Source organism: Ursus arctos, unplaced genomic scaffold (genome assembly GCF_023065955.2).
Source record: "Ursus arctos isolate Adak ecotype North America unplaced genomic scaffold, UrsArc2.0 scaffold_3, whole genome shotgun sequence".
Classification (NCBI taxonomy): Eukaryota; Metazoa; Chordata; class Mammalia; order Carnivora; family Ursidae; genus Ursus; species Ursus arctos.
Window position 1 is genome coordinate 1,635,662 of NW_026622985.1, and position 72,089 is coordinate 1,707,750.

Here is a 72,089-nt window from a genome sequence, read left to right on the forward strand (position 1 = left end):
TGTTACTTGAGCTTGTCCCTCTTTGAGATTCCACTCCAACGGCCTATCAAAGTATTTCTTCCAACTATGTAAGAATTACTCTAAAAGGCTTCTGATAATCACACTAAACAAGCATTTTGCCAGCTTTCCAATGAGTATTATTTCTCACTAATGGTTTAGTGACCCAAAGGGATGGCACCGAAAACTAGTTAATCCAGTACTGATACAAAAAGTAACTTTCCGTTTGGAGACAGGGCTGAAAACAGACCCTCTGCTTTCTCAGTGCCTCGGTGAGCTTTAGGTTACGCTAGTAGATAACTTCCTGTCTCTAGCAAAGAGCCACAGAAGTAGCCCTGGGCATTATTCTCTAACTGCGTCACACCCAGATTATGTAAGCATTGACCCAAACAGTGAATTTTCCTGTTGCATTTAACAGTTCTCAATATTTTGTTATTTCAAAAATGGAAGCCTTGTGTATAGCAGAATCTCTAAAAACATTTGCAGGTTGATTAACAAAACTGACTTATCTTTTAAAAAGAAACTTCCAAAAATTAGGTTTGCTACAGCTTTAAGAACATAAATCAGTGTTTCCGTGACTGTGGAAAATTATAATAAAAGTATTAGAAAATACACTATAACATTGTAAAGGGCAAGGAAATACATTTTACAATAAAAATCTCAGACCTATCAATACAAGGTAAAGTTGGCTTGGTTAAGCAGATCTAAAGAAGAAAAGGTACGCAGGCCAGAGTCAGTCACACCCTGACTTGTGTGCACTGCTGTTGGGGAACATGATCTGCCCACATGACGGGGTGTTGACAAAATTATTATTGTGGTTACTCTAGTCTTTACCCACAAAACACACATGAAAGTCCACAGACAAATGGACAAATACATTTCTCAGAGAAGTCCTAGTCAGTATTCCTCAGTGTTTAGAGAGAACTGAGGAAGAACGGGTGGCTTCAAATGCAACAGAAAACGTTTCATTTAAGAAAAATATGAGTATGGCTCCTGGTTTACAAAATCTGTAAGAAGAAAATGCACATCCGTCTGTCATGATTTGGAGAGAAGGGAAGTTGGCCTGAGGAGGAAAAGAGGCCAAAGGAGTGACTCTCTTCAGGTTCCTTTGGTATTATATGCTCTTAAGCGTATTTTAATTGGATTTTCATTAATGTAGCTGTCAGTGGTAACAAACACCTTCCCAAGCTGCAAACACGCACTTACATAGTAGGTATCGTAATCTGCAAAGCACCAGCTCTGGTTCCTGGAAAGCAGGGGCATTGTACCAACAGGTGCCCAACAGGTGGCCCATAAACACAAAGTTCATTGCTTAACACAGGGTCTTTTCAAAGATCTTGAAATCCGGAAACATTCACAAAATGTAGCGGCTTTGTATGTGCACACTTTCAGGGGAGAAGATCAGTCTCCAGGATGACTCTAAAGCCACTGGCTCAAGGAATATTGTCACAGTGCTCTACGTGTTTGATGCCCCCCCGAACACCACAGTCTCTTTAATCCAGGTCTTTGCTGAGGTTGGAAGGATCTCCTAGAACCCGCCAGTGTGACTTCTCCCAGGAAATGTACCCCAGCACCACCAGACAAACGAGGAGCTCCCTCTCCTCCGCTCCCAGAGCACTTCTTTGCCCTGCGGTGTCATGGCATTTACACATGTTGTGCTGGGATCCCTGTGTGCTGGGATCCAGGATGAGTTCTCAAGCTCCCCGGAAGGCCCAGTCTCCTGCTCCTCACTGTGTCCTGGCACTCGGCACCATTTCTGGAACTGTGGCCAAATGATACTTATAAAACTGAATTGACCCAACACCTCTCCTCTTCCGTCACTTCTTCCATACACAAAGCGCCTCGATGTCTGATTTGACTTGTCACATTTAGCACAAACTCTAGAATTCCCTGTCTCTTCCAGTTCCTTACACAGGAACTTCTCAGCCTCCCTAATCTACTACTTAGAGTAATTTCAAGAAAATACAGGAATGGTGCTGGATTAAAAGGGCCAATAATCCCGTTTTAACACAAAGGCCAGCGCTGTCTTTACAGTCTGCTCCTCTCTCTTGATTATTTTGGCGGCAAACTGAACAAATAAAGGATTTTGGAATATGGAATGATGCAATAATGTTTTAACATAAAGCCAGAGAGTAACACTGCAATGCATTCATGTTAACGGGATGTAAGTCAGAAGATGGTGGCTGCCAATGTTCGATATTTTATTAGTATGTGGAATCTAATTAAACCGATTGCATTATAAGTATGGCTTCTTACTTCTATGTACTTTACTCTGCCAGAGGGTGTCAAGTGTGCAGTCTGATCTAAAATGGGGGCTTGCAATGACATTTACTTTCCTGACCTGCACAGCCAAATTAAAGTTTATATAGTTCTCCCTTGAAGCCAAAAGAAATATAAATTTGACTCAAAATTGCCTTTATGACTCTCATATGAGGAGCCCAGGCAGAGTTCATAAAGTTGAGGCGTGTCCCAGGGGCACTGCTCTTAAATATGGAAAACACTTTTCTTATCCAGAGCCCAGCATCGTTCACAATGAGATTATACTGGGCATTAGAAAATGAAGAATGCGCACTGGCATCTTCAAATTAGACCGTTCATCCACAGGACTATAGGGTCTTGTGTGTGTGTGTGTGTGTATGTCTGTTTCTATAAACATAGCAGAGAAACAGAGAGAGGGCAATACACTAACATGAGTTTAAGAACATCATTTAAGGGGGCGCCTGGGTAGCACAGCTGTTAAGCGTCTGCCTTCGGCTCAGGGCGTGATCCCGGCATTCCGGGATCCAGCCCCACATCGGGCTCCTCTGCTATGAGCCTGCTTCTTCCTCTCCCACTCCCCCTGCTTGTGTTCCCTCTCTTGCTGGCTGTCTCTCTGTCACATAAATAAATAAAATCTTTAAAAAAAAAAAAAAGAACATCATTTAAGAATAACTTGGGTCTCCAAAAATGAAGAATTATTCATAAAATTGGCATAAAATTAAGGCCCTGAGCAACTTAGTCTCAAAAAAGAACCGACGATCTTTGTCAGGAGTTCTAACCACTGGGCCCTGGGCCAAGAGTCAACTTGGCACCAAAGTCAACTGAAGAAGTGACTCACTTGGCCGTGAGAGCGCTGCTGTGTGAGACAGACTGTGCACGATGGGCACCTCTGGCCTCCAAAGGAAAAGTGCCTGGGTTCTCTTATCACTTAGGAACAAGCACTGGGGGCCACCCAAGGATGGTGCTTCAGATGAAAGTTTGAACTGAGTGCACAGACAATGCATCAAATACCAAAACACATAAGCACCAGAGAGAAGCAATGTCTGCCTTTTCACAGGTAAGATCGCAACCACGTGATAGCGGGTGTTCTTGTTTAAGGGTTTTAAAATATCAACTTAAAAAAAATCAACCTCAATCACTTTCAAGGGTATCTTGTAACATTTGGGATATAGAATATACAGGTTATCGGACTCGATTTTAAGATGGTTTCAGAAAGTTTCTACTCAGATTTCTTGACTGACTAGTTTTGGAATAAAGTTCATTTGGGCTATATTTAAGGATTTATCAGGGAAGGGATATTTTGAGACTAGATTGTCAGATAGCCACTCTCCTGATCCTTGATGCGAAGAGTTAGGGAAATGTCTACAGTAAAATGGGTGGGAATACTCACCATCCTCTCAAACCTGGAACCCAATGCTACTTTTACCCATTGCTCCTATGTCTATTTCTCTTGGACCTACAGAACAGGATTACCCCCTCTTTCCCATGACTGCCTATGGCATTATTGGAGATGCTTGTCAGAGTATCTGAGTTCTCTCTTCTTCAGTCAAAACATCCTTAGTACCTTCAGTATTTCCTCAAAGGATTTTGAATCCCTCAATTGTCTTCACTGCTTTTTCCCTGAACCACCTTAGTTTATCAAGAAGTATGGGCTGCCAATCTGAAAAGACCATACTATACGATTCCAACTACACAACGTTGTAGAAAAGACGTTCCAGAGAAACAGTAAAAAGATCAGTGGTTGCAGCAGTTGGGAGCTGTGGAGAGAGGGTGGAATCGGCGAAGCACAGGGAGTTTTTAGGGCAGTGAAACTATTCTGTATGATACTATGATGGTGGATACATGACAGTATGTGTTGTCAAAACCCATAGAACTGTACAGCACAGAGAGTGAGCCCTGATGTAAACTATGGGGGTCAGATAATAATAACATATCAACACTGATTCATCGATTCTAACAAATGTACCACACCAATGCTAGATGTTAACAAAAACAAAATAGGAAAAACAACAGGAACCATCAAACAAAACCTGACGTACTTTTCATAATCCCCTCTATCATGTCATTTCATACCACAGTACTGGTTTTCTATTACCTTTTGGTCCCCAAAGCAGGCTTTTTATTTAGTCCCTATCAAGCTGCACTGCTTATGAGTCTGACAGCTGCTGACCTCAGTTCTATCACCCAGCATATGCCCTATTCTCTTGTAAGTACATGAATACATACCATCCAGAAATCGGGTGCCCAGGTTCTTTATCACCTAAATGGCATAAATAAAGCGAATAAAACAATTTATTCAATGGCTGTTTGTTGAGCGGTATGACACAGGCATTGCTCTGGGTTCCAGTGAATGAAATGGATGGTAGCCTCTGTCTCAGGGGAACTTATATTCCAGTGCAGGGAGATAGACAATAAGCAATGATATCATAAATGAGTTATAAAATAGGTTGGAACACAGCAAGCACTATGGGGAAAAACAAAATCGGGTGGGGAATCAATTATTCAAATGCCCTGAACCGAAGCCTGGAAGGAATATGGTGGATTTGAGGCAGTGTAGAAAGGCTGTCTGTGATGGCCCTGCACAGAGACAGGAGTGTGAGAGATGGGGCTGCTGGGACAGTGAGGGGCCAGGTCGTGCTGGGCTGAGTAGACTGAGGAAGGATTTTGAATTATATGCCATCCTTTCCTGGGCCAAGTAGAAAGCCATTCCACTGTTTTAAACAACAGATAAAATGAGCCTTTTGAAGAGAACTGACAGGAGGAAGATAAGAGGCGACCTGCTGAGTGCAGAGGACCATGACGGTGGCAGCGGGGCACTGGGAGGAAGAACCCACTTCCTGCCTTCTGAGTCCTAATGATTAGGTTGGTCGTGGAGATCGCAGGAGGAGCAGTCTGGGGCAAGCTTATTGAGTTTGAGAGGCCTGTATGACGTTCACAGTCTGGTAGGTGGTAGGTAGGTAGGTGGTTTCATGGATTTGGAGATCAGACATGAGGAAGGGCAGCAGCACACATTCATTCCACAAGATGTGAATTTCCACAGCTAGAGCAATATTTTAGTGGGTTTTTCCTACACGCTTGCAAAAATATCAGAAAAGCGTGTGAGAACAGTTAAAGAACAGGCTTCCATGACACGCAGATCTGAGTTGGGATCCTGCTTCCGCCACTAGTAAAAAGGATTTCCTGGCGTTTACTCAACTTCTCTGAACTTTAGCTCCCTCTTCTGCAAGTTGGCGTCATTACTCCTGGGAAGGAGTTTTGTCAAGCTTGAAAAAGAAACTAAAAACTCTAGCCGACTTGTTGTTTTGGAGATAAGAATCCTCCAGTCTCTGTGTCTTTGTCCCATTCTTTCTCCCTCCCACTCTCTATTTTTCCTTCTTTAGTTTCCTATGTTAACTAATACCACTTTCAGAAAGGAAATTTGTTCCTCCGTGCCTCGTTCCCAGTGTACCCTTGCAGTCTCCTAGTCGATGACTGACATGCCTTTAATAATTGGATCTAGAATTTTTAACATTGACTAAAAGAAAGTTGTAGATTTAAGAATGCATCATATTTTCTTTTGTCAAAGCTTCACCTATATCTGCCAACTCCAATCTTCTGTCACGTACACAAATCCTAAATACTCAATAACAGCAATTTGTCTTAATGTCCATCAGCAATCACTTGATTTCAACCTAGGCAGCTGAGGAGGAGAAGCTGAGGACAGATGCGCTCCTTTAGATTTGGGGATTGGCAACACAGCTTTGGTGCAAAGACAAGAAAGTGAGAAAAGTGAAATGTTGATGGTACTATTACAATGATCATTTTGCACAGCCAAGCTGATTGAGAAACTAGGATAATACTCCCAATGATACAAAGACCAGTGTTACTTGGAATAAAATAGAGGGTAAAGAGAAAGAATGCCAGGCTCAATGGGATTTGCGTTTAGAGGTGGGATAATCACAGTGCTGGCTTGGCTCAGGGAGTGAAGACATTGCTGGACAATGAGTGGGAAACAACAAAAACTTAATAATATTGGGCTAAAATTAGACAGTGTTTGAGCAATATATATATAGCCATGTTCAAATAATCTCCAAATACATTGAAGAACTAAATATTAGGGAAAACATAGATGAGTTAGTAGGAAGGCCAAATTTATTAGAACTTGAAATGATAATAACATTCTAAGAATTGAAGCAATAGAAGATAGAAAAAAACATTCTCATACGCAACTAATGAATCATTGAACATGATATCAAAAACTAATGATGTATTGTATGTTGGCTAATTGAATTTAAATAAAAAAACAGATTCAATTAAATAAAAATGTAAAATCTTTGTAAGCAAAAGTAAGGTTAAAATAAAAATGCAAAAGAAGATTTGGTAACATAGACAAGTAGAATGCATATATAAAGCAAGTAGTATAAGTTGGTACTTAATGGAAAGTTAAGTGGCTATGAAAATATTTGTATAATTTGGACCAGTATTCTAGTGTCTAGAAATTTATCCTTAGGAAATAGTAGAAAGGGGGAAAAAGCTAGGTCCATGTAAGTACTAATTGCAAGACTATAAATATAAAGTAATAAAAACAAACCAAATACCTAGCAATAAGGAAATGGTGAAGGAAATTAAGAGACAGTAGCTTAATGACATATTTAACTATTAAATGGTAATTTGAAATACAATGTAATACCGTGAAAAGTATTTGAGATAATTTTTGAAGGCTCTGGTTACATTCTGGGCAAACACCAAAGGAGTATGCTGAAAAGTTAGTACATTTTTTTTAGCGAGCTAAGATTATGGGTGATTTTCCTTTTGAAGTTTGTTTAAGAGTTTGAACTACTGTATGGTAATTCAAACAGAAGACACATACAAGAAAGGGAGTGTGAGGAAGGATCCAGGTGTTGCTGAAACCAGAATGGTAAGTCGCCCAAGCTACAGGCACAGACTGCAAAAGTTCTAGGTTGGTCTGAGGCCCCAAGACCATTTCCTTATCACCTTAATTCCCCAACCATCACTAGAGTTAATTCGTCTTACTCACAGGAAGTCGATTTGCTTAGATGACTGACTTAATTACACCAGATGTGCCTCCTCCCTTATGCATTGCCCCTCCTAGTAACTACACGCCACCAACATTTCCGAGGCAATAATGATTTAGGACAGTCAACTCAAAGCTTCTTAAATGCATAAAAACTGACACTTTTAGAGTTTTGGCTTTTTAAAAGCTTCCTGAATCTTCTCAAAGCAAGATGGACCCATAAAGACCAACACTATCTGTGTGTCCCTTTCCGTGAGACCAGACAGAGCAAGATTTCTGTGCACATGTGTGTTCTTCACTTTAATATAGTTCCTCCACCACACAATTTGTGTCTCTTTTTTAATGACAAATCACCAAAAACAGGAGAAATGAGGAGAAAGTAGACCTGAGAGGAAGGAGGAACTACGAGAGGCTATTGTTCTATAAAATAACGCACTGGAATGAGAAGAGGAAGTGGGGGGATTGAGGCGGCTTCAGGGGCTGATGGAGTTTGTCACAGGAGAGCAGCTCTAGGGCACAAAGAAATTGGGGATTGGAAGAAGGGACTTTAGAGAAGTATTGGTCTGAGTTTAAACCTATCATTTAATGTCCTTTGCAAGATGCATGACTGGAATGCCTTTCTAATTAGTTTGGGGGTGAACTGTGTTTTGTGTGCAAACTGTTAAGATCAGAAAAGGAGCCACACAGGGCCTAAGAATTTATAAGCCTCTCCCTCCTCTGCCAGTGGAAATACCAGGACATTCTGATGCCCTCCAGAGAAGGAGGCCTGGGGCTGTTGAGTGCTTTTCATCTGAGAGGATGAAGTTCCTGAAGCTCCTAAAGAGAAGTCCCTGTTGAATGGCTAAGGGAATTTGATTTGAAAGTTCTCTCTGTTGGGTGTTCGTGCCTACGAAGGAAAGTGAAAGCAGAATCATCACTATCAGAGCTAAATGATAAAAGAGGCAAATCAGAACAGTATTTCCATATAAAGACAGCACCACGTAGAAATTCCTCTCTGGAGTAAAACAGTGAAAGGTAGGTCTGTACCTGTGCCACATTTTCACTATTAGTTCTCTTAAAGGCTAATGTGTAAAATACTGATCAACTGCCTGGGGTATAGATATCAATCAATAAAACTAAACAGACGTTACTTTCTTTTGCTGGAAGGAAGAAAAAAGTGGCTGGATTGACGGCATTTTGAAGAGGGTGGGCTTGGAGCAGTGACCATTCATCAACCAGTTGGAAGAATTTCAATATTTTAAACAAAAAGTATGGCCATATTGGTACTTACTAATTATCGGCCTTGGTCCTTCCTCTTCTCTCTTCCCCTTGGTAGCTTCTGCCTTTTTTGGTTCTTCCTTTTGCCCTCTCTCGCTGGGTGTGATTCCCTCTCACTCTGTTCATAAGTTACTCCACTTGCTTCATACCCTGAGTGAAAGTATGTGTGTGACCGGGATCCTACAGGTAATAACAGATCCTCTTATGAGATGAGAATGAGGCCAAGTGGCATCCTTGTAATAGCGCATTGTCATGGAAGCCTAGGTGGGTCAGGGGTAGGACGCAGAGCGTACCCATGGTGACAGAGTAGTGTTAACGTGCAGAAGCGTTTCTGCCGCAGGTGAACGAGTGCTGGTCATCTGTCTGAACACCCTCATAACCACTGCCTGCCCGGGTTGCCAACAGTGGGTCTTCAATCCCAGCCCACCAGTACTGACAAAGGAAGCCCATCACTCACATTTCTCAGCATGGCATATGCTCGGCAGGCAGCGAGGTGTCAAGGAAAACCTCTCTGATTTCACACCTGGCGTGGAGTGGTTGGTAATGATCCAGGTGTGGGCTCTGAGCAGAAGGTCTGGGGTGGTGTATTTGCTCTCCCACTTACTGCCTGAGCGCCTCTTGGTGACTTCATCACTTTAAATCAACAATCTAAAAATGACGACATAAATTGCTGTTAATTTACAGGCCTGTTGTGGAAAATAAAGGAGTATTTGCTAAGAACTCAGCATGGTGCCTGGAGCATAGTAAGGACTCAATTTTTAAAAGTATTGTTATTGTCAGTTTCCTTCTTTTCCTCTACGCAGTTGAGACAAGCTTGACTCCCTAACTCCAGTCCTGTTACTTATTTTTACTCATGTCTAAATTATGAAAATAGCTTAGTTTGTGCTAAGACACTATGTCTCAGCTTTTTTTTTTGATTCATGCACTCTTTCAATAAACATAAAAAAAATATTTTGCCCAGCTCTCCAAGGAGATTTTGATACACTCCTTAATAGGACTTGCCTCTATTACCCTTTTCCCTAATTCCCTATTGCTTCTCTTGATGATAATCAATGAACTATAGCATAGTTTTTTAATTACAAGATTATTACTTATCCAATTTGACCACGTCCACAAAATTCCCAACTAGTTAAATAATCTGTTCAATGTTGGCTCTTACTCCTCCGGAGGGAAAGCATTAGGGAACGCCTCAGCAAATATGTGGGGATTTGCAGAGCTGGACCTAGAAGAGGGAATACATGCTGGAGGCTGTGATGGACTCCAAATGCAGAGGACAGAATAGTTAAAAGTCAAGAAGGAGGTCAAGTTTAATAAACCGAAGAGAGACAATGGAGTACTGAGGTGGAAAGAAGCAAAGCCTGGAACTTCAGATGCAGATTTACTCCAGAAATAAAGACAAGAACCTAGATTCAAAAGAGAAAGAGGAGAAAAAACAGAAGATCAGGTAGTATTCCCAGTGACTTGCTCTCATGCGACAGCCAGGGAATGCTCTGTAGTGGATAAAGCATCAGGGACCACCTACTGATTTAATGGTTTGAGAAGAGTTAAGTCCCAGATATGCTCAAGTCCCACTGTAGACTGTATAGCCATATGGCTCTTGGAAAGTTAAAAACAAACATCACCATTTGACAAGTACACAGTGTAATTGTTTTAGGCAAAAGTCATCAATAAGGGCTAAAGCCAGTGGGGGAGGTGAGTATGATGAGAAACAAGATATTTGCATAGTTCAGTTTATCTCCCCAGAAGATACTTAATAGTTGTAGAGGGAAAATCATGACTTCACAGTGGAGAAACCTGGCAGACACTACCCAACCAAAAGACCAAAGTTAAAATCACTCCCCACTGGTATGGGGGGTATAGATTACCATATGTCTTCTGATGCAATGTAGTTAGAAAGCACAAAAGTGACGTTGGAGACTGAGGGAGCATGACAACTAAATGCAACTTGCAGTCTGGGCTGGATCTTGAACCAGAACATTAGTCAGTGGGGGGGGGGGGGGGCTGGGTGCTCAGTCAGTTGGGCATCTGCCTTTTCTGCTCAGGTCATGATCCCAGCTGGGGTCCTGGGATTGAGCCCCACATCAGGCTCCCTGCTCAGTGGGGGGCCTACTTTTCCCTCTGCTTGTCTCTCTACTTTTGCTTTCTCTCTTTCAAATAAGTAAAAATCTTCAAAAAAATAAAAAAAGAGAACATTAGTGGGACTCAGAAATTTGAATATGGTGTACAGAAGTGTTAATAGTATCCTGCCTATTTAAATTCTTGATTTTGATCATTATACTAGTTCTGCGTGACACTGACATTTTGGGAAGCTGGGAGAAGAGTATATGGGAACTCTTCGTAGTATTTTTACAACTTTCTTGAAGTTTAGAATTATTTAGAAATAAAAAGTTAAAAAATAATTTCTTAAAAGACCCAAATTTATAGTAGCACTGGAAGTAATAGTAAGCAACTGCTAAGCACACCATGATTAGTTAATGAAGGTGGTGGTAGAAACTTCCATCAAACACAGGGACAGGGAACAAGGCTGAGAAATCCAGTAAGAAGCACACAGACGCTTTGTGCTCCAAAATCACAGGGCTTGACTGACCTGGGGAGAAACAGGAAACAGCATTAACCCTGATGGAAAGGGCTGCTAGCTCTCAGCTCAACGTCACACAGCAGACGTGACAGCTCTAGCTTCAGGAGCCTCAGCATGGAGACCACACAGAGAGCGACGCTTCAGAAACAGAGGAGGTGGGATGCAGACGACTCGGCAGAGCTGCCACGCCAGCCCTAGGCTACTTTCACACGAAAGGAAAACTCACGTCTACTGTGCTTCACCTATTGCTACTTCGAATCTGTTTCTATCAGCTGAAGCTAGTCCCACCTCTGTTACCAGCTTGTTCTAGCTCCAAGATACGGGGTAGGACCCAAACAGCAAGCTATGCTCCCCCGCTCAACAGCTTCCTTCTGAGTGGCCATGTACATACCCATCCTCTGGCCTCGGCTGCACTATTCTTTTTCTATGGGTTCCATAGCACAAACCCCCAGAGATTGGGCCAGGCTTATGCGGGTAAGTGGTGGAACCCTGCTTTCCCAGAGACGCAATTATCACATTCAAAGAGCCAGTGCATGTCTTCAAGGTCCTTCAAACTACTACTCTATCTTCTCAGGCCTTCTCTGTCACTGCACCTACCCTCGCTCATTTGTGTTCCAGACTTATGCTTCGCCTGTACTTCTCTGTGTTCCGCAGATTCTGTGATGCCTCAGAGCCTTGTACACAACAATTCCCTCTTCCAAGAACATCTTCTGTTCTACTTCTTCACCTATATGACCTCTTTTATTTTTTAGGCCCGTGCTTAAATATCGTATCTTCCAAAGACCCTTCACTGACCTTGGAAGACGGGGTTAGAAGCCGTTCTGGTGTGCTAACATCTGAACTTCATCTTATCGCTCCCATGGCACCCATCGCATTGCATTACGGTTACTTGTTACCTCGTCTGTACATAACGGTACTTACTGATCGTCAGGCTGTGTCCGTCTTCCTCTCTTTTCTCTTGCCCTTGGTACAGGCAGCCTTTTGTATTCTTTCTTTGTCCTCTGTAGCAAGGTGTGATTCCCTCAACGGTAAGGACAGTATATCCCCAGAACCTAACAGAATATCTGGAATATAGTATGTTTCAATAAATAATGGATGACTGAATGACTTTTTTTTGAAGTATATGTCGGTCATGACTTAGGCCAGTGGTGTAACATAGGATGGCACATAACATCTCTAACCTCAAAGTGCAAATATGGCTAGCTTTTATGAGACCACCGAGACCCCCCACGGAGCCCAGCTGCAGCACTGTTTCATAGCAACGCATTCCCTCGGCAAGTGCCCTGGAAGAATTCCCACAGGAGGGGCTGGAGTGTGGACGGGCAGAACTTTCCCGTGGGCCACACTGATTTCATTAATCTCATCCTCACTACTTGGATCATCCGGTAGAACAAGTCAGTCAAGTTATTTGTACTGCTGCCTCCAATTCAGGCTGTAGGAGAAAAAGAAGCAAGTGTTCCACGTGGTAAAGAGGCACAAAGGAAAAATAATAAGGCTTTGGAAGGGGTTGATGATTTTAACACCTCCGTATCTACACTCATTTGCTCACTACAGCAAACCCTAGTTAGTAAAGTAAGACACACAAAAAAAAGTCCTATTAAAGAAGCACACAAAACATTTGCATTTGAATGAGTAAAATTCCAAAACCTCAATACTGTAACGCAGCAGCTGTGGGGCTGCAGAAAAAGAGTTTTGGACTCGGATCTGGGCTCCAGGCCTGGCTCTGCCACTCGGTAGCTGTGTGACTGTCCAACTCAGCCGTTCTCAGCTTGGGTTTCTTCTTCAGCAAGCGGAACCCCGCACTAAATGATCTCGACGGCCCCAAACCAAGTTAAAGTCTTTCTTGCTGTGCAGCAGACACAAACGGCAGTTTCCAATCATCTTCACGCCCATCACCTCGCCCACATCTAGGTAAGTCTCTTGGTCCAGGAATGGGACCTGGAGAGAAGGTTTATTCATCTGTATTTTCTCCAGTGCTCCTCCTAAATAATCGATAGTGGCTGGAAAATGTTTTCAAATCTGGAAGTCGCTAGGCAGAAATGAAAAGTGAGTTTAGCTTGATTTCATTTAAAGACCATAAAAATCTACAAACCACCTTCCCTTGCTTCCTGCAGAAACTCCTGTTTCAGGAGTTGAGGAGTCAAACAACATCTTGTATCTGATCCTGCTTTGTCTAAAGGTTACCTGCCTATAATCTCTCTCCATGCTAGATATCCTGGGGCCTTCCAGAATGCCTGCCAGACTCTTCTCTGGCAGATAGTGTGTATTTCTATATGATATTTCTATTATTATTCCCTTAACCTGTTATTTAAAGGATTTAAGCCATACACTCCTGAGTATTAAAGATACTTAATTCGATTTGATGAGAATGTACCATGTGCAAATTTCCAAGCAGAAACTTTATATACAACATGATTTCACTGTCAAAATGCCCCTTTGAGAGATAAATGAGATATTATATCCACTTTACAGATAAGGAAACTGAAGCTAAAATCATGTAAGTAGCTTGCCCACAGTCAAACCAAGGGTGGAACTGAAACCTGAACCCAGGGCACTCCAACCTTGCTTTTCTACCTGTCCTTCTGAAGGTCAGGTTCCTACCTTTCATATCTGTGGTTTTTTTTTTTTAAAGATTTTATTTATTCATTTGAGAGAGAGAGAAGACAGCCAGCAAGAGAGGGAACACAAGCAGGGGGAGTGGGAGAGGAAGAAGCAGGCTCCCAGCGGAGGAGCCCGATGTGGGGCTCGATCCCAGAATGCCGGGATCACGCCCTGAGCCGAATGACTGAGCCACCCAGGCGCCCCACATTTCTGTGGTTTTTATTCCCAAATTCTCACACATTCTTTATTTATAAGAAATATTTATTAGCATCATTTGAATTCTTCCTAATATACTCCCTATAATTTCAGTATAATGAACTTAGAGCCTTATTAATAGTGAAGAGGTCACATTTCATCCAAGAGGCCCAGAGCGGCCTTGAGGTAAATCCTAGAGACCTGATGGTTCAGGATTGCAGCTTCCCAGCTGCCGTGAATGTGGGGTGACTGATGAGCTTTAGAGAGTTCACACGGGGGTTATAGTTATTCTGGGCAGAGTGAAGATGCAGAGGAACGAGAAGATAGGGAAGACTTCAAGGAAAGATGTAACACCAGGCTCCATGACTGGAAATGGAAAGTGGTGGTAAACGAAGACTCCTCTGTTTATAGACCGGAAGGTGGACGATGTGCATCATACCCTGAAATCAAGAAAACAAAGGGCTTGGTGGTGGGGAGAGAACAGAGTGTGAGGCATTTGTAGGACCGTGAAATGGACATGTCCAGTTCTACATGTGGCAATAACGAAGGTTATCCCAAGTCTGGCTCGAAGTCTACGGTTAAGTGAAAGCTGGAGCTATGTGATTAGACAAGGCTGGAACAGAGCGTAAAGCATGCGAGGGTTGGCAATGCAGCTTCACTAATGGTTAAGAGGAGATCAAGGGAGGAAGAAAGTGTAGCCCAAGAAGAAAGAGGAAGAAAGTAGAATAAAAGTGGGGAAAATGTTGAAGAATATATTTAGGAAAAAGTAGCCAAAATTTCAGAGTTTAAGATTGTCTTAAACTAATCATTAAGGAAAATTGCCTTAGAATTATTGCAACAGATTACTTGACTTGTAGAACTACAGAGTGAACTAATTTGTGTAATTTCTCCATTATGTGTCATTCTTCAATCCCTAAGAGCCTTGAAAAACAGATCCTGCGTTGGTAGAGAAAAATGATTCCAAGTACGGGTCATTGTAGAGCCTGCTAAAAACTTTGTTTTGCCTACTTCATAGTTCTTATTGACGTTACAAAAATAAATCTTATTAATTTTACAATCAATGATATTTATCCCAACAATTTATATTTATGAAATAAAACGAGAATGCTGACTTAAACCCAAGGGAAGTTTCTTATGATGAGAAATCCTCAAGACACTAATTTGATTGAGTGCTTGGTGAGTATTTTATATTGTAGTATTAGTCATACTTCTCAGGATTTAGTTCATCATATACTTTTCCTTTATTAATTTTTTTCTTATTTTGGTAACTTAAAAACATTCCAAAAATCGATTAGAATGCAGTAAGCATTACTAACATTGACCCTATAATAGTGGAAATGACCTCATTGTCACTCTCGTTGCCAAACACAATCCAGAACAGATTGTGATCTTGGTTTGAGATGAACAAAACAATATGAGAATGAAAAAAAAAGACAGTTGGAACAAGTCTCCCAGATACTCTGCAGATACTCTGATACTCTTTAGAAAAATCATGAAATTTTGGGGGCACCTGGGTGGCACAGCGGTTAAGCGTCTGCCTTCGGCTCAGGGCGTGATCCCAGCGTTATGGGATCGAGCCCCACATCAGGTTCCTATGCTATGGGCCTGCTTCTTCCTCTCCCACCCTCCCTGCTTGTGTTCCCTCTCTCGCTGGCTGTCTCTATCTCTGTTAAATAAATAAATAAATAAATAATCTTAAAAAAAAAAAAAAAAAGAAAAGAAAAATCATGAAATTTTGGTTCCAAAGCCAAAGAGTGTACCACTGGTATAAGAGACAGCACATGTCAGCTCCATAGCACTCTATAAATAAAGTCGTCACGGGCAGACATTTAAAAGCAATGGAAAAACCCCTAACTCCTAACAGCTGGAGTCATTTCACCTGTAGCTTCTGTGCCTTATGCTGCAATAAATTTAGACACCCACCTACCGAGCAGTACCCTGTCTGCCACCAAGACACAATTTCAAGTATGGCCTTTCCTTCTATATATCAGTTTCTCTTAGTCATTTACTTCATTGTTACTCATGCTATTTTTCTTTCATTTGTTCAGCAAATATCCTGATTACCTTTCTGTGTGCCTGGTACTATTTTAGTGGCAAACAAGACAGACAACTTCCTCTACGATGGTTATATTTCAGTGAGGAGACAAAACTGATGGCCCTGGACACTTATGTCCTCTCAATTTTGGGCCGCATAGCAGAGAGCTTGGAAAGAAGATCTGAGTTAGTTTAACAGGCTAGTTACTAGTTTACCAGGCTAATTACAAGTTGCCATGTTCTAGAGTATCCTCCTTTCTAAGGTTACTTCCCCAACCAGGAAACTGGTGTAGTCTCATGGATGTTTTTTGACCCTCCCCCTCCTCCCCAAATGCACACCATAAATATACAGAAGATCCTGGGGGCTGTCCTTCTTGATTGGAACCTTGGCCGTGGGACATGCGGACCACCGACACCACAAGCAGCAAGCATTAGAGAGAGTGTATGTGCTCTGCTACTTCTCTGCTTTTCTCCAGTAAACTCTACATCTGAACTGAATGGCATTGCAACAAATAAAGATCGCTTTTTTTTGAAGACCATTTCTGATGGTTATAAGTGCCATGAAGGAAACAAAGCAGTGCAATGGGACGGGGGGGGGGGGTGTCCAAGTCTGAATGATGGCTACTTTAGTTAGGACAGCCAGGAAGGGCCTTTTTGAGGAGATAGTAATAGAATCAAAGCAGGAGTAATAAAAGGCAGGCAGACAAGCAAAGAAAGAACATTCAAGCACAGGAAATGATAAGCATAACAGATTGGATGAAGGATAAGCTCAAAATGTTTGCAGGACAGAAAGAAAGCCAGGACCACAATGACTAAAGCAATGAGTATTAGAAGTGACATCAGACAAGTTATCAGAGGGCCTGTAAGCAGATCAGATGTTTTTCTAACTACGATAAGAAGCTATAGGAGAAAGTAAAATGAAAGACTATAATATAAACTGACAAACATATTTAAAAGTTTAAGTCTTGGGTTTGGAGGAGAACGCCCTACAAGGCACATGAATGGAAACAAGGAAACCGGGTAGAAGACTAGCATGACCCAGGTGAGGGGTGAGGGCACATGAGCACGGACTGGCTAGGCCACAGGACTTGCAGGTGAGCACTGACGGCATGGCAGAGTTAGGGAAGAATCGTAGACGACTCCATGGCAGGGACTGTGGGCCTTTTCATATCTGGTGCACAGGGTCCCTCAAAATCACGTAAATGTAACCGCGGAGAAGAAAACAGGAGGCAATGGGAAGTGAGCTTTAATGAAGACGAGACGGCCAATGTTGGAGACCGGCAAGTGGTTCTGGAATGTTCCTGGGAAGCTGGTAATTCAGTTTGTTAGGGGCTGTACCTGGGGCTTCTTCCAGGGAGCCCAGCAAGCCAGTGCTCACTGTAAAAATGTGACATGTTATTCTTCAAACCTGGACGTACAAAGGGGACAGATAAAAGCTTGTGAGAAGTGGGCTCACAGCCTTCCCTAAGTGTTCAGGACCAGAGTCTCAAGCTGACTTGGAGGTTTGCCACTAGAATTTACCTCAGAGACTGAGAATTAGTCACAAGACTCTATGTAAACCACAGAGAGAATTGGGAAGCAAACTCACCACTTACTCAACTCCTACGAACCAGGCACTTTACACGAATTATCTGTGCAAATCCTTAAAAATAACCCCGTGGGAAGGCAGTTTCCTTTATTATCCGGAAGAACTAAAGCTCAGAGAGGTTCGTAAACAAGCTGAAGGCATTACAGACAGTGGTCAGCTCGAGCATCAGGCTGCCCCAGCGCCCCAGTCCCTGCGGCACCAAGAGGCACCGACAAGTGGGGGGAACATGGGCACGCGCCACGGTCAGCCTCGGGGCCTGAGTCGCCTTGGGTGAGCTCGGCGGAGGGTAGACTTTCTCTGGCTGCCTCCGCACATTCCAGTTACCCGGGTCCCTCTGTGCTCTGCTCTTCCAGCCAGTGAAATGGGATTGACCATGACCTGAGCTGCTGCCCCACGTGCGTGCACGGGGTCTGCACTCAGCGCGCAAGTCCAAAAACGGGGAACCCAGCAGGTGCCTTCTCGTCTCCCGAGTATCCCCTCTCCCCCAGAATCTATCCGCCCGTTTTCTTTTTCCCTCCTGTGTCTTCACACAGTTGCTTTATAAATGGAGTCCAGAGATTACAGTCATCCTCAGGAGGGGTCATTGATAGGAAGTACTTTATTACTGAGAAATAATGTTTTGAACAAAACATTCTGAATCAAGTAGAAGGCTTCCAGACACGTGTTCATTTTCTTTACGCCCTTTACTTTGGATAAAGTGACTGTCTATGGGTGCTCACTAATTATTCGGTTGTCATCTCCTTGTGTAGAAGATCCAGTTGGTCGCTGCGCTAAGAACGGTTCTCCCAGACCAACCTGCAAAGAATTCCCTGGCTTTTCCCACACCGCGTTCACGAAGGGTCATAACCACGCCTCGGCACTTCCCTCTAGTGGCTGAATCTCTGAACTACAAGTCAGAGGTACCGTCAGGACGTGTGGAGACCGCTTTCCAGAGGTCAGGCCAATTTCTCAAAAGGTTCACGCCGAGAGTAACAAATTGTAGTGGACATGTGTCTCCCCGATTACAGAATATTTTACCGTGAACTACTGACCACTTCGACTATTATTAACAACAGTAGAAAAACAAAATAAAGCTCTTAAAAAGCTCTTCAGGCAGTTACTGAATGTAGACAATAATCAAGTAGATAATTCATTAATACTAAGTATATTAGATAAGCCCCTGGAAGCAAAGTACCGAGGACTGGAACTTCTGCAGGACTGAACGCCGGTCAGGTGAGCGCTAGCCTGCAGATACACTTTCCTGGAGTAACATCGCCACCTCGTGTCTTCCTGAGGTACTGCTGATAAAAACACGCAAACCTTTGTTTAAAAAATGTTCTCTAATAAAATAAATTTGAAAAGCTGCTTCAAGGGGCGCCTGGGTGGCACAGCGGTTGAGCGTCTGCCTTCGGCTCAGGGCGTGATCCCGGCGATCTAGGATCGAGCCCCACATCAGGCTCCTCTGCTGTGAGCCTGCTTCTTCCTCTCCCACTCCCCCTGCTTGTGTTCCCTCTCTCGCTGGCTGTCTCTATGTCTGTCGAATAAATAAATTAAATCTTTAAAAAAAAAAAAAAAAAGAAAGAAAAGTTGTTTCAAGGTTCAAACAGGAGAACAGGAATTTGTTTTAATTTTATTTTAATTCCAGTGTGGTTAATATGTAGTGTGATGTTAGTTTCAGCTGCACAATGCAGAGACTCAATATTTGTCAGTGCTCAATCCCCCTCACTTATTTCACCCTCACCCCACCACCCTCCCTTCCGGTCACCACTTGCTCTCTATACTTAAGAGTCTGTTTTTTCTCTCTCTCTCTTTCCCTTTGTTCAACTATTTTGTTTCTTAAATTATCACATGAGTGAAATCATACGGGATTTGTCTTTCTCTGACTGGCTCATCTGCTTAGAATTATACCCTCTAGATCCACCCATGTTGCTGCAAATGGCAAGAATTCATTGTTTTTTTGGCTGAATAATATTCCAGTGTGTGTGTGTGTGTGTGTGTGTGTGTGTGTGTGTGTGTATTCCCAGAGCAATCAATGAGAGTTCCAGCTCAGTCATATCTTTGTTAATATTTGATGCTGTCACTTTTTTAAAAATCTACTTTTATTTACACTATTCCAGGAGGTGTGTAGTAGTTCATCATAATTTTAATTATTAATAATGGTGAGTATCTTTTCATGTGCTTATTGGTCATTCATATATATTATTTTGTTAAATGTTTAATTACTTTGTTTCCCTCCCTATATAAAATTGGGTTATCTTCTAATTATTGAGTTTTAAGTTTCTTTATATATGCTCTATATGTCTTTTGACAGATACATGTATTGTTAGTGTATTTCCCTAATCTGTGGCTTGCCTTTTTATATTCTGAATTGTTCTTTGAAGACCGAACATTTTTAATTTTGACAAAACCTTATTCATGAATATTTTATAGTTATACCTGTCTAAAATTTTTGCCTATACTGAGATCACATTTGGTTTTTTAGAAATTTTATAGTTTTGATTTTTATTGATTTTGATTTTATTGAGATTTATTTTTTCCCCCATATATTTAGTTGTACCAGCACCATTCGTTAAAAGCCTATACTTTCCCCCATCGAGTTACTTTGGCTTTTTTTTTTTTTTAAATCAACTGGCCATATTTGTGTGGGCCTATTTCTGGAGTCCCTATTTTGTTCCATTTATTTATCAAAGCTGATAACAATACTACATTTTCTTGCTTGTTGTTGCTTTGTATTAAGACTTGAAGTCCTTGAAATTTGTCCTTGTTTTAAATTATTTTGGCTACTCTAGGCCTTCTCATTTCCTTAAAAACCTTAAGATCAGCTTGTCAAATTCTACAAAACAGCTAGCTGGGATTTTGATTGGGACTGACACTGCATCTACTAATTTGGGGAGAATTAGCATCTAAACAATATTGAGTTTCCCAATCCACAAACATATTTGTCTTTATGTTATATTTTGTTTTTGTAGTTCTCAGTGTATAGGTTCTGCATACATTTTGTTAAATTTATCTTAAATATTTCATGATTTGGATGGTAACATATAAATACGCTATTTTAAATTTTTCATTTTCTAATTTTTCATTGCTAATATATAGAAATACAAGTGATTTTGTATATTAATTTTGCATCCTGTGGCCTTTTAAATTTAGTCACTAATTCCAACATATTTTTTGGAGATTCCTTAGGGATTTCTATAAACATAGTAATGCCATCCACAAATAAAGTAAATTGACATTTTTGTTCCCAACACAAAAGGTGCCTTTCACTTCTGTCTTGCTTTTTTCTACTGGCCAGAATGGCAAGGACTTTCTGTTCAATGCTGAGTAAAGGTGATGGGAATGGAGCCTTGTTCCTGACCTTAGGGAAAATGAATTCCATCTTTTGCCATAAAGTATGATTATTAGTTCTACATTTTAAAATATGTCCTTTAACAGTTCCCCTTTACTCCTGTTACAACGAAAGTTTTTTGTAATAAACGTAAACTAAATTTTGTCAAATGCATCTTTTCTTCTTCTCCTGAAGGAGAAAAACATGTTTTCTTCCTCCTCTATTCTGCTAACATTGAATTGCATTGATTTTTTTCAATTATTAAGCCAAACTGGCCCTCCCAAGAAAAACTCTGGTCATAATATATTATGCTTATTATACAGAGCTAGATTCAATTTTTTAATAGTTTGTTAATAAATTTGGCATCCATGCCATGAAACATTGGTATGCAGTTTTCTTTTGAATATTTGTCTGGCTTTAGTTATCAGTGATATTAGCTTCAAAAATTGACCTGGTAAGGGTTCTCTCTGAGTTTGTGCTTATTATTATTATTGTTGTTATTGTGGTTGTTTAAAATGTTTGGTAAAATTCATTACTGAGGACATTTGGGCCAGGAGTTTTCCTTGTAGGAAGGTTTTAAATTATGCACTCAATTTCTTTAATATATATATATATATTATATATATCTTTTCAGATTTTCCATCAATAACTTTGTCTTGCAGAGAATTTGTCCATTGCTTCTAAGTTATCAAACTTAATGCCATCCTTTGACTGTCACAGGATTGACAGTGAGCTTGTACATGTTCCAGATCTCGTGTCCGCCAGGAATTAGTCATCTCATGCTCCGGATCACTGTTGGCCCAGCCTGGTGGCCTCTGGCTACATTAGCACAGCTTAGTTTTCATCAACAGACTCCCAGGGAACTCTGCACATTTCTAGTCTCCATGGATTTCTTTCTCCACGTAGCCCCCCTCCCCCGCCATGATAATCTGCCCGAAGAATTCCAGCCATCTTGGATTCCTAATCTCTAATAATCACCTCGTGAACCCAAGACCACCACTCTCTGCGTGGGGTCCTTCTGTCTTGTGGCTTGGCTTTGCAAAGTGCCCTTTAGGCAGAATGCTGTGGTGACTTTAAGACTCACTTTCTTTTACACTCCCCTTATGATCAGCTTTGTACTTCCTGTTTTCCAGTCTCTGAAAACAGGTTTTTCATGTATTTTGTGCAGTTTTGTCATTTTCTTACTTTGGGAGGTCAGTCTTTTCCATCATGGCAGGAAAATGAAGTCCTTAAACACTCTTGGCCAAACCACTGATCTTCCTTCATCTAGGATATTCCAACCTCTTTGACAAGAGCACTTTCCAGCACTATTTGTCTTAAGTGGGATGCATTATGAACAATAGGAAGGGAGAAGATATTAAAATCCACTGAATCAACTCTAGCTATGACTGAGAGGACTGGATATTGCAGATAGATGGTCCTCTTGCATAGTGAATACATTATATCCTTCCTTGGTACTTAATTCTTAGACTAGAATGAACTAAACTGAAGTCTAGGTATTAAATTTCCCATTTATTAAATAGCTGGAAAGTAGCCATTTGGTGAGTCACTTTGGGATGGTAGAGAAACAAAGAGATAAAATGGAAAAGTAATTCTAATCTGAGAGTTGGGAAGCTTGGTTCAAATGCCAGGACTTTATACTTATTTTCATCCCTCGCTTCCATTTCTGTCTGTAAAAACAGGCAACGAAACTTGGTGCTCTGTAACAATAATTCTGGTTTGGCCATTTGTACTACTGTTCTGTTTTCTATTATTCTTGGCATTATCCCATGTTAACTGGTATAATATCGTACGCTAAAACAATTATCTTCTTAAGGGTTAAATTACTCCTATGGCATCAATTAGCAGAGGGTAGGTGCTAAGAGCAGTTCAAAGAAAGTGAGTAGAAGATAAAAACAGGACATATCAAAGAGCTTTTTGTAACAGTGTAGAGATCTCGCAATTTCCAATTAAAGAGTTCTGGGTTAAAAGGATCACCAGATAGCAGGGCCTATTTTAATCTCCCATCTTCTTATTAAAACAGCTCTGTCAAGTAAAACAGGAGCCCAGACTTCATCTCCTCCAGCATCTAATGTAATGAACAGTAATTACTAGTGGCAGCAAAAATGTCAAGAACAGGAACAAATAAGAAAAAGCACACAAATTCATGCCATAACTTCAATGAGTAGTGGAAAAAGAAAAACAAAAACAAAAAACAAAAAAACCAAGACATTTTGCTGTGGCTTGGCACACTTCCCTAACCTTTACCCTAAGCTCCAGAAAAAAGAGTGAATGAAATACTGAGAATTTCCTTAAATATTTCTTACTTTGGAAAAAAGTCTTCTGAGGGGTTTAATAGGAAAGTCAGGCAAAATTCAAAAAGATATCTTTAAGAGTAAAAGCCTCTAAAGTGAGACAATGAGCAGAGACAGGACACCAGACCTGTGTGGAATTAAAGCAGTCTCAGACCATGGGTTTTCCCCACAATAATGGGGTGCACTCTGAACCAAGTGAATATTAGAATAGCATATTGGGTCATCTTTCAGAGGAGAAAACCCACATTCTTAAACAAAGGAAACACAGATGGAACTAGACCTATGCCATTTTCCTACGTCCTCAGGCTCCAGAGGAGGGAAGAGAAGCAAAACACAGCATCTAACCTTTAATTCTACAGAGATAAACAGGACTCTGCAAAGTATGAGGGACACTGCAGGACAGAAAACAAATGAAAGTTAAGCAGAGTAGCCCAAGTTCTGCCTAGAAATGAGAATTATCCTATTCCTATGTTTGTGTTTTTTTAAATTTCCATAAAAATATTTTTAAAAAGGATTAAGTTTAAATTATACAGACATACTACTAAAAAAATAAAATCATAGAGAGGTGACAACAGCATAGAGAAGTCAGATGAGGAACCTATGAGTAGACATCTAAAAGAAACAGAAGGAAACTCACCACAACTACTTTCTGTGACAAAACAAACAGACAGACAGACAGATAATAACTTAATAAGGACATGAATTGCAGAAAATGATTTCTCATCAGTGAAATAATTTTAAAAATAGAATGAAATAAAAAAAGAAAACTGTACTGCTAAAAAAAAATCAAGAACCAATAATATCAGAGAATGAATTAGAAACAGCAAGAAACAGAAGAGAGTTAAAAATTGAATTAATAAAGTATAAAAAGGTTTGAGCCAATCACGTTGAATAGAGAAATAAGCAAGGTAAAATAATTAAGAAAATATATAAAGAACAAAGGAAAAGTAACAAAAGTGCAGTGTCCGTAAACAGATATACCAGCAGATTGAACAGAAAACGTTTTTTACAAGATGTAAGAATACAAAATTTCCCTGAAGAATTAGTCTATGTAAAAAACTATACAAAATATCAGTTTTTATTGAGGCAGCTCTTGTTCTGACTGATTTCAGGAATACAGAAAGAATTCTTTAGTCACACAGAGGAGACAAAATAAGAAGGACAAATTTCAAGTCAGTGTAAATTTCTCTTTACTAACACTTAGTACTAGGATACAATGGAATAATTAACTTCAGTCAAATTTTCAAGAAAAGTTAGGTGGCACCCAATTTTATACCCACTCAAGCCACTGAAATGTAAAGACAGGTTATTTAAACATCACGAACACAGGAAATACAGTGTTCATAAGAACCTTCAAAAAAAGCTACTTGACAATGGAATGAACTGATTAAGAAATAATTTTTAAAACACAGTTTAAAAACTGTGATCCTCTTAACTTATCATGGTAAGCATTTTATAATGTGTAACTGTCAAATCACTATATGTACACCTGGAATTAATATATTTTATGTCAACTATATTTCAATTTAAAAAAGACAATCTGATTCTTTTCTCTGGTATACATTTTCACAAAGCTCTATGCGTCTTCACTGCAACAAAGGAAAACAACATTTCATAATTTTTATATTCCTATGAGATTACTGTGTATCCAAAAATTTGCTCACTTGAACTTGTATTTCTTTTAGGAAACAGGAAGAGAAAAAAAGGCAATAAAAACTTGCCCTCTGTATTAGTTTGCTAGGGCTGCCATAACCAAGTGTCACGAACTGGATGACTTAAACAGAGATTAATTTTCTCACAATTCTGGAGGCTAGAGGTCAGAGACCAAGACGTCAGCAAGGTTGGTTTCTTTTGACCACCCTCCCTAACTTGTAGATGTCAGTCTTTTTTCTTGACATCATCTTACTTCTGCACTTGTCTGTGTCCAAATTTCCTTTTCTTATAAGAACACCAGTCATTTTGGAATAGGGCCCACCCTAATGACCTCCTTTTAATGTAATTAATTCTTTAAAGACCTTATCTCCAAATACAATCACATTCTGAGGTATTGGGGGTTAGAACTTCAATAGGTGAATTTGGTGGGGACACAGTCCAGCCCATAACATTCCCATGCCTCAATGTAAAGAAAGTGTGGTTAGACGCCATTCTGTTCCATTATTATGTTCCATTATTTAATACGGGGTCAGAACTCCTTGCCTTCTTTAAAAAAGTAAGCTGGGGAGATTGGAAGGAAGTTGGTGCAGGAGTAGGGGATGCTAGTTTTATCTGGTCCCTTCAATTCAGCTGGGTAGCTATCAAATTATTCTGAACACCTGTGAACTCAACCTGAGATAATAGAAAAGAATTGCTGCAATTCTACAAATAGAAAAGCAACCACTTTTTGCAAGGCAGGAGGTGCAGAGAAGTGAATCTACTGGAAGATAAGCCATAGGGGGAGGAAGCCTCCATTAGCTGGCTACTGGAAAGTGATATAGCACTGGAACACAAAAGTGGAACTTTTAGAAGTCTCCTCCAGTGAGGGAATTCCTTGCCTGAAACGTGCTCAGGTTGTGAGGTGGGGCAGAATCCTAGGTGGGATACTGTGGTCTCAGGATGCCCAGAAAGAGTGGGGGTACCTAAGTGCAGCAGAGTTCCCAAGCAGTGGTGCAGGGAAGCCAGCTGCAATCAGTGAGCCCAGAAGTGGGCTTTCAGCTCTGTTGCCACAAACAGAAAACCACAGCATGATACAGTGACTGCTCTCCGAGCAGGGGCCCAGCAAGGCACAGCACTGCAGTGAGACCCTCCTCCTTCCCAGGAAGGATCAGTGTGGATGTGGATGTGAGCCCCAGGAATGTGCAGGGTTTGGAGACTCAAGCTGCAGGGTGCACACTGTGGGAGTCTGCAAAGTTTAGAGACTTGAAATGGGGTCATGTGCCTGAGATAAAAACACATGGTCACAGGCTGGGTGAACACAGAGTGCAGACAGAAACCAGGGAGAAAAAAGTGATTGCTTTTCCCTGAGGGTGCACTGAAGAGTGGGGGCTGAGATCAGTCAACTCTGGGGCTGGAGATGTGCACCGCCATTTTTATTTTCATCCTCTAAAGCAGTGTGGAAAGTCTTCAGGGAACAAAAGCCACATAGAGCAATCCAGAGTCATTCACACTGAGCCTGGCCCCCTGGCAAGGACAGTGCAACTCTGCTCAGCCAAAGACAGGCCCCTCCCCCAGAAGACCGGCAGGAACATCCAGCAAGTACCAAGTTCACTGATCACACAGAACTGAAAAACTCCAGCACTAGGGGAAAATAGTATGTAGAATTCAAAGTTTTTTCTCATGATTCCTTCACCTTCAGTTTTAAATTTCCCTTTCCTTTTTTCCTTTTCAACTAGTTTCTTATTTTATTAACAATTTTTAAGTCTATTTTTAATTTTCATCTTTACATTTATATTTTACATATATATGTATATGGTCTTCATTTTTGGCTTCCTTTCACTATAATCGATCTTATTTTTGTATATAAATAAGCTTTTCTTCACAATTTTGGGATCTAGTGTCTTCTAACAAACAGACCAAAAATACACCTAGGACCTAGTGTAGCACCCTGTTCTGTGCACCTGTTTGATTATAGTCTCTCTCTCTCTCTTTTATTTTCTTTTTTGGTTTCTGATCTCTTCTGGTTTGTCTACTGCATATTACACGGGGTTCTGGTTGACATTTTTGCATTTTGTTCTCTCATTCATCTATTCTTCTCTGGACAAAATGACAAGACAGAAAAAATCATCCCAGAAAAAAGAACAAGAAGCAGTACTAACTGTACGAGACTTACTAAATATAGGTATTAGTAAAATGTTGGAGCTAAAATTCAGAATAATGATGATAAAGATACTAGCTGGGCTTGGAAAAAGGACAGAAGACACTAGAGAATCACTTTCTGGAGTAAAATCTAATCAGGCTGAAATCAAAAAGTGTATTGCTGTGACACGAACAACAGGAGAGGTGGTAACTGTGAGGACACGTTATACAGAAGAGAATCAGTGACACAGAAGACAAAATGATGGAGAATAAAGAAACTGAGAAAAAGAGAGATAAACAATTTCTGGGTCATGAGCAGAGGATTTGAGAGATCAAGGATACCATAAAGCAAAACAATATTAGAATAATTGGGATCCCAGAGAAAGAGGAAAAAAGAGAGAGAGAGAGGCAGAAGGTATATTGGAGCAAATTATAGTGGAGAACTTCCCCAGTCTGGGGAAAGAAACAGGCATTTTTGTCTAGCAGAGAACTCCCCCTCAAAATCAATAAAAACAGGTCAACACCTTGACATACAATAGTGAAACCTGCAAATTTCAGAGACAAAGAGAAAAATCATGAGAGCAGCTTGAGCCAAGAGGTCCTTAACCTACAAGGGTAGAAACATAAGGTTGGCAGCAGACCTATCCACAGCAACCTCGCAGACCAGGAAGGACTAACACGATATATTCAGGGTAATTATTGAGAAAAATATGCAGCCAAGAATACTTTATCCAGCAAGGCTGTCATTCAGAATAGAAGGAGACATAAAGAGCTTCCAGGACAAACAGGAAATGAAAAGAATTTGTGACCACTAAACCAGCCCTGCAAGAAATATTAAAGGGGATCCTTTAAGTGAAGAGAGAGCCAAAAAGTAACATAGACCAGAAAGGAACAGAGACAATATACAGAAACAGTAACTTTACAGGTAATAAAATGGCACTAAATTCATATCTTTCAAGTGACTCTGAATGCAAATGGGCTAAATGCTCCAATTAAAAGACCTGGGTATCAGATTGGATAAAAAAGCAAGATCCATCCATATGCTATCTACAAAAGACTCATTTTAGACCCAAAGACACCTCCAGATTGAAAGTAAGGGGGTGGAGAACGATTTATCATGCTAATGGATCTCAAAAGAAAGCTGGGGTATGAATCCTCATATCAGGCAAACTAGATTTTAAACCAAAGATTGAAATAAGAGATGAAAAGGGACTCTATATCATAATTAAAGTGTCTATCCAACAAGAAGATCTAACAATTGTAAATATTTATGCTCCTAACTTGTAAGCAGCCAATTACATAAACTAATTAATAACACAATTAAAGAAACATATTGATAATAATACAATAATAGTAAGGGACTTTAACACCCCACTCACAGCAATGGACGCATCATCTAAGCAGAAGATCAACAAAGAAACAAGGGCTTTGAATGACACACTGGACCAGATGGACTTCACAGATATATATGGAACATTCCATCCTAAAGCAACAGAATACACATTCTTTCCAACTGCACATGGAACATTCTCCAGAATAGAACACATACTGGGTCACAAATCAGGTCTCAACTGATACCAAAAGACTGAGATTATTCCCTGCATATTTTCAGACCACAATGCTTTGAAACTTGAACTCAGTCACAAGAGGAAATTTGGAAGGAACCCAAACACTTGGAGGTTAAAGAGCATCCTGCTAAAGAATGACTGGGTCAACCAGGAAATTAAAGAAGAATTTAAAAAATCCATGGAAACTAATGAGAATGAAAATGCATCAGTTCAAAACCTCTGGGATACAGCAAAGATGGTCCTAAGAGGGAAGTACATAGCAATCCAAGCCTCTCTCACAAAATCAGAAAAAAAAATCCCAAGTAAACAAGCTAATCTTACACCTAAAGGAGCTGGAGAAAGAACAGCAAAGGAAGCCTAAACTAGGGGCACCTGGGTGGCTCAGTAGTTAAGCATCTGCCTTCGGCTCAGGTCATGATCCCAGGGTCCTGGGATTGAGCCCCGCATCCAGCTCCCTGCTCGGTGGAAAGCCTGCTTCTCCCTCTCCCACTCCCCCTGCTTGTGTTCCCTCTCTCGCTGTCTCTCTCTCTCTGTCAAATAAATAAAATCTTTAAAAAAAAAAAAGAAAGCCTAAACCAAGCAGGAGAAGAGAAATAATAAATATTAGAGCAGAAATCAATGAAATAGAAACCAGAAGAACAGTAGAACAGATCAATGAAACTAGAAACTGGTTATTTGAAAGAACTAACAAGATCCATAAACCCTGATCAAACTTATCAAAAAGAAAAGAAAAAGGGCCCAAATTAATAAAATCATGAATGAAAGGGGAGAGATCATGACCAACACCAAGGAAATACAAACAATTTTAAGAACATATTATGAGCAAATATATGCCAACAAATTAGGCATTCTAGAAAAAATGGGTACATTTGTGGAAACTTATAAACTACCAAAACTGAAACAGGAAGAAACAGAAAACCTGAACAGACCCATAACCAGCAAGGAAATTGAAGCAGTCATCAAAAATCTTCCCAAAATAAGAGTTCAGGGCTGGATGGCTTCCCAGGGAATTATACCAAACATTTAAAGAAGAAATAATACCTATTCCTCTGAAGCTGTTTCAAAAAATAGAAACAGAAGGAAAACTTTCAAAGTCATTCTATGAGGACAGCTTTACCTTGATCCCAAAACCAGACAAAGACCCCACCAAAAAAGGAGAATTAGAGACCAATATCCCTGATGAATATGGATGCCAAAATTCTCACCAAGATACTAGCCAATAGGATCCAACAGTACAGTAAAATTCACCAAGACCAGGTGAGATTTATTCCTGGGATGCAAGGGTGGTCTGACATTTGTAAAACAATCAACGTGATAGATCACATTAATAAAAGAAAAGAACCCTATGATCCTCTCAATTGAGGCAGAAAAAGCATTTGTGACAAAATACTGCATCGATTCTTGATTAAACTCTTCAAAGTATAGGGATAGAGGGAACATACCTCAATATCATAAAAGCCATCTATAAAAAGCTCACAGCAAATATCATTCTTAATAGGGAAAAACTCAGAGCTTTCCCCCTATGGTCAGGAACATGACAGGGATGCCCACTCTCACCACTCTTGTTCAACATAGTACTAGAAATCCTAGCCTCAGCAATCAGCAACAAAAAAATAAAAAGCATTCAAATTGGCAAAGACGTCAAACTCTCAGTCTTCACAGATGACATGATACTTTATGTGGAAAACCCAAAAGACTCCACCCCACAATTGCTAGAAGTCATACAGCAATTCAGCAACGTGGCAGGATATAAAATCAATGCATAGCAATCAGTTGCATTTCTATACACTAAAAAATATGACTGAGGAAAGAGAAATTAAGGAATCGATTCCATTTACAATTGCACCAAAAACCATAAGATACCTAGGAATAAACCTAACCAAAGAGGTAAAGGATCTGTACTCTAGAAACTATAGAACACTTTATGAAATAAATTGAAGAACACACAAAGAGATGGAAAAACATTCCATGCTCATGGACTGGAAGAATAAACATTGTTAAAACGTCTATACTGCCCAGAGAAATCTACACATTCAATGCAATCCCTATCAAAATGCCATCGACATTTTGAACAGAGCTGGAACAAACAATCCTAAAATTTGTATGGAGCCAGAAAAGACCCTGAATAGCCAGTGGAATGTGGAAGAAGAGAACCAAAGCTGGTGACATCACAATGCCAGACTTCAAGCTGTATTACAAAGCTGTGATCATCGAGACTGTATGGTACTGGCACAAAAACAGACACATAGATCAATGGAACAGAATAAAGAGCACAGAAATGGACCCTCAACTCTATGGCCAACTAATCTTTGACAAAGCAGGAAAGAATATCCAATGGAAAAAAAACAGTCTCTTCAACAAATGGTGTTGGGAAAATTGGACAGCCACATGGAGAAGAATAAAACTGGGCCATTTTCTTACCTCATACACAAAGATAAACCCAAAATGGATGAAAGACCTAAATGTGAGACAGGAATCCATCAAAATCCTAGAGAACACAGGCAACAACCTCTTTGACCTTGGCCACAGCAACTTCTTGCTAGACACATCTCCAGAGGAGTTCAGCCAAAATGAACTTTTGGGACCTTATCAAGATAAAAGTCTTCTGCACAGCCAAGGAAACAGTCAACAAAACTAAATGGCAACCTATGGAATGGGAGAAGCTATATGCAAATGACACATCAGATAAAGGGCTAGTATCCATGATCTATAAAGAACTTATCAAATTCAACACACAAAAAAACAGATAATCCAGTCGAGAAATGGGCAGAAGACATGAACAGACATTTCTCCAAAGAAGACATACAAATGGACATCAGACACATGAAAAGTGCTCCACATCACTTGGCATCAGGGAAATACAAATGAAATACCAACTCACACCAGTCAGAATCGCTAAAATTAACAAGTCAGGAAATAACAAATATTGGCAAAGATGTGAAGAAAGGGGAACCCTCTAACACTGTTGGTGGGAATGCAAGCTGGCACAGCCACTCTGGGAAACAGTATAGAGGTTCCTCAAGAAGTTAAAAATAGAGCTACCCTATGACCCAGCAATTGAACTACTAGGTATTTAACTCAGATACAAATGTAGTGATTTGAAGGGGCACCTGCACTCCAATGTTTACAGTAGCAATGTTTATATATATTACCATCAGAAACGATAAAATCTTACCATTTATATTGATGCCTATGGAACTGGAGGGTATTATGCTGACTGCAATAAGTCAGTTAGAGGAAGAATGGTTTCATTCATTTGTGGAATATAAGGAATATTGCAGAGGATCATAGGGAAAGGGAGGGAAAACTGAATAGGAAGAAATCAGAGAGGGAGACAAACAATGAGAGATTCTGGACTCTGGGAAACAAATTGAGGGTTGCAGAAGGGAGGTAGGTGGGGGGATGGGGGGATGGACATTAAGGAGGCACATAATGTGATGAGCACTGGTTGTTATATGCAACTGATGAATCACTGAACTCTACATCTGAAACTAATGATGTTGACTAAATATGTTGACTAATTAAATTTAAATAAAAATAAAAAATAACAAAAAAATTAAAAAGTCAGTTGGTTATAACTAGGTATGTGGTCAAACTTATGTCTGTCCTCTCTGTCTTAGGAGAGATGCTGAATTGCCAGAATCTTGAGAATGAAACAAAACAAAACAAAAACAAAGACTGACTGATAGAGGGAAAGAGTGGAGGAGTCTCAGTGCTGCTTTGTTTTAGAAACAGCGTAAATAAAAAATGGAATGACTCTCTAGTTTCTTTCCATCTCTTTAAGTCTTATAATTCATTTTTAATTTTTACTGATAGACTTTGAGTAGTTTAAAGTTCACAGAAAAATTGAATAGAAAGTACAGGAAACTACCATAGCCTCCCCTGACTTCCTCTGCAGTTTCCCCTGTTAACAGCTTGTACTAGCAGACATTTGTTACTAACAATGGTGACTAGTCGGTAGTTTACACGAGGGTTCACTCTTTGTGTTGTGCATATCTGTGGGTTTTGACAAATGTATACTGCCATGTATCTACCGTTACAGTGTCATACAGAATAGTTTCAGTGAACTAAAGATACCCCATGCTCCACCTATTCCTCCTTTTCTTGCTGCCCCTCAATGCCCTGGAAAGGATTAATTTTTTAACCGTCTACAGTTTTGGCTTTTGCAGAAGATATATGGTTGGAATCACACAGCATGTAGCCTTTTCAGACTGGCTTCTTTCACTTAGCAATATGCTTATAAGCTTCTTCCATGTCTTTTCATGGCTTGATAGTTCCTTTTATCACTAAATAATATTCCATTGTATCGATGTATCAGTTTGTTTATCCATTTATCTACTGAAAGACACCTTGGTTGCCTCCAATATTGGCAATTATAAGTAAAGCTGTTATAAACATCTGCGTGCAGGTTTTTGTGTGGACATAAGTTCTCAACTCCAAGGAGCATGACTGCTGGATGGTATTATAAGATTATGTTTAGCTTTGTAAGAAACCACCTGTCTTCCAAAATGATTGTACCATGTTGCATTCCCAGTAGAAATGAATGAAGGTTCTGTTGCTCCACATCCTTATCAGCACTTGGCGTTGTCAGTATTTTGAATTTTAACCACTCTAACCGGTAGTAGTAATAGTATCTCATTATTTTTTTTAATTTGCAATTCCCTGATGACATGTGATATTGAAAAGAATTTCATATACTCATTTGCCAGCTGTATATCTTTGCGGAAGTGTCTGTTCAGAAATCTTGCCTATTTTTTTTTAATTGCTGAGTTTTCAGAGTTCTTCATGTATTTTGAGTAACAATCCTTTATCAGGTATGTTTTGTAAATATGTTCTAGTCTGTGGCTTGTCCTTTCATTCACTTAACAGTGTCTTTTGTAGGGCAGAAGTTTTGACCTTAATTAAGTCACACTTATTTTTTCTGTCATGCATTTTCCTTTGGTGTTGTATCTAAAACCTGACTATCAAACACAAGGTCACCTGGGTTTTCTCGTATGTTGTCTTCTAGACTTTCTATAGTTTTGCATTTTACACTTAGGTCTATGATGCATTTTGAGTTCATTTTTGTGAAAAGTGTAAGGTCTGTGTCTGGTTTCACTTTTTGCCTGTGGGTTTCCAGCTGGTCTACCAGGTTTGTTGAAAAGACTATCTGCGCTCCACTATATGCCTTTGCTCCATTGTCAAACATCAGTTGACTCTATTTGTGTGGGTGTATCTCTGCATTCTCTGGTCTGTTCAACTGATCTGTTTGTTTATTCTTTCACCAATACCACACTGTCTGAATTCCTTTAGATTTACAGTAAGTCTTAAAGCCTAGTACTGACAATATTCCATCTTTCTTCAATATTGGGTTGGCTACTCTTTTGTTTTTCCATAAACTTTAGAATCAGTTTGTTGATATCCAAAATAATGTGCTGGGATCTTGATAGGAATTGTGTTGAATACCAAGTTGGAAAGAACAGACGTCTTGAAATATTGGGTCTTCCTATCCACGAACACAGAATCTCTCTCCATCTACTTAAATCTTTGATTTCCTTCATCAATTTTGTAGTTTGCCTAATATAGATCTTATACATATTTTAAATTTATATCTATGTTGACCTGCTTCTCTCCCCTCCTCCTTCTCTTTTTGGTGCTAACAAAAATGATGCTGTAGTTTTTATTTCCAATTTTTCAGGGCTGGTATCTAGGAAAGCAACTGACTTTTGCATATTAACTCTATATCCTGTAATCTTGCTGTAACTGCTTATTAGTTCCAGATATTTTTTGATTCTTTGGGGTTTTCTACAGTCAATCATGTCATCTGTGAAGAAAGATAACTTTCTTTCTTTTTCTTAAATCTATATGCCTTCCTCCCACCCTTTTTCTTGTTTTATGTCATTAGCTAGGACTCTATTATGATGGTGAATTGGAGTGTGGGGAAGTCTTACAATTTTTTACTTTATTGTTTTAAATGAATTAAACTGGGCCTCACCAAAAAAATCATCTCTTGTTTAGGGAATACTCCAAAACACTAACAGAAACTGGGAGGGGAGGAAGGGTGTTAATTTTCTCATCACAGCAAGGTACCAATTTTATGGCCTAAAATTAAAACTTTTTTTGTATATATATCTTACAATAATTCCAACCTTCATGTTTTTCTCATTTTTTCTTAACCTAAGAGTTATAACGAAGGAGCAGTACCACATGCAGTAAATAAATGTTTATCTTATATTCAAAAATAAGAAATTTTCATTTTGATTTCAGTTCATTTTTCTTGTTAAACTCAAAGTATTTTATACATAATTTTAATATGATTTTTTAATATATCTATTTTCTAGCTATTCACCCAGATATCTTTCTATCTGTATATCTGCATAGAGAGAACTGGAATGAGATTTGTCTGTCAATAAAGCATTCTACTAGATGAAGGACAGTGGTTATTTTCAACATTTTTTTTTACTTGTCTGTATTGTCTGAATTTTTGAAATAATTAGCACGTATTATTTTTGCTAAAAATTTTATCTCAAAAATATAGTCATAAATGTTCTAAGATGTACTCAACAACCAAGAAAATTAAGAAAATAACCAATGTCCAAATGGGGATGGAATTTGCCCTAAATATACACTATATGGTTAATTTTGACACTATGTTTGCATGTGTTCCAACTTCTTTAGCAGTACTCTATAACTTAGGGAGTTAGGTAGAAATTACTGACTTAACCCTCCCTGTCTGCCCCTAGCTGAGAATTAAAATACCAGATCAATAGAAAAATGGTACAACCACAGACTTAAGTATTATGCAGAATCCAGTTTATGAAACAGCTAAATTGATGGACTATCCTCTCCACTGCCCAAACAGCAACTCTTATTTCACCTATTTTAAAAGTGAAGACAATGACAGGATCACTCCTAAATTATTAACGATAATTTTAATATTATAGATATAATTCACGTGTGTTTAAAACATCATCCTGTTTACTGACTCAGGATAAATATGTCATTAATTGATATACTTTTTAAATATATTTGACTTATAGTGGTGCCTCGGTGGCTCAGTCAGTTCAGTGCCTGACTCTTGGTTTTGCCTCAGGTCATGATCTCAGGGTCCTGGGATCGAGCCCCACGATGGGCTCTGCTCTCAGTGGGGAGTCTGTTTGTGGATTCTCCCCCTCTCCCTCTGCCCCTTGCCTGGCTCTCTCTCTAAAACAAATGGATAGATCTTTATACGTATATATATACACATACACACACACACACATATACATATTTACACATGTATATACATATATATACACACATATACATATATATAAAATTCATAGATTCCACTTTTTTCTTGCATTTTTTTTAATGAAAACAGCCATCTGTTCTGTAGTTTCTCCAATGTGCTTTTTTTTTTTTCCTGACTGCATACTGGTGGTGAAGTTTAACATGTTCTTAAGTCCCTATATTTTTTGTAAATCAATCATTACATCTACAGTTTTGATGAAAGACTAGGTTTAATTATTCTTATTTTTTGTCAAAGCTATTTCACAGGTGACTTTATATTGTTCTTACACCAGAGGTACATGTCTGATTTTCTCTCATTTGTGATGTTATGAGGCACTGACAAGCAGTACCTAGACTGTGGGTTGGAAAACTACGGTCCTTGGACCATCTGGTCTTCTATCTATTATTATAAATAAAGTTTTATTGGAACACAGTCACATCCATTCTCTTACATAGTTCGTATGGCAGCTTTTACTACAACGTAGAGTGACAACAGAGACTTTGTGGCCTCCAACACTAAAGTATTTACGATCTGCTCATTTATTGGAAATGTATGTTAACCTGATTTACAGCTAGGTACAATAATCTGTTGTTAGTACAACATGTGATATTTTGTTGCTGTTGTTTAGTACCTGCAACAATTTCATAAAAAGAAGTTTTCCCTTTTCTTTCTTTTTAAAAAAGATGTTATTTATTTATTTGACAGAGATAGAGACAGCCAGCGAGAGAGGGAACACAAGCAGGGGAGTGGGAGAGGAAGAAGCAGGCTCCCAGCGGAGGAGCCCGATGTGGGACTCGAATCCAGAACGCCGGGATCACGCCCTGAGCCGAAGGCAGAGGCTTAACGACTGCGCCACCCAGGCGCCCCAGAAGTTTTCCCTTTTCAATGAGTTTGGTCAGATGGTATAGGAAAATTAGAATAAATGCCTGATTCTTACCCTTTATATGCCTGTTTTCAAATTAATTACATGCTTCATTTATATTCTCCAAAGGTGACTGAAAAGTTTTTAGGCATAATTATAAAAACATGAACTTAGACATATTCAGTGTGTTTCAACACACTGCATTTATCATCTTTACTGTCCCATCGTTAGCCAGCAGAAAGCTGTTCAGGTAAGCTCCCGAGTCCTTCTGACAGAACTCTCGTAGCCTTCGTGGATAATGACAGTCCAAACTCATCCTATAGATTTCCTGCCTCAGCCTTGAATCCTCCATTTTTGCACAAAGCACTGGTTTCTTGTCCTAGAAAATAGTATAGAGAGACCATAATCTGGGGCTAGGAATTCATTGCCACTGGGTTGAACATTGTTTCTAGGCCTTTTTAGAGCACAGAACCAGGGAACTTTGTTTATTTTCTTTCAGATAAAATACTCATGGTATTTCCAACTCAAAGTAAAGATGACAGGGCTTTAATTTAACTATGCCAGTCTTTTATCTGCTTTTCCTTTCAGGAACTCTGAAAATTCTAGTTTTCAGTGACACCAACATAGTTACTCACTTTATCCCACACTACACAAATAAGCCTCAAAAACAATACCAACAATCTTACCAAAAATATTACTAAAAACTCTTTAAGCTTCTTACACTTTTATTTTATCCTTCTGTCACAGATTACTGTTCCAAAATCATTTAGAACAGTTGCTCTATATTTCAAAAGTTTACTCTTAAAAGATTAAGACTTTAAAGTAATCATATAAAATATTCACAGTTCAAAAATAAAATCTAGTAAATGAGATCTACTCAAATAGGTTTCACTTCTATCCTTATTCTCTCTACACTACAGGTAATCACTTAATTTTAAAAGTTCATCTTTTCATTAAAAAAATTAAATATAGGGGCGTCTGGGTGGTTCAGTCAGTTGAGCATCTGACTCTCGGTTTTGGCTCAGGTCAGGGTGGAGTCTGCTTGTCCCTCCCTCACCCCCTCGTGTCCACCCAAGCACTTTCTCTCTCCTTCTCTAAATTAATATATTTTAAAAATTTTGGAAAAACATTATATATGTGGAGATATTATTAAAATTTCTGAGGTGAGTGTGACATATTGTACACAGTTTTCTCTACCTTGTTTGTTTTCACTTAACAAGACCTGGGGGGTGCCTGGCTGGCTCAGCTGGCAGAGTCACATGTGACTCTTGCTCTTGGGGTTGTGAGTTTGAGCCACACGTTGGGTATTGAGATTACTTTAAAAAATTAATTAATTTTTAAAAAGACCTTGATCAGAGATATAGACTTGTCAGTAATCTACTCATAGTAGTCAAAACCCCAAGAATCAAATGAAAAGTCTAAAATGCAAGAACCATTTGAGAATGGAACTCTTAGAAACATAAATATCTAAGAAAATGCCAAAGACTGGTTGATTATTCAGGTACACTAATGTCTCCTTCCTCCTCTGGCAAACAATGGAACTATGTTTCCTACGACTTCTCTAGTTCAGTGAAGCCATACTGGTGAGTTCTGGTCAATGAGATTTAGGGGAAAGTGATGGGTGCTATTTTAAGGCCTCTAAGGTTTCACTCAAGCCTCCACATTCTTTCTCTTCCTTCGTCTCCTGGCTGGATGCAAACGAGACACCAGAAGACTCCAAAGCCCTAGAAATTGGCAGCACTACACGACTTAAGGAGCCTGAGATGCTAAATGACTGTGTAAAACAGACCACATCCCTACCTCAAGTCCACCTTAGACTGGGTCTGGGCAAGAAATAAACACAGTGTTAAACCAGACATTGCATCCGTGTGTTAGAGCAGTTAGCCTCCCTTGACCATACAGGACCAGTGCAGGAAACAAAGTCTCTGAAGGAGACTCAGAAATGGTCAGGAAAGTGCTTTTTTGTTTTTGTTTTTAATTATCCTAAAGTGAAGGTAGCAGAGAGTTTCAAGAGGAAATAGTCGATGATGTCAAATGCTGTAGAGAACTAACAAGAATTGTTTATTAGAACTGACAATGCAGGGTTGCTGGTAATTAAGTATATGCCATCCAAATCTCTCCAGTCATTTTCATTGCTCTATTCTAGTTATTGTGTTTATGGGGAATTAAGACAGAATAACTTCTTTAAAGTACTTTAAAAACTGTATTTGACCTGATCATATTTAACTCTAAAATATTTTTGCTCCAAAGACTCTTTGTTTCTATGTCCAATCTTTAATTTTTTCTGGAGCTCTAGGAACATTCACAATTTTGTATTTCTCCAAGTGTAGGTCTACTATGCTTACGGAGCATCAGCTTCTCCCTTTAAAAAAATGTAGCTCTTCCCAGTTTCTGATACTTAGATGAGGTAATATACAACAAAAAGATGGATGCTATTGGTCCTTGGTTCTTCACAGATCCTCCCTGCTCCCCACCTTTTTGTTGTGTGGTACTCACTTTATAAAATTACTATCTTAGAGGGAAAATAAAATATAAATTCCTAAGAAGAGGGATTTAAAGGAAGCCCAGTAAAAGGAAATAGAGAGTTGGGAGAATAAGGAGGGGCAGGATGTTACAGAGGAATTAACAGATAAGAGAACAAAACCACAGAAGCCTAGTTGAAGCAAGGGAACAAGTAAGAGAACATCAGAGCTGACACAAGTCAAGTTTAGCTGTTGTGACATCAGCATCACAATGGCGAGCTCTGTAACTAGCATTTGTTTCTGCAGGCAGGGCCAAACCAGCAGGGGTTTGTTCCCACCACTTGGATATTGAAGCACAGCTTCCTAGGGATTGGCTCTAAGGTGGGAAGATCCTTAAACCCCAGGATATGGTAGAGTTTTACTATCCCTTCATGAAATATCTTATTACCTTAAGAAAAAAAAAGAACTTTGAAGTTTGAAAATGTAAACTAGTAAGAACTGTCAATGGTAATAAAATTAAACATCAGCAAATCTGAATTAGCCTTTTCCTAAACACAGACATATATACATACATATATATCACATCGTATGATACAATATTATTTTGTAACAAAAAATAGAACTTCTTAAATTACTGCAATGAGAACTCATATGTTTTCAATACCCACTTTGAAGATGTAGAGATATAATTTTTAACTCTCCTTTAAATAAGCAAGGAGAGCTTGCATTCAAGGAAAATAAATGTAAAAATATCATATATCCCATTTGCAATTAAAGGTTATATTTTCCTACTTTAAGGAACAAAAGATGAAAACTCTGGGTAAAATATTCATTAACCTAACCAAGGGCTTTATCACTTAAACGTGGTGTTTTAAAAAATTCTCTATCTACACAGGGTTTTTAACCTTTTCTTCCTTCATGCAGAGATTCAGGAATCTAAATGGAGCATTAATGTGGCTTATCTCAAATGACACCATTAGTATTTCACTGATATTTTTAAATTAAGGGGCAATTTAAAATTTCTACCACATATACTTTCCATTTATATTCATCATTATTTGTCAGACCAAAATTTTAAAAACTTGACTTAGTGATCTGTGTATACTCTCCCCCGTATTACAAAAAGTTTTATACATAAAAATTGTTCAGTGAATACCCACACCACCACAACTAAGAGTCTATATTTAACCTTTACTGTATTTGCTTTATCACTTACCTATCCATTCCTCTAGCACACCATGAATCCACCTTTTTACCTAAGTAAACTGCAGATAATTGTATACTTCACTCCTGTTTAACCAGGGTTCAATATTTGTTTATGGTGCTTTAGTTGCTGAGACAAATTTTATATAAAGTAGAACGCAAAGAACTTAAGAGTACTATTTGTTGAGCTGTGAGAAATGCATACACGTGTTACTATGGACTGAGCGTTTGAACTCCCCACATTCATTTGTGGAAGTACTACTGTGATTGAGGTGGGGCCTTTGGGAGGTAATTAGGTAATGAGGGTGGAGCCCAATGAAGGGATTAGTACCCATATAAGGGCAAGGACTAGCACTCTCCCAGCCCCATGAGGCTACAAAGAGAGGACAGCCCTCTGTAAACAAGAGGTCCTCTACCAAGAACCCGACCATGCTGGCACCCTAATCTGGTACTTCTACCCTCCAGAACTGTGAGAAATAAATGGTTATGGTTTAAGCCATCCAGTCTAGGGTATGTTGTTATGCAGTCTGGACTACGACACCTGTGCAACCCTAACCCTTGTCAACTTACATATTTTCACCCGAGTTTCCTTATTCTCCTCAATCCTTACTTCCAAACAACTGTTTTCACCATACATTAATTCTACCTTGCCTAGAACTTCTTAAAAATAGAATTCCAAAGTATGCACTCTTTCCCAGACTTCTTTCACTCACCATGTTTTTGATGTTCATCGGTATTGTTGCATATATACATTTTTTTCTCTCAATTGTATAGTAGCATTTAATTGCGGAAATATACCTTTGTGTTTAATCTGTTCTTTTTTTAAGGTTTTTATTTTAATTCCAGTTAGTTAACATATAGTGTTAGATTAGTGTCAGGTATACAATATAGTAATTCAACACTTCTATAAATCATCTTATCTATTCTTTTGATGGACCTTTGAATCACTTTAGTTTTTTTGACTATTACAAATAAACCTAATATATTCTTGTACAAGTCTTTGGGTGAATATATTTTCATGTATCTTCAGTAAACACCTGAAATTGGAATTATGAGGTAATAGGGTGGTGTGTGGTTAGTTTTATAACACACTGCCAAACCTTTTCAAAAAGATTGCATCATTTTACTCTCCTACCAACAACAAGAGTTCTGATTGGTCTCTATTTATGCCCAAATGCGATGTCATCAACATTTTTAACCATTCTTGTGGGTCTGTAGTAGTATCTTAAGATTTGACAACTATATTCTCATTATCATTCAGTTCATGTTCAAATTTCCCTTGAGATTTCTTCTTTGACCCACGATTTATTTAGAAGGATGTTAATTTCCCAACACTTGGATTTATCTGGTTATCTGGTTGTTACAGATTTAATTCTGTAATAGAGAAAACAATGCATGATTTGAATCTGTTTTTATATTTAAGATTTGTTTTATGCCCCAGTATGTTCTTTCTTGGTGAAGTACATTCTCTTGAAGAGAATGTACATGCAGTTTTGGCGGAGGGGGGGAGTACTGCTCCATTTATAAATTAGTAGGTCAATGTAGTTGATCATGTTCAGATCTTGAATTTCTTTACAGATTTTTCTTTTCTAATTCCATTAAGTGCTGAAAGAAATTGTTAAAATCTCCTACTTGTTTGTAGATTGGTCTTTTTGTTAATTTTTGTTTCATGTCGTTTGAAGATGAGTTATTAAGGGCACACACACTTATGAATGATACAAGTGTCTGATGAACTGACCTTTTATCACTATGAAATGCTCCTTTTTATCTCCAGTAATTCCCCTTGCTAAAATTTATATGAGCTAATATTATCTGCTATAAACAAACCCTGGCACTAAATTCTGACACTGTCTTCTCATAGTTTCCATTCCCATCTGTTTACTTACAACTGATGCCTTGAGTGCACCCATGCAATCAGCACGTAGCCAAATCTTTGGGGTTTAAATCCACTTTGACTTGCTCAGGGGAATTTTTAAATATAAACATTACATTTGGATGTAATACAATTATAAATGTGGTTATATTTAGTTCTCCTGTTTTATTTTTTGGGTTTTTTTTTCCTTACTGCTTTGCTTTTTCATTTTTTTCTGTTCCTCCTTTCCTGTGTCCTTTTGGATGAACTGTGTTACTTCTTTGAATGCCATTCTAGTACATGATTGGCTTTTCAGCTATATCACTTTAGAATTATTTATTTTTAGTGGTTTCATTCTTAGTACTATACCACTTAGGTATTCTGATTCAATGGGTTAGAGGTCGGAAGCCTAGTATTTAAGACCTTCTCCATACACTTTACTGAGGGTGGTCCATACACATGGCAAAGCTCATAGGGATACTCTGTCTCAGTCCTAACAGTCACTTTTAAATTCTGAAGAGACCTGGGTATATATAAATAATTCTTCATCCCTAGGATTTCAGCCCTGTGTCATCTCCGTAGAGTCCTTATAGGGCCCATCTAAGGGAATCTTCTCTTGATCCCACCATCTTTTTTTCTCTCTCTCTCTTCACAACACCCCCCTTTATCTGCTATATAGCATTTATACAAACTTTATCTCTCCTTGCACTGCAAATTCTCTTAACTAGACCACAAGAAGCTCCACAAAGGTCTTATACAGTGCTCAATAAATAATTACTTACAGGTGTTCAAATAATTGTCCAAATGATTCATTCTAAAAACAAAATCACAGGTTGACAAGCTCACCTGTTACCACCAAATGAGTTCGTAATATTCTCAGCATAGTCAGATAACACACATTATAACCACTTCCCCAAACCAAACCTGGAGTATACCCAATGATGGACTCAATTCCAGACAGAGTCCCAAGACTGATACTGAAGGCAGGCCAGGTTTAGGGGCTGGAGGCTGTTCCGAGCTAGGTCGGTCATAATGTGATTATGTTGCTTGTAAACTTCATCTTGATCAATAAAACTGAGTACATGTAAAAAGTACGGTCAGGGGCCCTCGAACAAGATGAACTGCAGAAACCTCAGAAATCATCCAAATGGAATCCGATTAGCGAGATTTACGCAGTTCGTGTCTAATAGCGCAGGGACCGCGCAAGGCCGCAGGGCGGTCCTTGCTACGTGACCGCGAACAGGGCGAGAACGGGCTGCTGGGGCGCTGGCCACTCGGGGAAGTAAAGAGCAGACGCCTCACTCCACCCGCAGAAGAAAGCCACGCCCAAGAGCGCACGTCATCACGCGCCGCAGCGTACCTCTTCCGGGACGCGTGTCCGAGCCGGGCTCCGAGCTGCGCCTGCTCACTGATGTCTCCGCGTCTGAGGCACCAATGAACGGAAGCGTGGGCGGGCTAGAGGCCTGAGAATCGGTTTCCGGTTCCGGTGGCCGTGGGTCAGTCCGCTGTTGTGCTACGTGTCGCTGGCGTGTGAGGTGTTTGTTAGCAGGTGAGGCTGTGTCTGCTGGTGGGTTTGAGGATGAGCCCTTTGTGACTGGCGGCGGCGGCGGGGTGGGCGAGCCGGCGGGTGTCTCGGGGAGGCTGTCCGGGGCGGGCGGTAAGAAGGGCCGGTCGCTCGGGTCTGGGGCCGAGGTGCGGCGCTTTCCGCTGCCCACACACCTGCTCACACGGCCCTCTGCGGACCGCGGCCTCCGAGATCCCGAAGGAGACTGGCTCTGATGGCTGCTGGGCCTTCAGCGCTGAAAGCCCTGGCCCGGGCTGCGGCTTCCTGGCTGTTTGCCCTCGGCCTTCTCTGTGTGCAGCTCCTGCTGTGTTGGGGGCTGCCGGCGTCGTCCGGGCTCGCTCAGAGCTGGTGGGCTGCCGCCCGAGTTCCTCTGGGGTTGGCTTTGGGGACTAGTGTGTCGGAGGAGCTGTAGTCGGTCCTGGCCCTAGCACCGCTTCTGTGGGCTGTAGTGGGAGGACTGGTCTCGGTTCTAGATCGAGAGATGAGAGAGTGTCATTGGACCCCCTCCCCTGCAAGTGAGTGCAGTGTGTTGTGCTCCCTCCCCCCCGAAGAAAGTCTTAGCTCTCTCCAGGACAGCTATAAAGTTTAAGCTCCCTAGATTTGAAGAATAAACTTAAGTGAAATACTAAGAAAACACGCATGCTTTTGAAGGGACCCTGAGTGTTTATAGAATTTTATTCCACCTACCCACCCTAGGTGAGGACGGTGGAGCTTAGAGAGTTTATATTTCATAGACTGGGATTCGAACCACCAGCTGCTCTTTCAGTGGCACTCATTCATTGATTAAACAGAAATTTATTGAGTATTCATGTGCCTGGCCATTGTTCTAAACACTAGAGATAAAGTAAGATGCAAGGAATAAATGGGCCTCATTTTTTCATAAGTAGTGGCTCTCAAAGCTGAGATTGGGTGGTATTTCCCTATTGGGCGATGGCGGACTCAGAAGAACCTAGGTGATGAAATATACAGTGGTGTTTTCTTGAAAGTGTGTCCAACCTAAAGGTTTGGAGTTTAGGTGATAGCTTCCCGGCATCTGGATCTTGGCTTAGTCAGTCTTCCTGGATTTGTAAGTTTGATAGATGTATTCCACACAGACTACTCTTTCTGAAAGTGTTGTGTGGCCATGGTTTAGAACAATCAGATTGAAATCCATGTTGCCTCTAGTCTAGACGCTTGCAGCACCATAGTTGGCCTTCAGTGCACTTGACATTGGTTTCTGAGAGTTGAAGATAAAATGCAGAAAATATTTGTTGGATCCCAACATTGCTGGTTCCTTAGCAGGAACAATGAGAAGACCGCAGTGGGTAAGGAAAGGATGTTATTTAACTTGTTTAAATAACAAGTTTAACTTCAAAGGATGTCATTTAACTTATTTAACTTATGTTAGGAGCATAAAAGCATGGTAAGATCTGTGCTTTTTTAAAATTGCCTTTGATCTGATATTTCCCTGGAGTTTATAAAAAAAATAATGTCAGTTTAGGCTTGGAATCTGTATTTTTTGTTTTGTTTTATGAGATAGAATTGACTCATCTCAGACATGAATTCATGGCTAGTCTCCTTTACATTGTGATATAACTGAGCAAGTACTTACTTTATGGTAAGTAATACCAGTGAGTATCTTTTTACTTTTTTGTTTTGTTTAGGCATCATGGATCAGGTAATGCAGTTTGTTGAGCCAAGTCGGCAGTTTGTGAAGGACTCGATTCGGCTGGTTAAAAGATGCACTAAACCTGATAGAAAAGGTAATAGTTTTAAAATGGGGGGAAAGATTAAATCTTTGCATTTTTATTAAGTCTTTTCTTTGATATCTTCCTGTTTAATAACTCTTGCATTATTTTCATCAACATTTGTAGTGATTTATTTTGCTTTATTGCTTTTTAATACTGTCACTTTTTCCTAGATTTTATATAATTTTTTACACTTTACAGATTTCTGTTTTATGTATTTTCAAATGGTGAAAGATTATTATAGTCTTATTTTCCATGTTGGGTTTGCCTTAGTCATAGTTAATGACTTTAGAGATTTTAGTATCTTCCACATTTCCACTCTGGAATATCTTTTGGAGTCCTCCCTGCTCTGCCACTGCCGCCTTCCCATTTCCTCCCCTAAACAAAACCTTAACATGAAATCAACAGTATAGTTGTTGCCAACCTAGGGAATTAAATTCTTATTTATCATAATTCATCTGTTAAAAGGTGCATCAGAATTTTTTTACTTTTGTTCATTTGAGTGCTGCCTGAAGTTAGGAGCTGGGAATGTAATAGAGAATATATTAATTATAGTATATATGTAGTATAATATATAAAAACATGTTATAGAGAATAGTGCTTGCTCTTGGGTAGTTTAGAATCTTTCAGGGAAGACAGTCACGAATGGCAATTATCACTTTAATTACAGCTGTGGAGTTTGATTTCTCAAGCTTTATTTCTGGCTTCATTATATCAAAGACAATAGACCTGTTGTTTATAAAAAAAAAGTCATGTTCTGTGTTTCTATAATTAATACTTTTAGCAGTATAACAACTTTTACAACATACACTGTGTATTTCTTTTATTCATGTTTCATTTCTTTTGGTATTCTGTTCATTTGCTAAGAGTATTTTGCTGCTTATTGATGAATTCACTAGCACGAGCAGACACTTTATTTCTATGTCCTTAAAATCAATAAAATATAAAAATTTAAAATCTGTGAAGCAATTTATTTCTTAATATCACATTTTGTTTAATTTAAAATGATATATTTACTATCAGGAGAAATGTACACCAGTAAGAGTAAGTTTATTTATGTCCCTGTTAGTTTTCTCTCCTATACTTGCAATGACAATGCAAAAAATAATCTAAATTTTGTGTTTTTAAATCCAGAATTCCAGAAGATTGCCATGGCAACAGCAATAGGATTTGCTATAATGGGATTCATTGGCTTTTTTGTGAAATTGATCCATATCCCTATTAATAACATCATTGTGTAAGTAAACTTTGGGAAATAGAAAATATCTAGGATAGAATACAAATTGAAGGGCGGGGCGCCTGGGTGGCTCAGTTGTAAAGCGTCTGCCTTTGGCCCAGGGCGTGATCCCTGCGTTCTGAAATCGAGCCCCGCATTGGGCTCCTCCGCTGGGAGCGTGCTTCTTCCTCTCCCACTCGCCCTGCTTGTGTTCCCTCTCTCGCTGGATGTCTCTCTCTCTGTCAAATAAATAAATGAAATCTTTAAAAAAAAAAAAATACAAATTGAAGGGGCACCTGAGTGGCTCAGTTGGTTAAGCGTCTGACTCTTGATTTTGGCTCAGGTCATGATCTCAGGGTCATGAGTTCGAGCCCCACGGCAGGCTCCTCTTGGAGAGTTTGCTGGAGATTCTCTGTCTCCCTCGGGCCCTCCCCCTGTGCACATGTGCTAGCTTGCTCTTTCTCTCAAATGAGTCTTTAAAAAAATTGAAATTGTTTGAGTTGACAGCCTGCTTTTTGTTAATACATAGGTATGTCTTTTGACTAATGCTGCCAGAGTCTACTGGTATTTTTTTGAGTACTTGATAATTAGGAGTGATTTTATATGTTCTACAATCTTTATAGCAACTCTGAGATAGGCATGATTTTCTTTAATAAATAAAATTTTATAGTGTCAAGGAAGTGAGTTAAAAGCACTCAGTATGTGATAAAGCCAGTGGCAGAACCAGTAGTCAAATTTAAGTCTTCTTTATGCTATATATTAACTTGTTAGTTTTTAAGGTGCAGAAGAAATGCTCCCTGTCTGAAAATCACTACCTTGATATAGTTCAGACTAGACCAGATCTTGTAGGTTCGGATCCTCTTTTATTTTTACTTAATAGTACTGTCATGACCTTGGACAATGTACTTAGCTTTTCTATGCCCAGTTTATTGCATAAGACTAAAGCTCTTACTTAGATTATAGTAACGGTTAATGACTTAAGTCGTGTAGAACCCTAGAAAACAATTTGGGGAAGAACTGAAATGGAAGTTGTTGTGACTGTCTTGAGCCACTGGTACTAATGGAGGGTTTCTTAACCTTTAGTATGTTAGAGCGAAGAAGAAAATACAGAGAAACACTGGGATTACTTTATTCTTTCCTAAATGCTTTTCTTTTCCAGTTGATTACAACTTATGGAGAAACCTAATGGCAGTGAGCAATTAGAATAGTTCAGTTTTAGGCATTTTGTCAGAAAGAGCACAAGCAGGGGAAGCAGCAGGCAGAGGGAGAAGCAGTCTCCCCACTGAGCAAGGAGCCTGATACAGGACTCGATCCCAGGACCCTGGGAACATGACCTGAGCCACCCAGGTGTCCCAGTTTTAGGCATTTTAGTTTGGTGTAAAGACTTACTATGAGTTGCAGTATTTACTTCTCTGTGATTCTTGTATTTAATTAATCTGAGCTTTATCTGTCATTTAAAGGTAGTGATACCTGTTAGGCTTATTCTGTGGGATAGGGAGATATGGAGCAATTATTTAGAAGTGCTTTGTAAACTAGATCTTTTAAGTCCTAGGTACTTTACTATAGATACTGGTGGAATTTGTCTTCTAAATGACAAGTGACGGCATGATATTGTCAGATGGATTTTTTAAGTAGGTGGTTGTAGTTATTAAGCAGAAGTGCCACAAAGAGATACTTTAGGATCAGTGAAAGTTAGACCTGGAAAGGACCGGGTCTCTCAGATCTACTCCATCACTTCAGAAAAGAGATTTCTGAATCTCTACGTATATAACAGAGGTTATATTACTGGTGAGGAATACCAGCTCTGGAATGCTGGAATCATGGAGAGAATACTCAGGTAGAATTAGGAAACCTGACACTCCGTGTCCCTAGGCTACACGTAACCTCATCAGTAAGCAGAAGGGGTGGGGTGGGTTTCTGTGAAGTCCCTTCTTTTCCACACAGCTCAGTGTCTCCTGCTTCCCATTTCCATGTCAGATTTAATTGATACAGTTAATATTTTCAGTTGATAGGGAACTTGTTTCTTGTAAACACCCCTCATTGTTCTTCGTTTTACCCTTTGGAATAACACCTGTCTCTTTCTTTCAGTATTTTGTTATATGAGTGCTTTTTACATTTTTTCCCCAGCCTTCAGTTAATACTGTCTTTTTAACTCTTGCCAGACATTACTGTCTGCCTTGAGTCGTTGATAGGGCCTGTTTCTCACCTTAGATTATGAGTTCTGAGATAATCCTGTTGTAGAGACTTACACACACACACTCTCAAAAATGTTAATATACATAAAATGTTAATATATGTAAATATATATATGTGTGTATATGTAATCTGTAGTGTGTGTTATACTGCAGAGCCTAGTCCATTGTACTCTTTCCCGTACCCAAGAGAAGCAGTCAGTGTTTGTTGATATAAGTGAACAACTTATGGTTCTTTATCTTTTCTGATGGTCGTGGTGGTAATAATAATCTCTAACATTTACTAGGCAAGCGTGCCAGGGACTGTTCCTGCTTTGGGCTGCTCCCTTAATCCTTCTGACACTTCTGTGAGGCTAGCATGACTATTTTCATTTTATAGATGAAGAAACTGAGGCATGAAGAGTGAATACTTAAGTTGCTTGGCTGGTAAGCGGTAAAGCAGCATATAAAACCCAGGCCGACTGACCCAGGAGCCTGTATGTTTAACCGTTATTAGGAGCCATCTTCCGTTCTGGCTCAGTTGAACCCTCCCCAGTCTGAGTCACACTCCTTCCTTGATGCTTCAGTTTGCATTTCATCAGTCCTCTTAAAATCCAGTATTTCGGGTTGAATGCCTGCTACAGATGTTTTCTTGCTAGCGGCTAAAATCCTCAGACAGTTTCTCAAATAACTGCTACAATAAATTTCCTTTATCTTGGGTTTAAACAGTTGGGGTGGTTTGTTTTTTGCTTAAGAATGGAACATTATCCTTGTTAAATTCCTTTTTCCTAGATTCCCTTAGGGAAGCCTTTTGAGTTTTTAATCTGCCCAACATTGTTATTTATCTTAGTTTTGTACTAGAGAATCTTTTATTTCGTTGTCTAAGTGGTGGCCTAAAGTACTGTTTAGGACTGGCACCCTTAGTGTACCCTTTTGGATTGAGATTAGTCAGGTTGTCCCCAAGAGGGTTTTGAAACAAGTATTCAGTTTCCTTTCTCTTATTTCTTTCCGTGGCAAACACATAATATCTTTTACCAATCTTAACCAGTCAGAGATTGTTCAACAGCTAGTTACTTAGAAAACTTGTCTTCTATTAACAAAATTGTGTCAGAGTTTAAGGAGTTAAAAGTCTACCTTCATATAGTTTTTACATTAACATGAAGGCCAAATAAAACATTCTGTGAGAAAAGCTATCAAAACTTTTTCTTCTCATGGTACTCTTCGACATCTATAAAAGCAAAAGATCTTTTTTTCCTGCTTGAGAAGAGCATAAGTCACTGTTTTGGTTATTTAGGGATGATAGCAAATGAAATATAACTGCAAGCTTCTCTTTCATTAGGCTGAATTATCACTTTTTATTTCTGTTATGGTAAAAGTTTTTCTATACAATTATAGCAGTCAGAAGTAATAGCTGTAGTATGATAATTTAAAGGACTTACATAGTTGTGGATATTTTAGTTACAGTAATACAATTTAATAACATAAACACTAAAAATAGTTAACATTAAAGCATATATTCAGGAGTATTTCTTTCAGGCATATTACTTTCATCTGGTAATACAATTATTTTTCTTTTTTTAACATTACTAAACAATACTAGGGGTGCCTGGCGGGCTCAGTCAGTAGAGCGTGCCATCCTTGATCTCAAGGGTGGTGAGTTCAAGCCCCATATTGGGTGTGGAGCCTACTTAAAAAAAAAAAAAATTAATACTCAGCATACTGTTACAGTGTTTAGGCTTTTGAAATTTAGAAGTTTTTTTGTAGAAAGATTTTTGTTTTCATTATGGTTAAACCCCTGTTTTTTAGTGATTGTAGTTGGGAACGGTTGAGCTAGTTTTATTCTTTATTTTCAACTGACTATATCAAATTGAAAAACTTAACCAACTAACTGTCCTATATGTAATTCATATTTTCCCTCTTGTTCAGAAAGACAAGACTGGTAAATAAGACTTAGACTGTTAAACACATTTCTGAAAAAAAAAAAAAGGATTCTGTGTTTTTAAGATAAGCTTATGCAGAAGCCACATCATCTCTAAGTCTCTTTTCCATTCCGAGATTTCAAAGTACAGTTTCTTCTTTATGCTCTCTTGGAGTTCTCAAATAACTGATTTTAGTTCCATAAAATTATAGCATATTACGTTTCAAATAATTATTGTTATTAAAATGTTCTATATACTCAAATGGACCATTTTTCTTTCTTTTACAGTGGCGGCTGAATACCTTTTTAGAAGTTTTTTTCATCTTGGGGATTGGTGAATAAGTGAGGATTTGAGAAGCTCGTGGAGTAAAAATTTGCCTATGTGTTTTGTGTTTTTCTTTCATTTTTTGTCTTCCAAGGTGTTTTGTATTTGTAAATTAAAACAATTTCAAAATAAAGTTATCTTTTTCCATCATAGATATTTATCAAATTTGATAGGCAGTAGTGGGTTATTTTCCCTCCTTCCCTTCGTACTCTCCTTTGTTCTTCATATTTTGCTTTATAGGAGAAATTAAAATGAAATACTGCACTTTCTGAGTGCACCTCTCTTGGATAAACATTTTCCTGTCACGGAAGAAGAAGCAGAGCGAGTAAAGGATGGTAAAGTTAATGAAGGAGTTTAAGGGTAGGGTAGGAGTTTTGTCTGTAAGCAGAATACAAGCAGGTAGAGCTCCTGTAGAAGTTTAGGTGCCAATGAAATAGCTTCCTGAAAATAACGATTAAAACTTCAGAGTGGGAGATACTCTTCAGACAAACTAGTCACACTGTCATAAATATTTAGAGTTCTGAAATATATGAAGAATTCACTGATACTGGAATGTGAGATGAAAGATGCCCTTCTTTCCCCTTTTAAAAAAAAGTAATGAGAGTTTATTCCCCTTTGAGAGGGGAAAAACCCCCAGTTTTTTTAGTCTGTTTGGTCTTTAGTTACTGTACTTTATTTCCCAAGTTCTAATATTTTTGTAATAAATTGGTTAGCAGCACTGAGAATTGTTGAATTAGTGTCTCCTACGTCTGAAACTAATATAACTAAGTTATACTTGAATAAAAAATGTTTTTTAATTGGTTAGTAGCACATTTTTGATGAATGTCCTCTGATTCTTCATGAATAAGGTAGACAGAAGTCTGACTGGTATGGTTGGGCAGCGTTCCTCAGTTTTGGAACCCGTGCTCCCCAGAGCGGTCTGTTCTCATAGTAACTGATCTTCTGCCTGTTTTTGAAATGCTGCCAAGTACTTCAGCTTCGAATGAATAGTTGTCTTCAAGGAACGAAAAATACAGCCTTGGATCTGTAATCATAGGGAGTCCATGTGGGCCCCTTTTACAGATACCAAGTTCCTTAAAGGCCGAAATGTGTGTGTGTGTGTGTGTGTGTGTGTGCGCGCGTGTGCGTGCACACATGTGCGTGCGTGTGTATATATATGCACAAATGCGTATATTTGTACATACACATGTAATACAGCATGCTAGAAAGGATTCTAAAATGCAGACTTGCTTTGCCTCTGGCAAATGTGCTTATCTTATTGGATAAGATAATTCTGAACAGTATTTTCTTGATATAAGGTAATTATGAATCCCTGTTTATAGCACGTATTATGGCTGTTCATTTTTTTGCTGGCTTGCTGGTTGACAGGTAAGGTGTTGCATACATATTTTATACTTACACATGTAAAATGAAGGCTGACCAATAACTACGACAGAATAACCTTCACACTCGATTGAAACTTACGTAGGAAAAATACATTAGATTTTTTTTATTAGCCATACTAGTGTATCTAAGAGCCAGTGCATTTGTGTTATAAAACAGTACTTGAACTTTAGCAAGAATAAGAATCATCTGAGTTTAAGCTACAGCTCTTCTACCCCTAGAGATTGATTCAGTAGGTCTGAGTGTGTCTGAGAATATGCATTTCGTAATGGCTGCTGGTACGTGGACCTTAATAGTGTTTTGTTTTGTTTTTGTTTTTTTAAGATTTTAAGTAATCTCTACCCCCAGTGTGGGACTTAGAACCCAAGATCAAGTCACATGTTCTACCGATTGAGCCAGCCAGGTGCCCCCAAAAGTTGCTAATGGTTTTGTGTTGCTTAAATACCTATATCAAAATAAAAGAATGCCCTTTGTATGGTAGTTCTGCCATTTCCATGAACCCTTATCCCTTAAAGCAAGTGCTTGGCCACCTAGTCCACTAGACTAACCTCTAATCACAAAAAGTAACAGAAAAATGCACATCGAGGAAGGAGACAGTAATAGTCCAGACAGCATGGCAGCCCCCTGTGGGAAATGTAGGAAATAAAGCCTGGTTCCAATTCCAGTTACTTTGTTACTGCTTAAAAACGATGTTTTACTCCAAAATCTGCCCTTGGGCCATTTGTCTCTCATTTCTTAGGAAGGTTCTACTTGGAATGAATGGTGTTTAATTTAACCTGAGTGCAGGAGGCGCCATTGTGTTCTGTGTTTGAAGGAGCACCGTATGTCAGAAAGTTTAAATGAGCTAAAGTGCTTAAAAGGAGCTGAATTCTACCTCTTATGTTACACACTGGTCATAATTTTGCTAGAGAAGGCCTTTAGGGTAGATTTCAAGATTGTTTGGATGCAGTTGTCCCATTTTCTGAGGCTTATCCTACCCATACTGTTCTCATCCCATAGCCACTCTTACAGTCCTGTATTTGCCTCTGTCCCTCGTGCTTTTTCGTCTCCTAATCATTCTTGCTTAATAGTGTGGTTTGTGGGCTCTGGGATGTCTTGCTATCATGAAATGGCTCACTGAAATAGGGCATCAGTCAATTCACTAATTACAAATTATTAAACATGTATCTGCATTCTGCCAAACACTTGTCGAATTTCTAAATGAATGTTATTACAAATGTTGACAGACTAGTAGAGGTTGGAGCCTATGCTTTATAGGTTAATGATACTCACATAAGGCCTTAAGTTTTCAAACTATTCCTTCTCAGTTGATCCTCACAATAACCCTGTGACAAGTAATGTAGATACTGTATTCTCCAAAATAATGTCTACAGTTTGCTGCTTAGCCCTGCACTGCTGCACCATCGCACCTGGGTATTTTCTCTTTGTTGTCGGCCCCACTAACACAGAAGTTCCAGGGGAGAGACATGTTGTCTGACTAATTTGTTGCCAAATCCCAAGTGCCAAGGGCAGTGTCTGCATGCAGTAGCCACTGCTTCCTAAATGAAGGAAGCAAGTGTTGGGGACATTGCAGATTTAACAGTTTCTTGTTTGTAAGGGCAGCACGGAACATGGCAATTTAGCTCACTGGGCCTAGTACCGTGCCCGAAGCAAATCCTCAACTTTCCTGGGTCAGAGCAACCTAGAATCAGAAAATTAATATACACGTATGTGTTGTATGTGTGTGTGACTGGTTTTTGATATAAGAACCCATATACATATATGTGTGTGTACATTACTTTTCTTTACATATCTGCCTGCACCATGTCTTAAATTGCATACTCCTTAGCTCTCAACTTAGAACGTAGCAGTTCTGGGTTTTTACCCTTCTGTGCCTTCTTTCCCCTCCCTGCCAATGGTCTATATAGAAAATCATTTCCTTCTCCATTAATGATTTAGGATTCCCTCTTGTATCTCCGTATGGCAATGTAATTTATGGTTTGTTTTTTTTTTTTGATGTGATTACTTTTAGTATCAGTACAATTTGTAAGGTTCGTTTCCCTGCTTCAAGAGCCACACACGACATTCGGGGGCCACCTGCAGTCTTGACTGCAGACGAGCCAGCCTTGAAAGACAGGACTTACACTTGGAGCAGATGATTCTAAAACTGGCCAGGGTAGCGCACTCTTTTCTAGAATGTTTTCAAGGCCTTGTGAACCAAACAAAAACCTAGACTGGAGGACCAGGAAAACTAGCCAGTTTTTTCGACTCTTCTGGCATTATTCTAAGTGTAACAGGCATAAAAGTCCCTGCTCTTCCCCTATAGATGTGAAAGGGCTTTGAAGGCTAGACTGTGTAGACATGACTGATTATTTCTATGTGTTTTTGGGAGGTCAGGAGGGCAGAACCAAGGGAAAATATGTCAGGGCACTTGTTGCAATAAGTCACAATAAAGTGAGGCAGTAACGAAGCAAGCTCATCGCCCTCTCAGGGAAGAACGTAGTCGCACCGACAGTGTGTAGGGCACACGCATCGAACGTGTCGCCTTAGCTGAAGTTGCGTGACCTGTTGGAACTGCAGTCTCCTGATCTTCAGAATGGGGATATTAATGCCCAGCTTTCAGTGTGCAATTCCCTTCGGTCAGAAAATACAGATGAATGAAGTGGGCACAGTGCCTGGAACATTGGTATTTTAATGCTAAATCTTGTGTTTTCTCTGATCCTTCCCGCTCCTCAGAGGCAGGGTTTGCTGAAGCTCTATTTGGCTGGCCTTCCTCCATTGGTACAGACTGGAGTTTGGGTTATCTTTGCACAGCTTTGTCTGTTGTCCTGATAGCTTGCCCACAGTCATGCTAAAATAATTTCTTACATCGTCTGTTTCCTAACCCAAAGTGCAAGCCACTCGCATTTACCAAAGGCCTGGGGGAATTTAGGTTGAATTCAGTGAACTGATTCCCTACTCTATGCTGAGAAGTTGGCTAGGTACTGGCAATAAGAAGGTGTTCCTTCTCTTCCCCTTTCTTTCTCTCCCTCCCTCCCTCCCTCCCTTCTCTTTGTCTCTCCCTTCCTTCCTTTTCTTTCTTTCTTTCTTTCTTTCTTTCTTTCTTTCTTTCTTTCTTTCTTTCTTTCTTTCTTTCTTTTTTTTCTTTCTTTCTCTTCCTCTCCCTTTCTCTTTTCTTTCTTTCCTTCTCTCTTTCTTTCTTCTTCCTTCCTTCCCTCTTTTTAATGAAGATTTTACTTATTTGACAGAGAGAGCGAGTACAAGCAGGGGAAGCCACAGGCAGAGAGAGAGGGAAAAGCAGGCTCCCCATGAAGCAGGGAGCCTGGGATCATAACCCGACCTGAAGGCAGACACTTAACGACTGAACCAGCCAGGCCCCCCAGAAGGTGTGCTTTCTTAAGCAAGAAGAAAATGTGTAACCTCAACCCTGGCTGTGTAAAGAGGGTGCAAAAAGTCCTATTGGGACATTTATTCTGACCACTTCCCTAGTCATTGTAGGGTAGAAAGAGGTACAAGCACTGCAGACAATAGAAAATGGTTAGTCCTTGTAGTAAGCTGTGAAGTCGCTATCTCGACATTTTAAAATGGTGCACTTTGGGGGCCTGGCTGGCTCATTTGGTAGAGCAGGCAACTCTTGATCTCGGGGTTGTAAGTTTTAGCCCCACGTTGGGTGTAGAGATAACTTAAAAAATTTAAAAAATAAAAAATGAAACAAAAATTGTGCATTTTACCTGTTTAGTCTCTGAAGAAATCGGGAGAGATGATTTCAAAAGTGCTTTTCTGTGATCTGGTTTATTCAGAGAGGATTCTGAGGTGTCTGTAAAGGCCCATACCCCGCCAAAGCTGGCCTTCCCTTCAAGAGCACGCATTGAGTCTGCAGTGTTTTTCTTCTCACACCAAGTGTATGTCGTTTTTCCATGCCAGTTCTCCAATCCTATGACACCAACTGAATGTCCAGCGATTCATTTCAATTCTGGCCCTGTGTCCCTGGATTTAGTGTTGGGGCACACAAGTTCAAGGGCTCAGTCCCACAAGACGGCCCTCACCTCAGATGCCAGTGGCGAGTGGGGTCCCCAGATGCCCAGACAACTGCCCAGCTGACCACACGTGTGGAGGTGCTCACAGTCCAGCCCCTTCAGATTTGATAATTCACTAGAAATGACTCACGACTCAGGAGACTGCTCTACCTTTATCTTTATTATAAAAGATACAACTCAGAAACAGCCAAATGGAGGGAATGTGTAGGGCAGGGTATGGGGGGCGGGGGGAAGAGGCCGCAGGGCTTCCGTATCCTCCCTAACACGTGGATGTGCTCACCAACATGGAAGCTCCCTGAATCCCAACATGTAGGGGTGTTGTTTTATTGAGGCATCATTTATGTAGGTATGCTTGATTAAATCAGTAGCTACTGGTGATTAGATTTAATTTCCAGCCTCTTTTCTGACCCAGAGGAATCCTCTAATACTGGTTCGCTTTCAGTCATCGGCCTCCATCCTGAAGCCACTTGGGGGCCTGCCAAGACTCACCTCATTAGCCTAAATTCAAGTGTAGTCAAAAGAGGCTCCTTATAAATCACAAAAGACACACCTATCGCAAGAAATTCCAAGAGTTTTAGGAGCTCTGTACCAGGAACCAGGGACAAAGACCAAATGTGTATATATACTTTTATTATACCATAGGGTCCTTAATGAAAAGAAAAGGGAGGGACTCGAGAGTATATATATGAATGTGTAGTGTGTGAGTGTATGTACATAAACAAGTGTATTTATATGCTGTATATTTAAAGAAATATATGTTGACCAGTCTCAATATTTATTACGCATTAGTCTTTCCCCAATGTATTATTGTTCAGTAATAACGTGTTTAATGTAAGAGTCTTTACAGACAAACTTGAGCAGCTAAACTTGTAAAAAAAAATGTTAGTGTCTGAGGAAGCATACAAGATCCTTAAATCTATCCTCCTATTTTACAAAAGAGGATGCTCCAGCACTCCCATCACATTTATGATTGGCCTTCAGAATTCTACCATAAGTAGACCTCCATTCTTCATGTATGTATGTATGTATGAATTATGTATTTACTTATTTAACTTACTACTCTATGTATTATCAGTATGGACTCATTGACTCACTTTTTAATGGTTTATAATATAATTATGTCAAATTTGTCATTATTAAAAATCACATTAAAAACAAAAATAATAAATACCAAAAACTCCTCACTTGCTAAGTATTTCTTTTTCAGGGTTCTGCTCAGTTGTTTCCTTTACCTGACCTGGATTGTCCGAGTTAGTTGCTGCACAAATAGGGTTATTAAGAGTACAACGTTTTTTCACCCATTCTAAATGCCATCTGTCAATATTATGTGTCTTAATGTTGACTTGACCAGACCTAGACTAAGCCATCGTCAGAACCAGCAGTTGCAAAACTATACTTGTAAACTAGACTGAATATCTGAATGTTCTATAGCAGGAAGATATATAGAATAAATATCAAGGGGTAATGTTTAGGGCCAATAAAAAATACGTAATGTGTAAAACAAAAATACATAATGTGTGAAACAAGTTTCAGGTAATAATACGTAGCCTTACTCAAACTACATGCTGTGCATTCTATTTTCTATTACTTGTACTCTATTTTATTTAAAGAAAAAAAAAGGCTTCCATGAAGTAGAAGGGGCAGAGGGTTACTGCTTTCAGCCTCTAAAGGACAGAGGAGTCAGAGAATGAACTCATCATTAACAACCAGCATAGACTGAAGACCTGAGGTTCTTTGAATATTCAAGACTATGTAAGCCCTCAGGACCTTTGCATGACCCAGGGCCTGGTGGGACAATCTTTGTAAACAGCCGAGGCTGAATTTCTGACAACTTATAGGATGGGGCTTTGGAACAGTTAAACCTTTATTAGTCAAAAAAGACAATGTGAATTTCTCATATTCTAGTTTTACGGTCTGAAACTAATGCCTGGTATATTCCGTAGCTATAAACCTTTGCGCCTCTCACATACATACATTTTATCAAACTAATTAAGGAGCAAGGTTTTTAGTCAAGTGGTACAGAGGCTTGTAAATAATATCAACCTTCAGCTTCAACCCTTTGACTTGCCAGTCCCATTGTCTAGAAGCCTAACTTTTATTTTATCTGTTTCTTCTGGTAATTCTCTTAATCTCAAAATCATAGGAATCACTTCTAGGTTCACCTGCTTAGATATACTATTGATTCTCTGGTATGATGGATGATGTTTTACTAGCTCACTTACATGCCTGCTGCTTTTCCTTCTCCATCTTCCTAGTATAACTACTGTTTTTAATTGCCCTGGCTACCTTCGTGCCCTTGAATAATATATTTACACCTCAATTTTCTGTTTTAACAGTGTGGGCAGTATCTTTTTTAATTCCCCACCTTAAGGATGAGGATATTTGTGGACTGTCTTTCTCTTTATTTGGCTGCTGCTTTCCATTGCCTCTCAGCTCTCACAATTTGAACTTTTACATTTTCAGACTTGATAGCATTTACTCTTGTCACTTTTTGCTTTGTAAATAGGTAGATTATAAAAGTTAAAAAATTGGGGTGCCTGGATGGCTCAGTCGTTAAGCGTTTGCCTTCAGCTCAGGGCTGATCCCAGGGTCCTGGGATCGAGCCCCACATCAGGCTCCTCTGTTGGGAGCCTGCTTCTTCCTCTTCCACTCCCCCTGTTTGTGTTCCCTCTCTCACTGGCTGTCTCTCTCTGTCAAATAAATGAATAAAATCTTTAAAAAAAATAAAATTTAAAAAATTAATAAGTGGTGTTTACATTACTATAACAAAATAAATGTTGCCAACTTCCCAGCCAAGTAATGTATTATGGTTATGTTATGTTTTTATTTCTATTTTCCTTAACATTGTCTGCCTTTATCACTGCGTCTCAGGGAGTATCACATATATGGCATTTTCCCTTCTCTGCATGCCTCCCACCTCCCTCTGGAGCCCTTGGTCCTCCAACTCCAGTACAGGCAAAGTATTTTCTTGACCTGACACACAGTCATCCTTACATCTTTCTTCCTTTGATTCCCTGAATTAGTTATAATGTTTTCCAGATTCTAAGTCTTTCACTTGCTTGGTTTGTTCTTTTATTTTGCTGTAATTTATCACCAATAACTTCCTAAGTAAAAGTGTAAGAGATCAAATATCTTTAGTCTAATCTCACACTTGATTGATAGTTTTATTGCATATGAAAAACTTGGTTCTAAACAACTTAAATATTTCCCTCAGAGCTTTGAAGATATTTATAATTAATTGCCTTTGATAATATAGTGCTGCCAAGAAATATATTTCTAGTGTGATTCTCATTCTTTGTTGATGAGTTTTGTTATAATTATTTTTTTCGGTTTTTGGTTTTATTTAAATTCAAGTTAGTTAACATAGTGTCTTATTAATTTCGGGGTCAAATTTAGTGATTCATCAGTTGCGTATAACACCCAGTGCTCATCACATCATTTGCCCTCCTTAATGACCATCACCCAGTTACCCCGTCCCCCTACCCACCTTCCCTCCAGCAACCCTCAGTTTGTTTCCCAGCGTCAAGTGTCTCTCATGGTTTGGCTTCCTCTCTGATTTCTTCCCATTCAGGTTTCCCTCCCTTCCTCTATGATCCACTGCGCTATTTCTTATATTCCACAACATGAGTGAAACCATATGATAATTGTCTTTCTCTGATTGACTTATTTCACTTAACATAATACCCTCCAGTTCCATCCATGTCAATGTAAATGATAGGTATTCATCCTTTCTGATGGCCGAGTAATATTCCATTTTCTATATGAACCACATCTTCTTTATCCATTCATCTGTTGAAGGACATTTTGGTTCCTTCCACAGTTTGGCTATTGTGGACATTACTGCTATGAACATTGGGGTGCAGGTGCCCCTTCTTTTCACTACATCTATATCTTTGGGGCAAATACCCAGTAGTGCAATTGCTGGGTCCTAAGGTGGCTCTATTTTTAACTTTCTGAGGAATCTCCACACTGTTTTCCAGAGTTGCTGTATCAGCTTGGATTCCCACCAACAGTGTAAGAGGGATCCCCTTTCTCCACATCTTTGCCAACATTTCTTGTTCCCTGTCTTGTTAATTTTAGCCCTTCTAACTGGTGTAATGTGGTATCTCATTGTGGTTTTGATTTGTATTTTTCTGGTGACAAGTGATGTGGATCATTTTTTCATGTGTTTTTTTGTCCATTTGTATGTATTTGGAGAAGTGTCTTTTCATGTCTTCTGTACATTTCTTGAATAGATTATCTGGTTTTTAGGTGTTCAGTTTGATAAGTTCTGTATAGATCTTGGATACCAGCCCTTTATCTGTATGTCAGTTGCAAATATCTTCTCCCATTCTGTGGGTTGCCTCTTAGTTTTGTTGACTGTATCCCTTGTCATGCAGATGAAGTCCCAATAGTTCATTTTTGCTTTTGTTTCCCTTGCCTTTAGAGACATATCTTGCAAGAATTTGCTGTGGCTGAGGTCAAAGAGGTTGTTGCCTGTGTTCTTCTCCAGGATTTTGATGGATTCCTGTCTCACATTTAGATCTTTCATCCATTTTAAGTTTATCTTTGTGTATGGTGTAAGAGAATGGTCCGGTCTTATTTTTTTTGCACGTCCAATTTTCCCAGCACCATTTATTGAAGAGACTGTCTTTTTTCCATTGGATGTTCTTTCTTGCTTTGTCAAAGATTAGTTGACCTAGAGTTGAGGGTCCATTTCTGGGTTCTCTATTCTGTTCCACTGATCTATGTGTCTGTTTTTGTGCCAGTACCATGCTGTCTTGATTATCACAGCTTTGTAATATAGCTTGAAGCCAGGCATTGTGATGCCCCCAGCCTTGGCTTTCTTTTTCCAAATTGCCCTGGAGATTTGGGATCTTTTCTGCTTCCATACAAATTTTAGGATTTTTTCAGCTCTGTGAAAAATCTCGATGGTATTGAATAGGGATTGCATTGAATGTGTAGATTTCTCTGGGCATCACAGACATTTTAACAATGTTTATTCTTCCAATCCATGAGCATGGAATATTTTTCCATCTCTTTGTGTCTTCCTCAATTTCTTTCATCACTGTTCTCTAGTTTCTAGAGTATGAATCCTTTACCTCTTTGGTTAAGTTTATCCCTATATTTTATGGTTTTCGGTGCAATTGTAAATGAAATCAATTTCTTAATTTCTCTATCTTCAGTCACATTGATAGTGTGAAGAAATGCAACTGATTCCTGTGCATTGATTTTGTATCCTGCCATGTTGCTGAATTGCTGTATGAGTTCTAGCCGTTCTTTGGTGGAGTCTTTGGGTTTTCCACATAAAGTATCATGTCATCTGTGAAGACAGAGTTTGAATTCTTTACCAATTTGAATGCCTTTTATTTCTTTTTGTTGCTGATTGCTGAGGCTTGTTCACTATGTTGAACAAGAGTGGTAGGAGTGGACAGATTGCTGAGGCTTGTTCACTATGTTGAACAAGAGTGGTAGGAGTGGACATCCCTGTCATGTTCCTAACTTTAAGGGAAAAGCTCTGAGTTTTTCCCCATTGAGAATGATATTCGCTGTGGGGTTTTCATAGATGGCTTTCATGATATTGAGGCATGTTCCCTCTGTCCCTATATTTTGGACCGTTTTAGTCAGGAAAGGATGTCCCTATATTTTGGACCGTTTTAGTCAGGAAAGGATGCTGTATTTTGTCAAATACTTTTTCCGTATCAAGTGAGAGGATCATATGGTTCTTGTATTTTCTTTTATTAATGTGATCTATCACATTGTTTGATTTGCAAATGTTGAACCATCCTTGCATCCCAGGAATAAATCCCACCTGGTTGTGGTGAATAATCCTTTTACTGTTATGTTGGATCCTATTGGCTAGTATCTTGGTGAGGATTTTGGCATCCATGTTCATCAAGGATATCGCTCTGTAATTATCCATTTTTGGTAGGGTCTTTTTCTGGTTTGGGGATCAAGGTAATGCTGGCCTCATAGAACGACTTTGGAAGTTTTCCTTCCATTGCAATGTTTTGAAAGAGCTTCTGAGGAATAGGTATTATTTCCTCTTTAAATGTTTGGTAGAATTACTCTGGGAAGCCGTCTGGCTCTGGACTCTTGTTTTTTGGAGGTTTTTGATTACTGTTTCAATTTTCTTGCTGATTATTGGTCTGTTCAGATTTTGTACCTCTTCCTGTTTCAGTCTTGGTAGTTTATAAGTTTCCAGGTAATTTATAAGTTCCTAAGAAATTCCATTTCTTCCAGAATGCCTAATTTGTTGGCATATAGTTGCTCATAATATGTTCCTAAAATTGTTTGTATTTCCTTGGTGTTGGTCGTGATCTCTCCCCTTTCATTCATGATTTTATTAATTTGGGTCCTTTCTCTTTTCTTTTTGATAAGTCTGGTTAGAGGTTTATCGATCTTAATTCTTTCAAGGAACCAGGTTCTAGTTTCATTGATCTGTTCTACTGTTCTGGTTTCTATTTCATTGATTTTTGCTCTAATCTTTCTTATTTCTCTTCTGCTTGGTTTAGGCTTTCTTTGCTGTTCTTTCTCCAGCTCCTTTAGGTGTAAGGTTAACTTGCTTATTTGGGATTTTTCTAATTTTTTGAGAGAGGTTTGGATTGCTATGTACTTCCCTCTTAGGACTGTCTTTGCTGTATCCCAGAGGTTTTGAACTGATGTGTTTTCATTCTCATTAGTTTCCATGGATTTTTTAAGTTCTTCTTTAATTTCCTGATTGACCCAGTCATTCTTTAGCAGGATACTCTTTAACCTTTATGTGTTTGAGTTCCTTCCAAATTTCCTCTTGTGATTGAGTTCAAGTTTCAAAGCATTGTGGTCTGAAAATATGCAGGGAATAATCTCAATCTTTTGGTATCAGTTGAGACCTGATTTGTGACCCAGTACGTGTTCTATTCTGGAGAATGTTCTAGGTGCACCCGAGAAGAATGTGTATTCCATTGTTTTAGAATGGAATGTTCTGTATATATCTGTGAAGTCCATCTGATCCAGTGTGTCATTCAAAGCCCTGTTTCTTGTTTCTTTGTTGATCTTCTGCTTAAATGATCTGTCCATTGCTATGAGTGGGGTGTTAAAGTCCCTTACTATTATTGTATTATTATCAATGTGTTTCTTTACTTTGGTTATTAATTGGTTTATATAATTGGCTGCTCCCACGTTGGGGGCATAAATATTTACAATTGTTAGATCTTGTTGGATGGATGCTTTAAGTATGATACAGTTTTCCTCTTCATCTCTTATTACAATCTTGTATTGTAATACATCTTTCTTTTGAGGTCCATTAGCGTGGTAAATGGTCCTTCACCCATTCACTTTCAGTCTGGAGGTGATTGTAGGTCTAAAATGAGTCTCTTGTAGACAGCATATGGATGGGGCTTGCTTTTTTATCTAATCTGATACCCTGTGTCTTTTGGTTGGAGCATTTAGCCCATTTGCATCCAGAGTAAGTATTGAAAGATATGAAGTTAGTGTCATTGTATTACCTGTAAAGTCCCTGTTTCTGTAGATTGTCTCTGTTTCTTTCTGGTCTATGTGACTCTTGGGGTCTCTCTTCACTTACAGTATCCCCCTTAATTATTCTAGCAGGGCTGGCTTGGTGGTCACATATTCTTTCAGTTTCTGTCTGTCCTGGAAACTCTTCATCTCTCTTTCCATTCTGAATGACAGCCTTGATGGATAAAGTAGACTTGGCTGCATGTTCTTCCCATTTAGTACCCTGAATACATCATGGTGGCCCTTTCTGGCCTGCCAGGTTTCTGTGGATAGGTGTGATGTTATTCTGATGTTCCTCCATCCATAGGCATGAAACCTCCTCTCGTGAGCTTCTTTCTGGATAGCTGCTTTTTCTCTAATATTTGCAAGCTTCACTATTATATGTCGGGTTGTTGATCTATTGTTATTGATTTTGGAAGGTGTTCTTTGTCTCTTAGGCAAGAATGCTTGTTTCCTTTGCCAGATTGGGAAAGTTCTCAGCTATGATTTGTTCAAAATATCTTCTGGACCTCTCTCTCTCTCTCCACCCCCTCAGGCACCCCAATAATTCTGACATTTTTTTCTTCTCAGGGCATTATTAAATTCTCAAAGCATTTCTTCAAGGGCACTCTGAGTTGTCTTTCTCTCTTTTCCTCAACTTCCTTCCTTTCCATCAGCCTGTCCTCTAGATCACTAATTCTCTCTTCTGCTTCATTTACCCTAGCTGTTAGAGCATCCAAATTATTTATTATTTTTTAAATAATATTTATTTTGTTATATTAGTCACCATACAGTACATCCCCAGTTCTTGATGCAATGTTCCATTATTCATTACTTGCATATAATACCCAGTGCACCATGCAATATGTGCCCTCCTTAATACCCATCACCAGCCTATCCCAGTCCCCTACCCCCTCCCCTCTGAAGCCCTCAGTTCCTTTCCCAGAGTCCACAGTCTCTCATGGTTCATTCCCCCTTCTGTTTATCCCCCCTTATTTTTTTCCTTCCTTCTCCTACCGATCTTCCTATTTCTTATGTTCCATAAATGAGTGAAACCATATGATAATTGTCTTTCTCTGCTTGACTTATTTCACTTAGCATAATCTCCTCCAGTCCTGTCCATGTTGCTGCAAATGTTGGGTAATCATTCTTTCTGATGGCTGAGTAATATTCCATTGTATATATGGACCACATCTTCTTAATCCAGTCAACTGTTGAAGGGCATCTCAGCTCCTTCCACAATTTAGCTATTGTGGACAATGCTGCTATGAACATTGGGGTGCATATGGCCCTTCTCTTCACTATGTCTGTATCTTTGGGGTAAATACCCGGTAGTGCAATTGCTGGATCATATGGTAGCTCAATTTTTAACATTTTAGGGGACCTCCACACTGTTTTCCAAAGTGGCTGTACCAACTTGCATTCCCACCAACAGTGTAAGAGGGATCCCCTTTCACCACATCCTCTCCAACATTTGTTGTTTCCTGCCTTGTCCATTTTTGCCATTCTAACTGGTGTAAGGTGGTATCTCAAGGTGGTGTTGATTTGAATTTCCCTGTTGGCTAATGATTTTGAACATTTTTTCATGTGTCTGTTAGCCATTTGTATGTCTTCATTGGAAAAGTGTCTGTTCATATCATCTGCCCATTTATTGATTTGGTTATTTGTTTCTCGTGTATTGTGTTTGAGAAATTCTTTGTAGATCTTGGATACAAGTCTTTTACCTTTAGTGTCATTTGCAAATATCTCCTCCCATTCCTTGGGCTGCCTCTTAGTTTTTCTGACTGTTTCCTTGGCTGTGCAGAAGCTTTTTATCTTGATGAAGTCCCACAAGTTATTTTTTCTTTTGTTTCATTTGCCTTTGGAGATGTGTCATGAAAAAGTTGCTGTGGCCGATGTCAAAGAGGTTGCAGCCTATGTTCTCCTCTAGGATTTTGATGGATTCCTGTCTCACATCCAGGTCTTTCATCCATTTGGAGTTTATCTTTGTGTATGGTGTGAGAGAGTGGTCAAGTTTCATTCTATTGCATATAGCAGTCCAATTTTCCCAGCACCATTTATTGAAGAGACTGTCTTTTTTCCACTGGATGTTTTTTCCTGCTTTGTCAAAGATTAGTTGGCCAAAGAGCCGAGGGTCCATTTCTGGGTTCTCCATTCTGTTCCATTGGTCTATGTGCCTGTTTTTGTGCCAGTACCATGCTGTCTTTGTGATCACAGCTTCATAGTATAGCTTGAAGTCCGGAAACGTGATGCCCCCAGCTTTGTTTTTCCTTTTCAACAATTCCTTGGCGATTCGGGGCCTTTTCTGGTTCCACACAAATTTAAGGGCTGTTTGTTCCAGTTCTTTGAAAAATGTCATCGGTATTTTGATCGGGATGGCATTGAAAGTGTAGATTGCTCTGGGTAGCATAGACATTTTAACTATGTTTATTCTTCTGATCCATGAGCATGGAATATTTTTCCATCTTTTTGTGTCTTCTTCAATGTCTTTCAAGAGTGATTTGTAGTTTCTAGAATATAGATCCTTTACGTCTCTGGTTAGGTTAATTCCAAGATAACGTATGATTTTTGGTGCTATTGTAAATGTAATGGATTCCCTAATTTCTCTTTCTTCAGTCTCATTGTTCATGTATAGAAATGCAACTGATTTCTGAGCATTGATTTTGTATCCCGCCACATTACTGAATTGTTCTATAAGTTCTAGTAGTTTGGGGGTGGAGTCTTTTGGGTTTTCCATATAGAGTATCATGTCATCTGTGAAGAGAGACATTTTGACTTCTTCTTTGCCAATTTGGATACCTTTTATCCCCTTTTGTTGTCTGATTGCTGTTGCAAGGACTTCTAGTACTATGTGGAATAATAATGGTGAGAGTGGGCATCCTTGTCGTGTTCCTGATCTTAAGGGAAAGGCTTTCAGCTTTTCCCCATTGAGAATGATATTTGCTATAGGCTTTTCATAGATGGTTTTTATGAAATTGAGGAATGTACCCTCTATCCCTACACTCTGAAGGGTTTTAATCAGGAAAGGATGCTGTCTTTTGTCAAATGCTTTTTCTGCATCAATTGAGAGGATCATATGGTTCTTGACTCTTTTCTTGCTGATATGATCTATCACACTGATCAATTTGCGTATGTTGAACCATGCTTGCATCCCAGGGATGAATCCCACTTGGTCTTGATGGATAATCCTTTTAATGTACTTTTGGATCCTATTAGCTAGGATTGTGTTGAGAATCTTGGCGTCCATATTCATGAAGGAAATCGGTCTGTAATTCTCCTTTTTGATGGGATCTTTGCCTGGTTTGGGGATCAAGGTAATACTGGCCTCATAGAATGAGTTTGGTAGTTTTCCTTCTGTTTCTATTTTTTTAAACAGCTTCAGGAGAATAGGTATTATTTCTTCTTTTAATGTTTGGTAGAATTCCCCGGGGAATCCGTGAGGCCCTGGACTCTTGTTTTGGGGGAGGTTTTGGATCACTCCTTCAATCTCTTCATAGTTAATCGGTCTGTTTAAGTCATCAATTTCTTCCTGTTTCAGTCTTGGTAGTTTATAGGTTTCCAGGAAGGCATCCATTTCTTCCAGGTGTTGAATTTATTGGCATAATGCTGTTGATAAAGGTTTCCAATGATCCTTCCTATTTCATTGGTGTTGGTTGTGATCTCTCCCTTTTCATTCATAATTTTATTAATTTGGGTCCTTTCTCTATTCTTTTGAATAAGTCTGGCCAGTGGCTCATCGATCTTATTTATTCTTTCATAGAACAAACTTCTAGTTCTGTTGATCTGCTCTACTGTGCTCCTGGTTTCTAATTCATTGATCTCTGCTCTAATCTTGATCACCTACCTTCTCGTGTGTGGTTTAGGCCTATTCTTCTGTTCCTGCTCCAGCTTCTTGAGGTGAGAATATAAAGACTGCATTTTAGACTTTTCTATTCTTTTGAGTGAGGCTTGAATGGCTATGTATTTTCCCCTTAGGACTGCCTTTGCAGTGTCCCACAGGTTTTGGACCGATGTGTTTTCATTCTCATTGGTCTCCAGAAATTGTTTAAACTGATTTTTAATTTCCTGGTTTACCCAATCATTTTTGAGCAGGATGGTTCTTAGTTTTGTGTTTGAGTTTCTTCCAAGTGTTTGAGTTTCTTCCAAATTTTTGCTTGTGATTGAACTCCAATTTCAAAGCATTGTGGTCTGAGAATATGCAGGGAATAATCTCAGTCTTTTGTATCGGTTAAGACCTGTTTTGTGACCCAGTATATAGTTTATTCTGGAGAAATTTCCATGTGCATTTGAAAAGAATGAGTATTCTTTGGTTCTGGGGTGTAGTGTTCTATATATATCTATGAGGTCCATCTGTTCCAGTATGTCATTCAAAGCTCTTGTTTCTTTGTTGATTTTCTGCTTAGGTGATCTGTCTATTGCTGAGAGTGGAGTGTTGAGGTCCCCTACTATTAATGTATTACTATCTATATGTCTATTTATTCTGGTTAAGAGTTGGCTTGTGTATCTAGCTGCTCCCCTGTTGGGGGCATAGATATTTATAAGTGTCATATCCACTTGTTGGGTACATCCTTTAAGAATAATATAGTATCCTTCTGTATCTCTCACTACAGTCTTTAGTTTAAAATCCAATCTGTCTGATATGAGAATTGCTACCCCAGCTTTCTTTTGAGGTCCATTGGCATGAAAACTGGTTTTCCATCCTTTCACTTTCAGTCTGGATGTATCTTTAGGTTCAAAATGAGTGTCTTGTAGACAGCAAATGGATGGGTCATGTCTTTTTATCCAATCTGCAACCCTGTGCCATTTTATGGGAGCTTTTAGGCCATTCACATTGAAAGTGATTATTGAGAGATATGATTTTAATGATGTCATGTTTCCTGTGAAGTCTTTGTTTCTATAGATTATAAATTTCTGTTCTGTATCACTCTTGGGGCCTTTTTACTTTTATAGAACCCCCCTTAATATCTCCTGTAGGGCTGGTTTTGTGGTTATGAATTCCTTGAGTTTTTGCTGATCCTGGAAGGTCCTTATCTCTCCATCAATTCTGAATGACAGCCTTGCTGGATAAAGAATCCTTGGCTGCATGTTCTTCTCAGATAGAGCTTTGAAAACACACTGCCAACCCTTCCTAGCCTTCCAGGTCTCTGTAGACAGGTCTGACGTTATTCTTTTTTTTTCCCTCTGTACGTAAGGATTTTCTTCCCCCTGGCCGCTTTCAATACTGTATCCTTGGATCTAATATTTCTGAATTGCACTATGATGTGACGTAGTGTAGGTCTGTTCTCATTGACCTTGGGAGAGGTCCTCTCTGCTTGCTGGACATGAATGCTTGTTTCCTTTGCCAGATTAGGGAAGTTCTCAGCTACAATTTGTTCAAATATCTCTTCTAGACCTCTCTCTTTATCCACCCTCTCAGGGATGCCAATGATTCTGACATTGGAACGTTTCATTGAGTCAGTAATCTCCTGTAATCTACATTCTTGAGATTGGATTTTTTTGAGGCAAGTTTCTGTTTTAACTTTCTCTTCTACCATCCCATCCTCCAATTCACTAATTCGTTCTTCTGCCTCATTTACCCCGGCTGTCAGAGTGTCTACTTAAGACTGCATTTGATTCATAGCATTTTAAATTTTTGCCAGACTCGCTCTCATTTCTGCCCTTTGAGATTCTATATTCTTGTTAATATTTTCATTAATAGTTTTTTTCAAGCCTACACATCATCTTGACCATTGTTACTCTGAACTCCATTTCTGATAATTTGGTTATATCCATATCCATCAGTTCTGTGGCCGATGCCACAGACTTATTGTCTTTTCTTTGCTGGGGGGGATTTCTCCTTCTAGTCATTCTGATGAGGAGAGGTTGTGGGGATGCCCAGAACCCAAGTTATTGACCAGGACCCAGGCAGTGTGCACTTGTTTTATAGGGACCTTAGGGATGTGGGCTTCTTGATTTTTCAGCCTTCCTTCTGGGCGAGGGGCCTGCTGTGCTGATATTCAGGAAACCCTGTTTGGGTAGAGTTGATCTGTCCCCTGGGAGGGGGGATGGGGATGGGCACAATGTGAGCCGGTATATCCGGGCTTTTGTTTTCTGACTGCTTTCCCTGGCGGTTTTCTGTGCCTCTTCTGAGAGAGCAGCAGTGGCCGTATCCAATTTCTGTCTCAGAACAGAGAGATCATAGTTTTCTCTGCACTGAGCTCTCTTGGCCACTTTAACTCTGTTACTATCGGTGCTGCTAAAAACCCTGCAGCAACCCGGGACATGCGCCCCACAGCCCATGTCCCAGCCCTCACTTCCAGGGCCGGCGTGTCTCTGTCCTTTGTGCTTCTAACACCGCCAGCCCCCCCCCACCCTGCTTCTCACGCACACTCCCGAGCTCCTGAGCTTCCTGTTTCAGTATGGTTTGCGTGCACTTTGGAGCTCTGGTTTTCAGTCTGGTTGCGCGCATTCCCGGGCTCACGGTCTCAGTCTGCTCTCTTGCGGATGCCAGTCCGTGAGTCCGGCCCGCTCCCCAGAAAAAGTGACTACTGCTTCCCAACGCCCGAGCACGGAGGCTCCCTCCCCTTCCATTTCTCTTCCTATATCTGTGCGTGGATTCACAGCTCCCCATTTTGTACCTCAATACTCAGCACTGGAGATGTTTATTTGTAGAGATCCAGGTGTATCTTCCTGCATCTCAGGCTGATTCCATGGGTGTTCAGGATGGTCTGGTAGATATCCAGCTCGACTCGGGACCAGCTGGGAAAGGGTCTCCTACTCCTCCGCCATCTTTTCTCCTCCTTGCAGAAAGTGGTCGCTTTTCTGTTCATAGAGTTTCTGCTACTCTTTTCTTTGTTCTCTGGTTGCGTTCATAGGTATTCAGAATGGTTTGGTAGCTCTCTTGCTGAATTCCTGGGACCAGACGAACTTTAGGTCTCCTGCTCCTCCGCCATCTTGGGACGCCGAGCTGGAGCTCAACTCCTGTTTTAAACTGGGTTCCTTGCAGAAAGTGGTCACTTTTCTGTTCATAGAGTTGCTGCTATTCTTTTCTTCCTTCTCCAGTTGAGTTTGTAGGTGTTCAGAATGGTCTGATAGCTATCTAGCTGAAGTCCTGGGACCAGACGAAATTTAAGCCTCCTGCTCCTCTGCCATCTTGCTCCTCTCCATCAATCTAGAGCATCCAATTTAGACTGCATCTCATTCATAGCATTTTTAAGTTTGACCTGAGTAGATCTCATTTCTGCCCTTAGAGATTCTCTACTGTCATTTATGCTTTTTCAAGCCCAGCTATTAACTTTATAATTGCAATCCTGAATTCCATCTCTGACAGCTTACTTACATCCATATCAATTAGCTCTGTGGCAGAGAACTTTGTCTCTGCTTCTTTCTCTTGTTGTGAATCCCTCCTTCTAGTCATTTTGCCCAGAGAAGAATGGGTGAGCAAATAAGCAGAGTCCAACATATCAACCATGACCCAAACAAAAAATACCCTAGATATATCCAAAGTGGTTGGAATAAGAAAAGCAAGCAAAAGCAAAACAGAACAAAACAAAACAAAAAAAGGGGGGGGGAGTGAAGAGACTATAATCTCACAGGGTGATCCACTTGTTCCTGATTGAGTTTTGGAAGATACTACATCCTAAAATTGCAAAGAAAGCAAATCATATATATATATATATATATATATATATATATATATATATATATATATATATATTTGAATAGAGTGAAAAAAGGACAAAAAAGGAAACATCTATCTATAAAATATAGATGTAAAAAATAAAAGTTAAAGAGAGACTTAAAAAGCTAAGTTGGTAAAATAAGAATCTAGTTGAAAAAGGTAAAAAAAAAAAAGGAAAATTTTAGACTCAAAGATACATGAGTCATGAGAAAGCACCTGGAGCTCAATGTGTTATTTTCCCCTAGTGCTGGAGTTTTACAGTCTTGCGGGATCCATAAAGTTGTTGTCCATCTGTTCTTCCAGTCTGTCTTCTGGGGAGGGGCCTGCTGTGCTGCTTCTCAGGTGTCTTTGTGTGGGTGGAGTTGCCCCACCCCATGCCAGGGGACTGGGATCTGTGTAAAGTAGTCCTCTGTGTGGCTTTTGTTCCCTGGAGGCTTTCTGCACCTCTTTAGAGGATCAAAGCAAAAATGGTTATGCCCTGATCTCCAGCCCAAAGCTTAAAGATTGTGGTCCCCCCTCTTTAATAAACCCTCTGGGACAGTCTTCACTTTCATGTGTGT

At 39.5% G+C, this 72,089-nt stretch overlaps 1 protein-coding gene across 1 annotated transcript; it reads left to right on the forward strand.

Annotated features, from left to right (window-relative positions):
* The first annotated feature begins 43,536 nt into the window (after positions 1 to 43,536).
* Positions 43,537 to 51,827, forward strand: SEC61G (SEC61 translocon subunit gamma). Its single transcript, XM_026501615.4, has 4 exons — positions 43,537 to 43,643; positions 45,302 to 45,400; positions 46,520 to 46,622; positions 50,979 to 51,827. The coding sequence occupies exons 2-4, from the start codon at positions 45,307 to 45,309 to the stop codon at positions 50,986 to 50,988; spliced, it is 207 nt and encodes a 68-aa protein (XP_026357400.1). The 5' UTR covers positions 43,537 to 43,643; positions 45,302 to 45,306; the 3' UTR covers positions 50,989 to 51,827.
* Positions 51,828 to 72,089: the final 20,262 nt, after the last annotated feature.

Coding starts and splice junctions, on each gene's coding strand:
- SEC61G (XM_026501615.4), top strand. CDS start 45,307: ATGGATCAGGTAATGCAGTTTGTTGAGCCAAGTCGGCAGTTTGTGAAG. Junction 45,401..46,519: donor CACTAAACCTGATAGAAAAG/GTAATAGTTTTA, acceptor TTTTAAATCCAG/AATTCCAGAAGATTGCCATG.